Genomic DNA, 59,634 nt, shown 5'->3' on the forward strand with positions numbered 1-59,634 from the left:
TTCGGGCACCGCGGAGGAAAAAGAATTGTCTAGAACGAAGGTTTTGTTGGCTGACGTTGAAATTCAGCTGGGACAAAAGAGGAGGCGAGTCAATGTTCAGAAGCAAAAGGTCTACTACAAATAACGCACGGGCAGTATCACGGCGGACGCTTAGTAAATCTAGCTCAATTAACCTACAGCGGTCCTCATAACTAGGCAAAATGTCAGGGTTTCTCCACGGGAGGTGACGTAGAGCGAACCGTACGAATTTACGCTGAACTGATTCAATACGGGAAATATTATTCTGATAGTAAGGTGCCCAAACTACAGATGAATATTCTAAAGTGGATCTTACTAAAAAACAATATAGAGCCTTTAAACAGTGGACATCATTAAAATTCCTTGCTATTCGAAAAATGAAACCCAGAGTACGGGAGGCCTTAGAGACTATGAAAGCAACATGTTCATTAAACGTCAGCTTAGTGTCTAATAATACACCTAGATCCTTGACAACAGTCTCTCTACGTAGTGTGGTTGATCCAATAGTATAGTCAAAGGCAATTGCTGAATGTTTACGAGAAAACGAAATGAAGGAGCATTTATCTGCATTGAGAACCATACAATTCAGCTGACACCAGTCAGTGAAGAGATCCAACTGCGATTGCAAAAATAGTGTATCTTGTACACAGTTTACGATCCAAAATAATTTGAAGTCGTCGGCAAATGATAGTTTAAAGCACTTGAGTAGCAAGTTAATGTCGTTCAAGTAAACTATAAAAATTAAACGACCAAGATGGCTGCCTTGGGGAACTCCTGAAGTCACAGGGAAAAACGAAGAAACATACACAGAAAGAAATATCATTGATGCAATTAAAAAAACCATTGGTTAAAATAAAAAGTTTCGTTGGTTCTTTTTCGTAGAGAGTTGCGAAAAATCAAAATAAGAGTACGCCAACTGTTGATTAAAAAGTTTCTCACACCTTTGCTGAGACCCTAAAATTAAAAGTTCAAACTTTCAAAATAACTTTTAAACTGTCAAATCAAAACAGAAACACCTATGGAAATATACTGTAAATATAAGAGTTCGATATTTTTACTTCAAATAATGATGTTGTTGAAATTATTCGTAGTTTATTTTATTTAATTAATTAAATCAAGAGATTTTAAAATCCATTTATTATATCATAATTAACGGAAGTATAATTTTTTTATAAAAATAAATATAATCAAAAATACTCTTAACACAAACGTTGGCATTTTTAACCTTGTAACATCTTCCGGGAGCATACCTCGCTGGCCTCTCTCTCTCGACCCGATGCTGACAGGTTTTGACCCATGATTAAATAGCTTCGCTGAAACAAATCATACAAATACAAATTAGAATATACATCACAGAAAAACATAAAAAACACGAGTTAAGCCCCAAACGCAATACAACGGAACGGCGACGGAAACGGAAAATTTGACAGTTAGCCCATATATTTTCTGTCAAATTTTCCGTTTCCGTCGCCGTTCCGTTGTATTGCGTTTGGGGCTTTACACGATTAACTTGTAGTAAATATCGCTATAGTCAAGTTGAAAACCGAAATGGGGGACTATCGAAGTTGAATTTTTCTCGCAATCCGTACGTTAAACCTAACTTCGCTAGTAGTGCGCTAGTCTAATTAGGCCCTAATTAGACTAGCGCGCCACTAGCGTAGTTAGGTTTAACGTACGGATTGCGAGAGAAATCCAACTTAGCTAGTCCCGTATTCCGGTTTTCAGCTTAATCGAGTATATTTCAACATGTACTTACTTCATCCAACGCTATAGATATTTGTTCCGGGGATCCGGAATTTGGCCAGACTTGAGCCATTGAATCTTTGCAAGCCAATTCAGCGGCCATTCCATTGGCTAACTGATCTGCTTTTTTTGCCTGACCAGCTCGTCGAAGCCTGCAAAGATCGATTGAGGACAAAATGGAAAACTATTCATGAAACATACTTTTGAAGAATCGGATAAATTACCTTTTGTTTTTCCTTGCATTTTTGGTTTCTGTATATGCCGCAGAGCGGCTGCAGGGAGGGAAAACGGCCGACAGGGTTCTCGGAAGTGATAGTGTCACGTCGATCGTGGCTCGCTCTTTTGCGATACCTGTAAAGTAGTAAAGTAGAAAGATAGGTATATGATACAGCTTCGGGTTTTTCAATAATGATAGACCTATACCTTTTATTTATGGCAGCCTTTCCCAAATATTCGGCAAATGAAATTTAAAAACTCTGATGCTGCGCGCATCGCGGACATAAACTTTAATGTTTTGTTTTTTTTTGCCGGTTGTGCCACAGACACTGACACTGCACAAAATAACATAAGTTTTTGTTCGCGATTTGACAGATTTATAATTTTTACACTAAAAGAAAAAACTTTTAAATTTACACTATAAATAGATAAAAACAACTTTCGAATTAAAAACATCACTTTTACTGTGACGGAAAAACTTTTAATTTTACGAAAAACAAACAATTTTTAAATGTAAAGCTCAAACCATTTATTTACATGATGTTTGTTCTTTGTGTGTAGTCGCCAATTTTTATCGCCATTTTACGGTTTCCTAAATAAGAACTGAGCCAACAGAGAATGGAACCAGAGAATCCAAGTCGTTCAAATTTGGCGACAGCGATTTGGTGATTGATTTTGTCAATAGCTGATGAGAAGTCAGTATATATTGAATCGATTTGTTGTCCTTTCTGAAGAGCTTGCATAATAATCGAGGAGTAGATGATCAAGTTAGTATTTGTAGATCGCTTTGGAACAAAACCGTGTTGATCCTCAGAAATGTAGTTCAGGCAATTGTAGGATAGGAACTTTAGAACAACTAGTTCGAACAATTTAGACATGGCACATAGCGCTGCTATACCACGATAGTTTTTTACCTCTTGCTTATTACCTTTCTTGAAGACAGGAAAAGTGTATGATTTTTTCCAAAAATCCGGAAAAATTCCTGAACGTAACGATGAGTTGAATAGGATTGACAAAGGTAACGACAAACTTCTAGAACATTTTTTGAGAATAGTTGAAGGAATACCATCCGGGCCCGAACTGGTAGATGATTTTAGCGACGAGCAGCACCTACCACCTGATTCACGCTCTAGCACTTGGGTGCTCACTCTAGCACACCCTGACACAAGCTCAGACACACCATATGGGACTTACTTAGGTTCTCACTTCTGACATGCCATGCGAGTCTGACTTGGGTGCTCACCTTTAACTTGCCACGCGAGACTGACTTGGATGCTCACTCTAATCACCTCTGCCATGCCTCGAGGTGTCTAAAGCGATAGGTACCAACAGTTCTACGCTGCGACCCTCCTACCTCGGCATATGCAGTCCATACTAAAGGTGCCGTCAGACGTTGCAAGCAAATCACTCGCAACGAGCATTTTGCTCGCAGAAAGTGACAACTGTCAAAAAATTTCCTGTCTGACTACACTGAAAGTGATTGCATGCAAACAAATGACAACTAGTAAGCAAACGCTTGCTTGCAATGTGTGACTGCTAAGCGTTAAAAATTTTCAACTCGCAGAAACGAAATTGCGCTTGCTAGTGCAGCACTAGCAAATTTTTCGCTCGCAAAAGTGAAAACGTTTTCAGGTGGCAGTGTTGCACTGCAAAAATAGGAATGAAATTAGATTTTGTGGCCGAAAAACAAGTTTTTCGTTTTTGTTTATATTTGCATGAGAGTAAATCTGTCATTTGCTTAAAGTAAAAAATTGCTACGTGTGACTGCAATTGCGAGTGCTCTCAGAAATCATTCGCTCGCACGAGTGATTTGCTTGCAACGTCTGACGGCACCTTAACACCTATGCGCTCACTCTTCTGCCATGCCTCATGGTGGCGACTGCGATTGCCACCCGCTGCAACACTCTTACCTCGACATGTGCAAACCTCTCATTCACTTCCTCACGCTCAGCCTGTTTTCACTCTAATCAACCAATCACAAGTTAGTCATGCTTGTCGACTGCTGCTCGGCGCGCCAGATTCTCTGCAAGGTGCAGGCAGTCTAAGTGGTTGCAATCGAAACTGCGTTCCACCTCTACACCGCATGGCATATCCTCTGGATAAGGGTATCCGGGGTTGTGTCCCTACCGCAAACGTCTAGCATAGCTCTTCTTTCGACGTCGAAACGAGGACATACGAACAGTATGTGCTCTGCAGTTTCGTCAACACCTGGGCAGTCAGGGCAGACGGGGCTCTCCACGTGCCTAAACCTGTGGAGGTACTGCCGGAAGCAGCCATGGCATGACAGGAATTGTGTCAGATGGAAGTGAACTTCCCCATGGGGTCTCTCCACCCTGCTCGATATGTTAGGTATCGGTCGGTGGGTCCACCTACCTTTAGAAGAGTTATCCTACTCGCGCTGCCATCTGCCAACCGAAGTCACCCTGATGCGTTCGCGGGCTCCCCTGGTGCCATGTAGCTCGAAACACTCCTCAACTGGCATCATACTGGCAATCACGCAGGCTGTATAGTTTGATATCGTGCGGTAGGCAGATATCACTCTGAGACACATTAAGCGGTACGTGCTCTCCAGCTTCCACAGGTAACTGGTTACCCCAGAGTTCTCGCCCAGGACGGGCCGCCGTACCTATGAATAGATACGGCAACGCCTGCCAGTAGCCTACGTCTACTGGCATACACCTTGGAACTGTTGGACATCATCCTCGATAATGCCGCAACAGTAGTCGAAGCCCTCTTGCACGCATAGTCGACATGGCTACAGAAGGTCAGCTTGTCGTCTATCACGACCCCAAGGAGCTTCAAACTCCGTTTTGATCAGGGGGTAATATGCGGTGCATCGCGCCTCTTCTGCATGTAGTATGAAGCAAATGTAAATAAACAATCCCACAATGTTTTCGTTAGTCAGCAGTAGTGTAGGTTAACCAATATCCTACAAGATTCCAGTTCGAAAAATGTTACACTTGCCAAGCGGGGTGGCCCAGGGTGGCCCGCCTTTCCCAAGCGGCGAGGCCCGGATAATACATCTTAGGTAGGCTTGATTTGTTCGTGGATGACAGGCTTACTCCCCCCCTGGTTTTTGATCGCGACTTCACCCACGTCAATCACTGCAAGTTGAACCGACTTGCGGTTGTTGACGATAACCACCTCCGTCTTTTGGTGAGCGAGCTGCAGGCCTCTAGCGCTCATCCAATCCTCCACCGTGCTGATCGCGTGAACTGCGGTCAGTTCTACCTCGGGAATTGACTCCCCGTAGACCTCCAAGGTTACGTCATCTGCGAAACCGACGATCTTAACACCAGGAGGGAACTTTAGCTTCAGAACCCCGTCATACATAAGGTTCCATAGTACCGGACCCAATATTGAACCTTGCGGAACTCCTGCGGTAATAGGAACGCTTATCTCACTGGCATCGGTCTCGTAATAGTACACGGTTCTGGAAATAGCTTTCCAAAATCCGGTACAGGCCCACCGACAGGCTAAGCTGGTGTAACGAGAGCGCATCCCAGCTTCCGCTGTTGAATGCGTTCTTTACATCAAGTTTCTTTAACGCACAGTATCGAATACCTCGCCTTTTCTGTTCGATCGCTATCTCGTCGGTCTTTACCACCGAGTTAATAGCGTCCAACGTGGACTTAACCTTGCGAAAACCGAACTGGTTGCTAGACAGGCCGTTCGTACCCTCTGAGTACGGGGTCAGCCTGTTGAGGATGATCCTCTCTAGCAACTTGCCCGTCGTGTCTATAAGGCAGATTGATCTATGCGCCGATGGGTCGCCCGGCGGCTTCCCGGCCTTCGGCAACAACACCAGTTTCTGTCCTTTCCATCTTTCGGGGAATTTACACTCATCTAGGCATCTTTGCATAGCTAGCCTGAACATGTTCGGGTTCGCTAGGATGGCTGCTTGAGAGCGCTTTTCGGAACTCCTTCAGGCCCTGGAGCTTTGTTCGTTACCAGGGATTTGGCCACCGCGAGTAACTCGCGAGGCCAGGGACTTGTGGCTCGTGACGGGAATAGTACCTCGATAATCATCGCCAACCTATCCGGGGACCGTTTGGGGGTGAAGAGCTCACTTTGGTCTTGGCCATCGCTATCCTGTAGGCGTAACCCCACGGATTCACGTTGGCTCCTTCGCATAGGTTGTCGAAACACGCTCTCTTACTGCTCTTGATGCCATTGTTAAAGGCCAGTTTTGCAGCTCGAAACACTTCACGGCGGTCTGTTCTTTCATCCTCGGTGCGGGCACGTTGCATCCTTCGGCTAGCCTTGAAGCAGGTTGGTCGAAGGGCCGCAATCTCGGGACTCCGCTAGCATACCAGCCGTCTGCCATGTCTCGGCAGGGCTTTCCTCGGCATGGTGACGTCACACGCGCGTGATAGGACAGCTACCAACGCATCCCCGCTTAGACCTTCAGTGTTGGCTTCTGGCCGCGGTGAAAACTTCGCTATGGAAGTGATTGGTTCTCCACCCCGGAACTGACAGGGATCCACCGACCTCGGATGTTGCACGCCATAGTTGATCTTAAAGCGAATTGCTAGATGATCACTATGGGTGTAACCCTCGTCCACGCTCCAGTCCAAGTCTGGTGCCAGACCAGGACTGACAAACGTTACGCCAATCCATGACTCAACACCGTTCCTTCTGAACGTGCTAGCGGAACCATCATTGATTAGCACTGCGTCGAGCTTCGCTAGCGCCTCTAGTAACGCTTGAACCCTTCGATTGGTGCAGCGGCTGTCCCACTCCACTGCCCAAGCGTTAAAATCTCCTGCTATGACAACCGGCTTACGACGCACTAGGTCAGACGGTAGCCTAGCTATCATCTGGTTGAACTGTTCTAATGGCCACCTTGGTGGGGCATAGCAGCTACAATAGAACACACCATTGATCTTAGCTATCGCGACACCCTCAGCAGAGGAGTGTACCACCCCTTGGATCGGGTACCGTTACCGTACCGTCATACAAATAGCCGCCATCCTAGACCCGTCCGGTTGCTACGTTTAATATGTAGATTTGCTAAAAACTACACTACCGCAACTATAGGAGCACCCACGACTATAGGAACTTTTACCCTAGCTGTTACAATAATGTGCGAAAGAAATATGGTCCCCAACATGAAATGAGCGAGAACAACGCGTTTTAACAAACCCCATCGGTGGGGGGCGCCTATCCGAATCAGTTTTTTCCAACTTGTAAGTGCGATAGTTTTGTTTTCATGGCTTGTTATGATTTAAAGAGGTTTTTGCCTCTCTTTTATTATTGTTCGTTATCTATTGAGAGCGATTTCTGCAATCCCTGGTTTGAATGTTAGCAAATTTAATAAGAATTACAATGAAATCAGTGCATTAAATCTATCGAAGCAATAGGCACCTAACTTTTCAATACCATATTACAAATAAACAAGAATCTATTTAACCCAAACATTAAAATCAAGCGTGTAGAATGTTCTCAGTGTAGATTTATATGGCCCTTCTACCTTTTCAATAAACATCTTTCAAACATAGAGAATTAATGTGTACCAAATCTGGTTGGAATTGGTCCTGGGGGTTGGGAGTTACATTGAATTGCTCGTTTTCTAAAGACAACCTCTCCCCCTTTTCCCAATGACCATCCCACCCCCTTTGTTATGTTTGTTATTGGATAGGAATGTGTGTACCAAATTTGGTTCAAATCGGTCCAGGGGTTCATAATTTACTCTAAATTGACAGTTTTCTGAACAATACTCCTCCCTTCAGACCTCTCCCCCTTTCCCAAATTACCCTCCCATATGATCGTCTCCTCATAGTGAATATGTGTACAAACTTTGGTTGAAATCGGTCTTAGGAGCATTATGTATTTTGAGCACAATTTTAGAAAAATTTCTTAATCCTTAATAAAATGACTAAAAATATGAAAACTCGTGATATATGGGGCATTAAGCAAAACGAGATCAATAACAAGATACAAAAATGTTCCATGAAACAGCATTCACTGAGTTTCTTGGAAAATTCCCTTTCAAATAACCACTTAATCTCTTCTGTGACTGACGACGTCGCTAACAATCGCTAACAACGCTACAAATAAAAGCAGTCGCCCAGCGAAGACAGCTGCGTCACGTGTGTTTGTCGCTGGGGCAACTGTCGTCGCGGCTTTATCGCTGGATCGCTGCATGAAATGTTTTCGCTTCCATACCAACGGCGATAGAATCGCAGTGGCCAAACAGTTGCGCCAGTCGCTTCGCGTTTGTTTGGATAGACCTTAAAAACTAAAGCGATTTTTCGGCGCTTGTTTTCCACACTTTCGCGCTCAGTATAGGTACATCGTACATGTATAGCACCATTTTATAGAATATGTTTTTATGCCGTTTCGCAAAAGTGCCCACACGACATTACATTACAAACAGAAAAAGGATGTCTGTTCAACAATGAACCACGTTGCAAACGAATCTCATTGTCGCCATCGTCATATTATGGGAAGTTGGAGTGAAATGCGGTACCGGACTACCAATGACAAACACCGCTGATGTTAGTGATGCTTGCCATAGCATTTGAACTACGGCATGGCATTGGTACTATCGTGTTGGTTTTTTAAAATCCCCTTTAGAACCAATTCACAGCTTTTTATAATTTATCTTGGCATCTATGACCGAGTCTTCGCAAAGAATGTTTCACTTTCTTTTCCCTCGCTTATATTGTGCAGCTAGTTATGGCAAGTTTTGATTTCCTTTCAAAGCTACTACTGCGATAGTACGGTTTTGTGATAAATGTGTTAACAATGAAAGCACTCATATATGAAATGAACAGATGCGTTCAGTAAAAAGGTGACGCCTTTTAGTGCTAATCACCTACAGAATTGGTACCCTATAAAACACATTTTTTTTTCAACTTGATCTCAATACTAATTATTAATTTTCCGGGTGGATTCCAATTTTTCAGATTTAAAAGCGCAGGTATTTCATGTGAATAAGTTTGGATACTTCGTTGTATAGATCAATATTTTTCACGATTAGGTACTCTGTCTTATTTGCACTACGACGGTCCCCATTATTCGTCCCATTCGGTGAACAACTTTAGCTTTTCCTCTGCCGTTTTCAGCATCACATCATTACCCACGGAGTTTTGGGTAGTGAAATTCGGCACATCGGAGACTATGGCGCTGATGATGATGATGATGGTGACCCCGTGGACGAGGACGATGATGCGGACTGGGACTATGTCTCTTGGTTACTGTAGTAGGGTTCCCCAGTCTGATCTGGATCTTCGTTGGTTTCGGTTGCCCAACTAAGTAGTATGTCGGAAAAATCTGTGAAACCGGGCGAGGAAAACGATTGTGATACCTCTTGCGAATTGAGTGAGCGTAAAAATTCAAACGAGTTTTCACCCGCAGCGTTCTAATCTTCAGCATTTCTGTTTTCTCTGCTGTCGATATGCGGCGGTGTGCTGTTAGTCATATGAGCTGGAAATGAACCATCTGTTGATCGTTGACCGCGGCAGCAGTCAAAAGTATGAAGGAAAACGTGAGAAAAGCGATGAAAATTAATAGCAAAATTAATATGCCATAGAGGAGCGGATTATACGAAGTAATCGGTGGGCCGCCCGAAGAAATTTATGGCGTTCAAATGTGATCTAGTGTTGCATCTTTCCAGAAAATTTATTGAGTTGAGTGAGATTTGAGAAAAAAAAATTAGCGATGACGAATTCCCCGGAAAACGGAACGGTCACAAGTGATCTTATGGAGCATTTTAAAAAGATTGATGTTAAAGTCGTCGATCAGGAGCAAGAAGCATTTACAGTCAGGGTTGTTAAGTTTTGGAAAAGGCTGGAAATCAAAACGGCGTTATCTCACGTGGGCTTGTTGTTATCGTTGGCAATTTATTGTGGAGTAGGAGGAGTGGTAAGTTGTGTGCACATTTTCCAAAACATATATTTTTGTTGAGTTGTAGAAATGAGGAAAGTTGGATGAATATGACGAAGTTTAGTTGGAATGCTGGTATCAGAATGTGTACCAATTATTTTAAAAGTTAGTTGTTTATGCAATGATTTATCGTATGAGTTGGGTAGGTTTTTTTCTGCTATTAATAACATGCTGTTATACACATTGGCGTAAATAAGGGTAATCGGGAGCTGCCTTGCCCCCGTCAGACCTACTTGTGTTCGTCATAGAAAATTTGAGAAATTAATTCCAAAGCAGTCAACTTCAATTTATTTTGTAAATATTTCCGTATTCAGGTTGGTACTTGATCAGAATTCTTTCATAGGCATTAGACTTATAGACTTTTACGACCATTTGTTCGGAAATTCGGAAAAGTGTCGAACTTGTTTTGTGCAAAATGTAATCTTTAAGTAATACGTTGAAGTTTTTCAGTGGAATGACCTTACAAGTCATGATAAGACCAATTTTCGCTATTCTATGTAAATGTGTCCCTTATATTTGTGGCATATTTGTGCCTTTTTCGACCTTACTGTTAAGGTCGGGAATTAATATCTGAAAGAAATACATAAAGATGAAGAATAAGAAATAATAGTGCACAATTAATCCTTTTTGAAAACTAATTAAATTATTCCAAGATTTGTTTCGGATTCCTACTGTGCATAATCTCATATATTTGAATCCATAGCTTACTTCCAAAAAATCAAGCGGAATCTTAGCTTCTTCACGATATCTCAATAGTCGAACACCTGTGACTTCATTTCAATACTTCTTATATTTTAATAATTTCTTTTGGATCTCTTAAATTTCTCTAGAATCCTGACATCTTTCCAGAATTAATAAACAAAAGATTTATTTAGATCCAATGTAAAAGAATTAATAAAAATGTGCACATATTATAATTATAAAGACCCACAAAACTCATGCAAGTAATGAAAGATTCATTTGAAAAAAGTATAATCAACAAACCTCATTATATTTTAATAATTTCAAAATCTTTTAAGTCGAATTACATAAAAAGAGAAATGCAGAGTTCCTAAAAAATCTTAAATGTTAGTTATAATACATCTGTATTGTATCTGTGCTGTTCATTTGGTATATAATATACTATGGGTCTCAGGGCCTTCTATAAAAAGTTTGGTTTTGGAGTGAACATATAGCCACAGACAAACAGACGTAACACTGATGAAATTTCCATCACCCATGCTTTGAACGGTCGTTTTAAACTAAACTGATTACTCGTTTCACACCTAGAGGCGCGCGTATCGTTTACCTTTGGACTCGACATCTCACACTAGCACACATTGTCGTACTAAATAACATTTCGTGCAACATGCACGCGAGATGATGATAAAGTAACTGGGCGATGAATTTTTCAGGAAATTGTTCTAACTGTTACGTCTGTTTGTCTGTGATATAGCCTTTACTCGTACTTAGTGTACGAGAAAAGCAAAAACCTTCTAACATTCTTCGATTTTTGTTGAGAAATCTATTCCATACTCTAAGAAATAACTTTATCTCCCGTATCGTGAAAAACATTATTTATTTCAAAAATATAGAAAAGTGTCTTGATCTTATTCCATGACACTTTGAAATTGTTGAAATTCCTATCGTATACAGAATAATGTAATAGGGGTATTCACGACTCGGATAACCCCCGACGGCTGATCTATCCTTCCAACTCCACGCTCTACGACTAGTATATGCACTCTCCACAAGATGATGACAGTTATCAGGGTGTCGACTCAAATTTGAGAATAAAATTCCCCGACTTTCCCTGACTTTCCAGACCGTTTCTCGAAAAATTCCAGTTGTGAAATTTCAATTCCTATCAGCATATGAAAATTCTGCAAGATTGAATCCTTGAAGTCCATACTAGTTCCTGAGTTACTGGAAGCCTAATCACTCCTAGAAGCAGTACCTTTAGAATTTGTAGGAAATCGTAGGTAAGGTGTGGTCGTTTACAAAGGTTCAAGAATGTACGCAGAACTCCATCGTTGACATTTGCATGATCGACTTTAGAACTTTTACCAAACAATCAAAGGAGCTTCTAGAAATCCTTTGAATTCCCTTAAGGAGGAATGAAGGTTCACAACACTACATAAATCCTTATTTTTTGAATGAGTGTTTGTGATATTTCCCGGTGTTGCACTAACACAATCACAGTTTTCCGAAGGACGGAAAGAGACAGACGAAGCACTGCCGGTGGTAAATCATTCAGAAAGCTGTTATCTTTGCCCAACTTGAACCTTAGAATTGTTAAAGATTTGCAGGTATTGTCGTGGACGTTAAGAAACCTCCATTGGCTCTCAAGTATTCTTACGGAGTAAGAATTCTTATTCACTCTCTGAGGGGTTTATGGGCTTAAATAGTCGCGTACTGCTAGCAATCCTCCAGATATTCACGAACTCAATACCTACAAGCTCCGAAAAATCTATTCAGTCCAGGAAAACATTCTAACCACTGCGATTCTTTAAATATTTTGGTCAGTATATACTCAGGTCGTTTGTTTTTTGACGAATTCGATTTTCGATTCGGTTCAAATGAAACAATGACCCAATGGAAAAGTATATAAAAATGATCGTGTTTGTGGCAGGAAGTCACATTACAAGCCTCAAATGCTAGGGGAAGCTACATCTACTCCATTTCTTTTACCGGTTTTTACCCAACTAACAATTTTGGTGCTTTAAGCTTCATCTTCTAGCCTTAGGCTGTATAACATTCGAATAAAAGCAGCAAATGCTGAATAAAAAGTAAGCAACCACAATTAACTCCTCAAGGTTCAACTCGATTATTACTCAAATATCTATCAGCTAGTCAGTTTGTGCCGATTGTCTTTCACCTTTTATCGTTTATGCAGCTTCCATACAGCCATAAAACACCATAGTCTAAATTAGAAACACAGTTAATCGTTTAAGAGCTCATGTATGCAATTGTGTTGCTTTTTAGCAACCTTCCTTATTACGATGAGTAGCATTCACTTTCAAAACGCTTCCTCTCTTGTTATAGCACTAATAAGACAGCGTAATGTCGCTATAAACGAATTAACGAAGCTTTTTAGCAACTTCTGTATCCTTGATGGTTGCACAACGTTTACATAAACCTTAGACTACTTGATATAGAGCTACTTGATATAGAGAATCTTGACATGAGATGTTATATGCATTATTTGCGGTGAAAATAAGATATGTGAACTTTGATGCCCAGCTACTCTATATCAAGTGATATAGCTCATAGTCTGGACAGCACATTATACTGCTTCTTCTTCTTCTTCTTCTTCTTCTTTCTAATCGGTCCTGCTTGCTGCAGACACCTGAGGGATGGCACCAGCGTATGCTAAATCGCCAACGATGTATACTGCTTCTTTGAATAGCTTATCAGTATGGAACGTCAAATCCGCAATGTTTACATTTGATTTTTGTAGCCGAAGCTGTGTATAAGCTATTGATTTCTGTAATGAAGCTTAAAAGGTATTCAGCTTCTCGTGTAGCAACTGACAAAGCGCTGTCATAGATGCTAGCAGATAGTGTAAGAAAACAAGCCATTTAGAAGCAATATTTCTGTTGACGGTTACTGTAAAACGATTAGCATTGGATGCTGCTGCATGCAGGTCGAGACATTGTTGCCTAAAGCGATCGATGATGGATAAAAGTTAGCCAATACAAAATGCTGAAAGATGTTTGAATAATTATTGAATTAATGCAGAAAGTACTATTTTATACAGCTCATAACTGAAAATAGCTTTAGTAAAGAAGCACATCCATAATTTTCTCTGTTATATACCATATGTCAAAGTGACTGTGTTGACAGAGCAGCAGCCATTGAATCCAGAGATCAGGAGCTCGAAGCCAGGTCGCAACAAAATTGGAATTTCAGTTCACAAAAAAAAACCAGATCAATCCACCTAGCGTTGGTGGTGCCTTTCTCGCGCATTAAAAATAAGAAAAGCACATAAGAAAGGTCGAAATAGCACTTTAGGGGGATAAATTTTACTTTTTCCATCAATTCATATCCATTTTCGGTCATTTGAATGCATTATTGCAGCAAAAAAAAAATTTTATTCGTTTTTGAAATTGTTTTTTCCAAGGGGGACCCTTGGCAAAAAACAATGTTTTTCTAATAACTTTGGAACGCAATGACCGATCAAGCCAAAAGGAAACAACTAGACCGCAATCCGCGTCGATTGCAACGATTGCGAGCAAATCGGATAACACTAAGTACCAAAAAGTGTGTCTCACATTTTTGTACACACACACATACATACACACATACAGACATCATCTCAATTCATCGAGCTGAGTCGATTGGTATATAACACTATGGGTATCCGAGCCTTCTAAAAAAGGTCGGTTTTGGAGTGATCCTATAGCCTTTACGTATACTTTGTATACGAGAAAGGCAAATCAGGGGAGCAAAATTTAACCTTTTGCGGGTCCTCAGAACCAATTGATGTGTCTTCAGTAGATTTTGGCTCGCTGAATTCGAATCTGTCCTCAGATATGCTCTAACACGTCCAAATTTTGAGATATAGCTAAATTAATACCGCTAATTTGAAGAAATTGGCATTTTTCGAAGGACTTTCATGAAGTATATTAACATAATTTTAGGTCAATTAATACCCAAAACGGTAAAAGCACATCTGATCTAATGAATTTCCATCAGATTTGGACGTTACAATTGTTTTCTATTCGGTTTTACTTGAATTTAAGTTTAGTGAATTTAATTTAAAAATATTCCATGCAAGTTTGTTTCAAAAACTGCATGCTAACGCCATCACCACCAGTTCGAAGCCACCAAAAATTCCACAACATGAGGCCAGAGGAACTGGGATAGGAAATTGTTAAATGAAGTATAGAGATACTAGTCAGTTTGTAAATATATGTTTCATTGGACTTTTAATAAAATATCCACGTTTTTTCATTTTATGCTCAACATTTCTCCTCCTCCTAAAATGTTATTCTGCTCGATTGCTGGTTGTTTTTTTTTCGATCGATCAACTTCCAATAACCACACGTAATCTGTTAACATGTTGCAATTGTGTTGTGCTAGAATATAGTGAGAACATGATGATCCATAAAGTTCCTTTCTTTTAATCAACAAGGAAAAAGATCGGAGTGCAATTTGAACGTATTCAAATCCTCTACTAGATCCCCTACCAGAGTTTTCAAGCCACATTGACTAAAAAAATACATTTCAGCACTCGAAAAATAAGTTGAAACTTAACCATTTTGTAACTTCATCGTAAATTTTCTCATTCATGCCGTTGTTTTGTTAAATTAGAGAAATATCAGAGTGCAGGATTGGCGGATCATCCAACCATATGCTCGGGTAACAGTAACATGTTGAACAGCACACAAGTGGAGCGGAGCCCAAGTTTTTTTTCTGGCGTATAACTTTGCGTCTTAGCACATAACAAAGCTTGATAAAACTAGTGAACTTTTTCCTTTTTCAATGTTATAAGCTGTTTATAGTTTAAAGAAATTGCATTGGGATTATTGCAACATCCACGCAGCATTTTCAACGCGAATCAAATAAAAAGTCCCCCACGCACGAGTAGGTTGTTGACGTTTTCCGGTTTAGGTTGCGTAGCCGTGCATCAACATCGCTTCAGCTTGTATGCAATCATACACAAGAACGATCGACAACCAATTTATCGATTCGTTGATTGATTTTGCTAGGTATTTATATTCAATGAAAACAAATTATTTTTTTGCTTGGACAAACTATTATATTGAATTCTTGTCACTTTCCTCTCAAAACCGTTCACAGAAAATAACCAGGCTTGTATACAAGGTGGATTGCATAAAACATATTTTTAAATAACTTTCACTAACTAAAATTGCAGATAAATCACACTTATTATGTTTAACTTGTTCAAAATGCACCACATTTCGAAAGATTAGATGTTTGTGATCCATTTTGGACCTTGATTGACTAGTAATTCTTTCTATAGGGTTAACGATGGCTGTTCCAAAATTCCCAAAATCATTGATTTTACGACATTTGTTAAGGTATATCTCAAAATCTCGACGTGTTACAGCAAATCTGAATTCAGATTCGGATTCAGTGAGCAAAAATCTACTAGGGACACATTATTTGGTGTTAGGGACAAAATCTTGTTGAGCTGTGAGAAGGGATTTTTACAAGAACTATTTGGATCAGGCCCGAACATTGACCATTTGAATAACGTGGCTTAGGAACGTTTTATATGGATCTAAAATGGAGACTAATGGAAGCAAATTTGATAATCATGGGGAACATGGAATGGGTGCGGATTATAATTCAAGACAAAATTTTCAAAACGACTTATCTGCTTTTGTAAACAAAGATTCAAACGACGATTTAACGAATCTGATAGCACTCCCACGCAAACCAACACCACCAATAGGTAGGTGAAGGTTTCCGCTACCTGTTGATGGCGTTGGTTTGCGTGGGAGAGCTATCAGATTCGTCAAATCGTCGTTTGAATCTTTGTTTACAAAAGCAGATAAGTCGTTTTGAAAATTTTGTCTTGAATTTCAGTTTACCGACTGAAAAAAAGAAAAAAAAATCAGCTTTGGGTTGTATTTTTTCCCTGACCTTGTTTGAAATTCTCTGACTTTCCCTGACATTCCAGGTCCAAATTTAAATTCCCTGGCTTTCCAGATTTTTGCAAGTAGTCGACACCCTGGTTACGTACAACACGTTGGTAGCTGCCGTTTGCGTTCTCGCTCATTATCGATGTGTATCTTCCGCGGCGATGTACTCTGACGCTATCCTCAATGGTCAGACCAAAATCAGAATCTTGAGAGAAAATTTAGCTTAACTGCTACTGACACCATCCATGCGATTGTAAACCTTTGCAGCGTCTCCTTCTGACGTTCGCTTGTGATTTTGTAACCGACGGCAACATCCAGACGTCGCTAAATTATTGGGATTTTCACTTTGAATAAAATATGTCGCATGTTTTTCTTCTTCATTGGCATTACATCCCCCACTGGGAGATTGCCGCGTCGCAGCGTATTGTTCATTCAACACTTCCACAGTTATTAACTGCGAGGTTTTTAAGCCGAAACACCAGTTTTTGAATTTGTAAATCATGAAGCTAACACGATGATATCTTCATGGCCAGGGAAGTCGAGGAAATTTCCAACCCGAAAATTTCCTACACAATCAAATCAAACGCAGACATCCTCAGCATGGTCTTGCTTTGTAGCTGCGCATCTCACCGCAGGGCTAAGGAGGGTCCATCAAGAAGCTAAGAAGGGACACAGAAATATTTTAAGTAAATAACGGCAACGGCCACGTCGTTATAATCGAATAGGAAGGAAAGAATTGTTAGTCCGAGTCTCATTGCCACTAGATATCGAGTGTACCTCTGCATCTCCACGATTGCCTTGGGATAGAATCTTGTGCTAATTGCAAAGGATATTTTATCTGGATTCACTTCGATAAAATTGATATTCAGATTCCCGGTTTTCATTTCCTTGTTGAAGGAAATTATTCTAAAAATATTATATTAGCGAACTAAAAATGTTTATGTTTATTCCATTGGATTACGAGGCTCTTAGACACGTTCAGTATGAATCAATCCCTTTTTTGTCACATTTGAAACCGCAGAAATAAGAATTCACAAAAAAAAAATATATCGACAGTTGAAGACCAATGATTTCCCGCATTTTGATACACTTAACACCGGTTTTCATTAGAAATACTAGAATAAGAGATCGGCGAAGACGCCATCTTGTTTCCAATCGAACCGTCAAAAGCGGTTCCAATTCGACTTGTTTACATTTTGCATCCATATATGGAATATTATAAGAAGCAAGCAAAAAGTTCGACTTTCGACAGTTTGTCACCCTCCGGTCTCTGGTTATAGGGTTGCTATTTTTCATCAATTCTACATATAGGTGTATGCAAATTCGGTTGAAATGTCGCTGGCAAAAAGATTATGATTATCAAGTAATGTAAATAACCAAAAAAGCCCTATTTGCCATATATTTTTTTAAATTTTAATTTTATGGGAATCCTTTAAAGAGTAGTTGTGTATCATAATGAAAAATTAAAATAGTAAAGATATGCATGAGGAACATGTGCCAGACATTCAAATCCTTCCTTGCTGTGAACGACAATCGACGAACTTATTAAAAACCATACCGGCATCTTTCCAGCATCACAACGAAGGAAGGTTGCTTCATGAATTAAAAATTATTCTGTCTTTCCATGCGTGTCTCTGTCTGTGATTCTACGGAAGCAGAAAACAAAACATCGAAATTTTCCAGCTTTCTATTGCCGCTCTCCAAAGGCATTACATGTTGTTCCCCACAGAATTTCATTTCGGTAAAGAACCGGTTACCTCAGCGTCTCAATAATCATATCAAAATTTTATTCTCCGGTCTCTAGAATCATCTAGACAGCAGACACATGTATCCACGCAACTACACAATCAAATTCAATTAACAACGCTGTGAGGTAAGATGATCCGTATAATAAATCTCTGCCCAAAATCTCATAATTACGCGATAAGCGATATCTCAACTTCCTGTATTCAATGTACACAGAAAGCCTCTATCCGCCACTAAAAGTCTATTACCGGTTGTTCGATTTCCTTCCTATTCGGGCCGACTTTCGATGATAGCTTCCGGAATCACCAATGCTGCTTGATGATTTTCCTCTCGCTCATCCAAAGCCATCAAGTCTGTTCTATTCTTGACCGCGTTGCGAAGCCAATAAAGTAAACTATCCGGTCGCACACACGATTTTGTTGTTGGCCTTCTCGCAATTGATCGGGAGGGAGGAGTACCTACTCGTGCGTTGACATATCAGTGCAGTAAATCATCTTCATGTGTGGATTATTTTCACAATAGTGGCGCCCGGCGTCCGCGCTCGTTTCAAAAACGCAGAGCTAGCAGAGCAAACAAACTCTGGCTTTTCTCCTACGTGTGCCGAGTACAATGTAACATTTTCGATCATACCACCCCAATCTGGTGGCGCTTAGCGTGGCAAAGAGCGTTGGTATTTAACGGGAGAAAGTTTTCCCGTTAGAACGAAGGGAAACACCTTGCAATACAGTAGTTTTCCGTTTTTTGTCAATTCGCAGTTTAGATTTATCATTTCTCAGAAAGATAGGAAATTCAAAAATATTAATGGTGTATTAGATGTAAAATGGCCTCCTTAGCCTAGCGGTAAGACGCGCGACTACAAAGCAAGATCATGCTGAGGGTGGCGCTGGGATCGATTCTCGGTGTCGGTGTAGGCAATTTTCGCTTTGGAAATTATCTCGACTTCCCTGGGCGTAAATAAAGTATTATCGTGTTAGTCTCATGATAAACGAATACAAAAATAGTAGGATGGCTGGGGGCAATATGGACACCCTAAGGAATCGCGTCATTTTCTTATGGAAAACGATGTAATATTGGGGTCCTAAACCACTAACGTGAATATTTAAACTGAAGCACTACGATGACTTGAGGTTAGTTTAGTGGAAAACAATTAGATTTTGTGATTTTTATGACAATGAAAATCTGGGTGAAAAAATCCTGGTGAAATGGACATAGTGTGTGGGTAAAACGGACGTGTTGAGAAATTAAGCTTAAAACAATTAATTTAGTTGATAAATTGTATGCATAGGCTAAGCATCTATAAAATGTGGCTCTTGAAATAAAAATCTATATACATAAAAATGAATTTCTGTCTGTCTGACCCTTATAGACTCGGAAACTACTGAACCGATCGGCGCGAAAATTGCTATGCAGAGGTTTTCGGGGAAGGTTCTTAAGATGGTTTGAGACCCCTCCCCACTTTGGAAAGGGGGGCTCCCATACAAATGAAACAGAAATTTCTGCGTAACTAATAAAATAATTTTAGGCGAACCGATTTTCATCGGGTCTGCTAAGTGTTGAATAATAATGGATATATTGGTAACTTACAATGATTCTACTAAAAGAACATGTTACATTAATAAAAATCCCTTAAAATGCCATTGGTCTGAACAAAACGCGAAAATTCGAATTTTCTAATGAATGTAGGCGTGAGATAAACAAAACAAAATTTACAAAATAAAATTTCGGTGAAAAAATTGTATGTATTTTATATGGTCCATATTATCCACACCAGAACGTATCCGTTTCACCAAAAGATATTATAGTTACTAGATAAAGATTGTCGCTGTCGTCGCTGTCCGGAACATCTTTTGCTGGCGCGGATAGGGGAGCTAAATGTCAAAGAAGGAAAATCCATACGATTTGACAGCTTGGTACCCAACATGTACTGAACAGCAGAACAAAGGGAACCGAAGCGACAATCTTTATCTAGTAACTAAAATATCTTTTGTTTCACCCCCACCATGATCCAATTTCTTAACCCGTTTCGGTCTGACCTAGAAATGAAAATTGAAGTAACCCGTGTAGGCTCATTTTTAGTCCGATTGCCATGAAATTTTCAGGGAAGAAGCGTCATCATGTCTATTGATTTGACCATGGTGCCAATCCGGCCGGATTTATTAAGGGGGGGGGGTTGGTTCAGGGTCAGGTGCAGTCAAAAACGGGTCATTTTTTTTTAAAAACCATTTATAAATGAACGAAACTGCCCAGAATGTTGATGAAAACGTGGTCAATCATCATTGACCAGCATCAGAAGTTAGTTTTGATACAATTGAATCACCAGGATATGGTTCCGGATGTTCCGGGAACCTGGTTCCCTGGGGGGTAGTGGACACTTTTCAAGTGGTGTAAATCCCAGTTTTGTGACTTATCAAACTCCGTGAGTTTGAAAGACAAGCTCAATAATGAGTTTTGAGAGATTTTGAACACATTGGCTCCGTCCGGAAGTGTTCCCGGAAATCTGGTTCCCTCTAGAAAGTGGACAAATCTCGCCTAGCATCAAAACCCATCTTGCGACATATCAAACTCCATGATTTAAAAAAAAAAGCTCAATAGATGAGTTTTTGAGAGGTTTTGGACACATTGGCCACGTTCGGAAGTATTCCCGGGAGCCTGGTTCCCTCAGGGAAGCGGACAAATTTCGATTGGCGCCGAAACCCATCTTGCGACACATCAAATTCCATGATTTTGAAAGACAAGTTCAATAGATGAGTTTTTGAGAGGTTTTGGACATTGGCCACGTTCGGAAGTATTCCCGGGAGCCTGGTTCCCTCAAGTATGTGGACAAATTTTGATTAGCACCGAAAACCATTTTGCGACATATCAAACTCCATGATTTTGAAAGACAAGCTCAATAGATGAGTTTTTGAAAGGTTTTGGACACATTGGTCACATCCGGAAGTGTTCCCGGGAGCCTGATTTTCTCAGGGGACCGGACAAATTTTGTTTAGAACCGAAACCTATTTTACGGCATGTCCAACTCCATGATTTTGAGAGCCAACCACAATGCATGAATTTTTGAGAGATTTTGGACACACTGGCCACGTCCGGGAGTGTTTCCGTGAGCCTGGTTCACTCAGGGAAGCGATCAAATATCGATTGGCTCCAATACCAATCTTGCGACATATCAAACTTCATTATTTTGCTTGTCTTTCAAAATCATGGAGTTTGTTACGTCACAAGATAAGTTTCGGTACTAATCGAAATTTGTTTACTTCCCTGAGGGAACCAGGATCCCAAGAACACTTCCGGTCGTGGCCAATGTGTCCAAAATCTCTCAAAAATTCATGTATTCAGTTTATCTTTCAAAATCATGGAGTTTGATATGTCGCAAGATGGGTTCCGGTGATAATCGAAATTTGTCCGCTTCCCTGAAGGAACCAGGCTCTCCGGAACACTTCCGGACGTGGCCAATTTGTCCAATATCTCTCAAAAATTCATGTTTTGTGCTTGTCTTTCAAAATCATGGAATTTGACTTGCCGCAAGATGGGTTCCGGCGCTAATCGAAATTTGTTTGCTTCCCTGAGGCAACCAGGCTCCCGGGAACATTTCCGGATTTGGCCAATGTGTCCAAAACCTCTCAAAAACTCATCTATTGAGATTGTCTTTCAAAATCATGGAGTTTGACATGTCGCAAGATTAGTTTTGGTGCTTGGCGAGATTTGTCCACTTTCTTGAGGGAACCAGACTCCCGAGAATATTTCCGGATGTGGCCAATGTGTCCAAAACCTCTCAAAAACTCATCTATTGAGCTTGTCTTTCAAATCATGGAGTTTGATATGTCGCAAGATGGGTTTCAGTGCTAATCGAAATTTGTCTACTTCCTTGAGGGAACCAGGTTCCCGGGAACACATCCGGATGTGACCAATGTGTTCAAAACCTTTCGAAAACTCATCTATTGAGCACATCATAAATTACATCGCAATGGCATTTCAGCTATAGTTTACATTAAATCAATAATGAACATAATTGTTTTCATTATTTGAAAGTAGTAAAACATGTCGTAGTCATAATTAAAAACAAGTAATAAGATCCACTCAATAGAGTGCCAAATTTCTAACGATTTAGCTTAAACGGGACCTCTGTCCGTTTTACCCACACTTTCCCTAATTGACTTAGAAACCTTGCAGTTAACTGTGAAAGTGCTCTGCTCTTCAAGAAGGCAAATTTTGAAATTGAAAACATCATAACTCTATTTGCTTTTAACCGATCAATTTGAAATTTTGAGTCAATATCCAGTTTTTAATCTAATTTTGTTTCTACTTTGAGTGGTGTTGTATTTTGATTTTTTGAAGTGCCCGTGAGTATCTCCAGGATATCCCCAAATGCCCCCGGGGAAGCCGTAGGAGGGGACATTTTTGTTTTTAGTCCAAAACATGTCATGCGACAGCTCTACCTTCATGGATGTTCACAAATAAAGGTCTGGTAAGTCTATATGTCTATAAAGTGTAAATAAACTCATTGGCCACTCCCGGAACATCACGGAGTGCCCCCGCGGAACCTGTAAAAATGGACAATTTCATTTTTGCACTAAAACATGTCATGCGATAGTTTTATCTTCATGGTTTCTCACGAATAATCATCTATTATTAGCATTAGCATTGATCAATTTGCACAAATTCGTACAAACTTATTTTTTTTACCGGGATCTCAGCAATTTGTTCAACTTTTACCGAGATTCGCAAAGGCGAGCCCCAGCAAACATGTTTTTCGCCGAGATTCCTGTCAAAGTTGCTAAAAATCAGCAAATAATTTGCTGAAAATCAGCTAACAAACGTTATTTTTGGCGGGATATCAGCTTTTATTTTGCTGGGCACGCGGCTGTGTGGATTTTTGCCTAAATGCAGAATTAAAAACTGAGTCGTAGGTGGTACAAGCCTGGAATATTGTATGAGAGTAGTATCACTTCTGTCCGTTGCCACAGATATTGATTTGGGACTAATCACTATCTCTTAGACAGAAGCAATGCGCTCTCCACTTATAAGGCAGAATCGGTAATCGCTAGACCACCGAACTCGCCTTTCTCACAAATAATCATTTGAAGATCATAAACAGGACAATTGATTCCGATATAAAACCTAAATGTGTCATGCAACAACTCATTCTTTATGGGTTTTTCACAAAAAAAAACTTTTGGTAGGTCTGCAGAAAAACTCATTGGCCACACCCGGAACCTCCCAGAGTGTCCCAGCAGAATCTGTAGAAATGGACATTTTGTTTTTGCACCAAAACATGTCTAGCAATAGCTTTATCTTCAAGGTTTCTCACGAATCATTCTCTAATGATTTTAACAAAGGACAATCGACCACTGACCATCCGACCATTCGAATTATCACGGAGTGATTAAACCCCTGTCAGTATCACGGAGTGTCCCGGGGAAACCTGTAGAACGAATTCAGGCCAAAATAGATCATGCGACCGCTCATTCTTCATGGTATTTCACAAATTCTGGTAAGTCTGTTAAGTGTAAGGTAATCATTTGTCACTTCCAGAACAACACAGAGTGCATCGGCGAAACCTATACCTACAGAAATTTTCCGATTTTAGACCAAAACGTGTCATGCGACAGCTAATTTTTCATGGTTTCTCCTGAACAAACTTCTAAAGCTTTCCTGAAGGGCGAAAGTCTCATTGACCACTCTAGGAACCTTATGGGGTGCCTCGGGGGAATCTGTATTAATGTACATTTCCGTTTGTAGACCAATCGTATCATGCGACAGCTCTATCTTCATGGTTACTCACGAATAATCATTAGATGATCTTCTAAAGAAGAATCGACCTCATTGTTCACTGCCCTGCGGAACCTGTAGGAGGGGGCATTTCCGTTTGTAAACCTAAACGTGTTATTCGACAGCTCTATCTTCATGGTTTCAATTGAGTAATCTTTTGATCAGTGATCAGTCTGTGACCATTTCCGAAACATTACGGAGTGTTCCAGAGGATCCTGTGTAAGAGGACCATGAGCTTGAGCTTACACTGGATTGACAGCCCGTAGTTGCTACTCCATAATGAGCAGATCAGCTATTCTTGTTCAGAGAACCCACAGATGTTGGCTTGGGATTGGCACTCATCTTTAATGTAGAAGTAATGATGATCTCATTTTTAGGGGGTAGACAGTTGTATGGGAGCAGTTCCGTATATGACATAGGACTTCCAGTTTCCGATTAATCTCGTACGTCAACACTACCGTACCAAGCTGGTCATCGACTGGCATTACCGCCGATTTCTACACGCCAAACGTTCGACGGTATGTAATGAAATTAGTCAACAATTGTACGCACGCAAATAATCTTCGGACTATATAATTCAGCGGGTGGTTGAGAAAGGTCAGACTTGAAATATCTCCAAGGCAGCACCAGCAACACCAAGAATGACTCCCCTCCCGAGCAAAGTCGGTTACCAAAATGAGAGCAAATTGTTATTGACATTTGCGGCGCACAGTGACCAAGTTAGCAGCTAGCATTGCTAGTAACGCAGGGTAGAAAGTAAACCGAAAGTGCGTTACGGGTCGGAGAATGTGACAACTATTTGATAGCACTAACTGCTAGCATAACAATCAGAACCAACGGCGTCGATCCGACTCTGCCTGTGATCGACCTAATAAACGACCGACCTAGTAAACATCTTTTACCAATGCTGAGGATCGTATTATGAATAGGACAATAATAAATAGCCACGGTTAGTACACTTTGCTGAGAGCATATAAATAATTGGATTTTAGTTAAATCGAGGGGACCAAATGTTCAAGGTTTGCCATACTGAAAAGCCGTTTCTGTAAGGACGTCCGAAACAACAATTTCGTCCATCACTACTAGGGTGGCTCAAATTAGTATGAAAAAAATTAATTTGAATTTTTTTATGAGCAGCTCTCTTTTTCCGTTCTTTAGATTTCAGCCAGTTCCGTCAAGTTCGGCCAAATCGGTCAACTTTTCGCCAGAGCTAAACTAATTGGTACTTTGATTGTAAGGAGAATCATCGAAAAACAGTGATTTGAAGTTAGATGACACCATTTACAATAAAAAATATGATATTCACTCACTTATAGCAATAAAACAGAATATTATGCTAAAAACCACGAGAAGATTAGAGTTTACTTAGCAAATTTAGTTCATTTTACACTATAAAAGTAATATATTGATCCATACAACACTTCAATAAAATAGTACTAATAAATTTTCCAGATAACTCTAATCTTATCGGCATAACATTCTGTATTGATTTCTCTAATAAATGAAAAATGTGAATTATTGGAAAGAAAGGCACCATCACCGTTAGCTGGACTATTATGGGTTTTCATATAAACTTCCAATGAGTTTAGCACCGTCCAAACGTTAACCGATTGAACTGAAATTTGCTCAGAGCATCAGGGCATCAAATAGAATAGAATAAGATGGCGGCCCATTAAAAAAAAGTTTTTCAAGCCATCTTAAGGACAATCCTCACAGAATCCAAATTTAAAAGTACTCGCGTTTTCAAGGGAACACCACTCAATATAAAGGCAACGTACAAACTGTCATGTTTATTATTTCAACTTTGCTGCATCGCAGCATGCGTGGAATAATAAAAATGACAGTTGTGCTTTGCTTCCGTATTGAATGGTGTGCCCTAGAAAACGTGAGTATGTACTTCCAAATATGGATTCCGAAAGGATTGTCTTGAATCATCACTCATCTAGACTAGTTAGACAAAGTGTAATCATGTTAGCAGTATTCCACATCTGGTTTCCATTGTAACAGCCAACTAAGTGTTATAACGATCATTAAGCAACTTATTTGGTCATTACAACATCCATTACAACGAACTCTAGAACCAGGCATTAAGATCTGAAATTTCTAAAGAAAGGTTTATTAAAATTTCAGTTTAAAAAACGGAATACAGCTGTACTGGCACAAATCACGAAATCATTGCCACGTTAGCGAGCAAAATTTTTCAAAGTTTAATTTAAACTCTGAACCAACTATTATTGCTTAATCTTATTTCGTTATACTGTCTTCGTCAGCATGCAATGTAGTATGAATGATTTTTATTTTGTCTTGGCGCCTTGGGACTTTGGGAGCTTTATGCTGGTCAGAGCCAAGTTGGAACAATTTCCGTTTTTTTACTTTCGTTGTGTGTGTATCAGAAAGTCATCTATTCATTTCACTCAGGTCAGAATAAATGTAGAAATTTTCACCTGACCACTTAATCAAGCAAATTATTGTATTTTGATATGTTTTATGAAACGGCCAACATCGGTGGTAAATAAATGTACACCCGGTTCTTTTTTTTTTTCACGGATTATTTTCACACGGATTTTTTTACACAGATTCTCGAAATAACCAGGATTTTTTACACGGTAAATAAGAATAGGGTGTATATATATATTCTTCCAGACTTCCAGACTTCGAGCAATGTGTTGTTACATGAAGTTGTAGAAAAAACATCTCGATAAAAGTTCACCATGCCACACATATTGAAATCCAGTCTATGAAATTAGTTATTGATAAAGTCACACTTTGACTAAACGATCGAAATCATTTTTGACTTCGACTTCGAAGTCGTATAAAAGTTCATTTAATCATCATACAATGTTCTGTGAAATTTTTCTGTAGCATACCAACTGCCGTTTTTGCAATTCTGAGGTCAATCGAGCAATCAGAACCAATTTCCAGAACGAATGAGTGACGACGGTGTATTTTCCTATACATTTTGACTGAAAATCCCATACAAACTTCAAATCAATTGCGCCAGCTTATGCAACAAGCGATTGAGCTGAAATTTTGACAGATTGATTTTCTCACCTTAAGACACAATTCTGGGGGGTGCCCCGTGGAATACGACAACATTTTTTTCTCCCCATACTAAGCTGGGCCAGTCTAAGGTTTATCCGATATGGAATCCAGTAAAGAATTCCAACAATCTTCTCATGTATCCTAAACAACATTGATTGCATACCAAAAGATTTTGATGCGAAAGGCGGTACCAACACATAGTGGGTTGCTCTCGTTTTTTTACTTATCACTCTTTGGGCATTTTATCTGGTTCGTAAAATTTTACAAGAACAACTGCCGAATAATAATATCTTAAAGCGGTCAAAAGTCAAAAGGCATTGAAGTTTTTGCCGTCTCAAAGCGTTATTCTTAGGAGTGAAAACCATGCCATGCTGTAGCTTTGGTTATCCTCTAGGCTGTTTATAAATGGATGTGTCAATTGCCCATAGAATTTTAATGATTCATTAGAGAACAAATGATGCTTTTTATTTGAGTTTTTCACAGTTCGAACAGTTCTTAAATTAAAAAGATAACAAGCAAATAAGAATGCTAGCAGAAACGAAGAAGAGTTACAAAATTTAGGCACAATAGGCAATAATTTGTGATAATGCGAAATGAAATGTGCAAACGTTCGTATTCCGGTGGTGCTGGTTCTCGTATCTTTCGGCGAAGCAAACTAAACGAGATCTCTTGGGACACATTTTCACCACCGTCGACTGTGCTTGTCTAACCAAACCATCCGCAACTCGTTATTGGGCTGGCGCTCTATTCTGTTACTGCTTGCCCCTCGGCCTTTTTCCGTCTGACATATGACACAGTTCAAACGAGATGAAATTTATGATCTGAAATTATTTCAACGAAAAACACGGTCTGAAGCTACATAGAAAGGCGTAAGCATTGCATCTTCCTGGCAAAATATGTACGGTGCGGGTGGAACCATCAACATCATCAAATATTATCGATTGCACATAAAGGAAGTCTTCCACTTTTTTTAAATGGATTCTTTAAATGGGACTTCTTCTTGCGTGCAGCTTATTGTTCGATACTTAAATTTTATTTCTTCATTGATGTATGGCAAGATCATTATGATAATAATTGTATCTTTTGCACACTAGTATACTAGGGTGTATTTCCAATTTTTAGAGACCTAAGTCTTTCGCCAAGTTGAGAGGTAAAAATAATGAATATTCACCCCCAAAACACAGGTATAGCTTAAGGGGGAAAAATTGATAGCTCTTCCTTGATCATTGATGTTCACTAACTATAACAGCTATTATCACAAACTCAGTCATTTTAATATGAAAGTAACAGGTCCACCTTTCTTTTATTGACATAGTAATTTCTATTCTTCTTCTTCTTTTTCAATGGCTCTACATTCCAACTGGAACTTGGCCTGCTTTTCAACTTCAAGTATTCTATTAGCATTTTTTCAGCTATTAATTGAAAGCTTTTCTATCCCTGCCATTGCATGAGTATGTATCTTGTGTGGTAAGTACAATGGATACACTATGCCCAGGAAGTCGAGAATGTTTCCCACCTGAAAACATCCTAGACCGAATCGAGAATCGAGCTCGCCACATCCGGATTGACAGTCCTACGCATTTGCTCGCAATGAATTTGTTGCATTTGCTAACCAGATATGGAAGTAGTTCTATTTGTTTATATCTTTTAAAAGGGTCGGACGCTCGTCTGGATCTACACAATTCTGCGTCAGTCTTCCAAATAATTGAAACTGACTTAACACAAACATTGAGTTTCTAGCATTGATATGAACTTTGAGTTATGTAGGTAGATAGGGAAGATCATGTTAAAACATTGCAAAACAAATTTTAAAAAGGTATAAGGCCATCACAGTGTGGCTATTCTATTTATTACAATTTATGGACTGCGTAAAAAACTGGTCTTGCTTTATAGCCGCGCGTCTTACCGTCTTACAATTTCCCCCATGAAAACCAAAACATAAATGAGGGGGTTAGAATCAGAGAGGTGTAAGTGCCGTTTTGGTCAAATTAGACTATTTAGAAAAATTCTTTGGTTTTAAATGTTGATACGCTTTGTACGTTATTTGTAAAAAATGTGAAAATTCACACAAAATTTGTATTTTTTTTTTATTTGTATGGAGCGGAAAAATGTAGAAAAACTTTGCACTTCTTTTTCTCAAAACTAAGTTTTTTTTCACTTACACCCCTTTGCGTTTGACCCCATCAATTGTAAAAATTTATTTCACTTAACTTTCGACCTCCTTTGCACCAGTTGTAACTCTAGCGGTCCCATTATGGCCAATGACATGAGAAAACAATGGGATTTGCCATAATAAAAATAAAATAATGCCACATCTGTTGCATGCGTTTCTCTTATGGATAAACGATTTTGAAGATAATTACATATTTATTGTTCTAAGCAACAGAACGAGAAACCATTCGTTGGACATACTGACACCATTCATATACCTTCTATTATTATTTTTTAAATTAGTTGTTCTTAAGTATGGTGGCGATTTGTACACCCACCCTGGTGGAGATAACGGTACTATTGTGTTTTGCAATTTTTTTTAATTTTTTTTTGGATAAATGCCAACGATGGTTATCTTGTTCCTGGTTTCACTAAAACCAAATCGTTTATGATTGTCGTTTATATTTGTCATACACAACAAAGAAAAAAAGTCGATCCAAAGACGTAGAATGAGAATATTACGGGAAAATCAGGTGAAAGTTACAAGATTTTTAGGTGGAAAAAACTGTTTTTTTCTTCAGGTGGAATCAACGTGCAGATTTTTTCGAGTGAAACAGTAAGTAAAAGCTTTCTATTCATGTGCTGTTTTCTTTGGCAAAGCAATAATGGCAAGGATTTTGCAGGTGCACATTTGTTTCGGTTAATAATTCTGCAAATATTTCTAATTTTACATGAATAACTTCTTCAAATGGAAGCCTAGATTTTCAATTATGTGTTTGGATCTTAATTATGGTCATACTTGCCACACAAGTAAAAATCCGTTCCCCGAAATGAGAATATGATTCATGATTTCGTTAATCCATCGTGGTTTTATGTTACGAAATTACAATTTCACAATGGTTCATGATTTATTTTCGCATAACGCATCCAATGCGTTACGATGTGCTTGTTGAGATTAAAAAAAGTGCAACTCAGGGTTTGAACTCAAGTCCTCAGGATCTCAGCCGTTCTTGCTTCTTAGGAAGGGAGTGTTCGAATTATAACAGGTGATGCATTTTATCGACTTATGGGGATTGCATCTATCTATCTATCTATTCTATCTATCTATCTATTCTATCTATCTATCTATTCTATCTATCTATCTATTCTATCTATCTATCTATTCTATCTATCTATCTATTCTATCTATTCTATCTATCTATCTATCTATTCTATCTATCTATCTATTCTATCTATATATCTATTCTATCTATCTACACCCAAAAAACGAGTCGAAGAGCTCGTCACGGCACTGCGGCGACAGTGTGAAGTGGAGACGCCCACCGCAGCCGTTCGGCTACGGAAAGGTCCGGCAGGGACACAGGTAGCATTGGTTCGGCTATCTGCCGCGGACGCCTCCGAGGTAGTCAAGTTAGGGAGCGTCAAGGTGGGGTGGTCGGTACGCCCTGTGGGCATATATGAGCAACCCAAAGTTTGCTTCAAGTGCCTGGAGCTGGGACACAAGCAATGGGACTGCAAAGGCCCTGACAGAAGCAAGCTCTGTCGACGCTGCGGATTGGAGGGACATAAGGCACAATGCTGCACGAATCCTCCCTACCAGAGCTGTGAATATTCGATTATTTTTTATGAAGCCCATCGGCCTTCTTTGTCACTTCACTTCTAAACATATTCATATTCGGCTCTGCACCGTCAATCTTCAGAATGAATATGGGTCAGTGAGTATTTATTTGAATATCACAAATTATTAAATAATCGTAAAACTGAACACATTTTTGATGATTTAAATAAATACACGCGTAGATCTAATCCCGACGTTCAACTGAGGGGCATTTTTAGCGTCAAATGTCAATATAATCAAGGCTAATTTTGTTTTTTTCGCGCGCAGTTACCATACTCAGTGGTAATCAATTGAATGAATTTATGAAGAAGTAAACTGAGTAAGTCATTCTATGTTTTGAATAATCAAAACACGAATGTCAAAAGTCGGAGTGAATGTGCTTCATGAAAGTGAATATTTTATGCTCTGTTCCCAACTGTTTGATCTGTTCCAGCAAAGCTGCGAACAGCAAGCACCCCATGGGGGGTTCGAAGTGCCCGGCGTTTAAGCGTGCTGCAAAATCACAGTGCAGGTAACGCAGCTAAACCTGAACCACTGTGATGCAGCCCAGCAACTGCTATGTCAAACAGTTGCTGAATGGGGGACGGATATCGCCATCATAGCAAATCCTTACAGGGTACCCGCCAGGAACGGTAATTGGGTCACCGATGGCTCTAAAATGGCGGCGATATGGACAACGGGGAAATACCCAGTCCAAGAGTTGGTGTCTTCGACACACGAGGGCTTCGTCATTGCCAAAATCAACGGAGTCTTCTTCTGCAGCTGCTATGCGCCTCCTCGATGGTCGATCGAGCAGTTCGGTCGAATGCTAGATTGTTTGACGGCTAACTTGATGGGGCGTAGGCCGGTGGTGATAGCGGGGGACTTCAACGCTTGGGCCGTGGAATGGGGAAGCCGATCCATGAATCAACGGGGGCAGATCCTGCTGGAATCACTGGCCATGTTGGATGTGGACTTGGCTAATGTCGGTACCAAAAGTACCTACAGTTGGAACGGGGCCGAGTCGATTATCGACGTTACGTTCTGGAGCCCTGGCCAAACGAGTAGTTCGAACTGGAGGGTAGATGATGGCTACACTCACAACGACCACCTGGCGGTTCGCTACAGTATCGACTATACGACCAGCATTCAGCAGACGGAAGAAGGGGCGAGGCCTAGCCCTCGTATGTGAAAGACATCATACTTCGACGACGAGGTGTTTAAGGAAGCGCTCCGCCGCGAGCACAATACTCTCGGTCTGAGCGGCGAGCAGCTGGTAACAGTACTCTCGCGTGCATGCGATGCCACCATGCCTAGGAAAGTCCACCCTAGGAATGGGAGGCCACCGGCTTACTGGTGGACTCAAGCAATTGCGAACAAGCGCCGCGCCTGCCTACGGGCAAGAAGGCGGATGCAGCGAGCACGCACAGAAGAGGAGCGTGTTGAACGACGGGTGGCGTTCGTGGCTGCTAGAGCCGCTCTGAAGACTGAGATTAGATCAAGCAAAAAAGCCTGCTTCGAGGGCCTGTGTCAAAGTGCCAACGCGAATCCATGGGGTGACGCCTATAGGGTCGTAATGGCCAAGACACGTGGGGCGATGGCCCCTACAGAGCGGTCTCCAGAGATGCTGGAGAGGATCATCGCGGGGCTCTTCCCACGTCACGACCCAAGCCCCTGGCCTCCCTTCGTGGAGCTGCCAGGAGCCAGGGTGGCCGACGAGGGAAGAGTAACTGTGGCGGAACTTGCGGGGATTGCACAGTCCCTTAGTGTAAGTAAGGCGCCAGGACCGGATGGTATACCGAACCTGGCCATCAAAGCGGCCATTGCTGAGGCTCCCGAGATGTTCAGATCTGTCATGCAGAGATGCCTGGACGAGGAAGTCTTCCCTGAAGCATGGAAAAGGCAGAGCTTGGTCCTATTGCCAAAGGCGGGAAAACCACGGGGGGATCCGTCGACATATAGACCAATATGCCTGCTTGATACGACGGGGAAGGTGCTCGAGAAGATCTTCCTCAACAGGTTGTTGATATGCACGGAGGGTGCGGATGGTCTATCGAGTAACCAGTTTGGCTTCCGAAAGGGTAAGTCGACCGTAGACGCTATCTTGTCGATTACCAAATCCGCGAAGATAGCTATCCAGCATAAGAGGAGGGGAGTTCGCTATTGTGCAGAAGTGACTCTCGACGTGAGGAATGCTTTCAATAGTGCCAGTTGGGCAGCTATTGCAGATGCGCTCCTGCGTCTTGGAATTCCCGAGTACCTGCACAAGATTCTCGGAAGCTACTTCCAGAATCGAGTACTGGTATACGACACGGAGGCGGGTCGGAAGTGCGTTGACATTACCTCAGGGGCTCCGCAAGGTTCCATACTGGGTCCGGTGTTATGGAACGTCATGTACGACGGTGTCTTGAGGTTGAAGTTCCCGGTGGGCGTGGTAATCGTCGGCTTCGCTGACGATATTACGCTGGAGGTCTACGGCGAATCGATCGAAGAGGTGGAGTTGACTGCAGCCCACTCGATCGCAATTGTGGAGGAGTGGATGAGTTCCAGGAAGTTAGAACTGGCTCACCACAAGACTGAGGTGGTTGTTGTTAACAATCGAAAGTCGGAGCAACAAGCGGTGATAAGGGCAGGCAACTGCACGGTCACCTCTGAACGCTCCATCAAACTCTTGGGGGTAATGATCGACGATAAGCTCACCTTTGGTAGCCACGTCAATTACGCCTGCAAGCGTGCCTCCACAGATATAGTGGCATTGTCCCGGATGATGTCCAATAGCTCTGCGGTTTATGCCAGCAAGCGCAAGCTACTGGCTAGCGTTGCTCTGTCTATACTGAGGTATGGGGGGCCAGCTTGGGGCACGGCCCTGCGTATTAACTGCTACAGAACGAAGTTAGAAAGTACGTATAGGCTCATGTACCTAAGAATTGCGAGTGCGTACCATACCGTATCGCACGATGCACTTTGCGTCATCACCGATATGATGCCTATTGACATCGTTATCGGTGAAGACATAGAGTGCTTCGAAACGCGCGGCCGTATGACTGTCAGGTTGGCCTCAATGGTCAAATGGCAGCGTGCGTGGGACAGTTCCACTAAGGGTAGATGGACACATAGGTTGATACCGCAGATAGGTACGTGGGTCAAGAGGCGCCATGGGGAAATCACTTTCCACCTGACCCAGGTCCTTACAGGCCATGGTTGCTTCAGACAGTACCTACACCGGTTCGGACACTCGCCCTAGCAGCACACATGCTTCACATAAGTTGCTGCAACTCATATGTGACCAGATTTAGTCACAATCAAGTTGCTGCAACCATTTTTGTCTGACTTGTGCTTCTCGGGCGGCTTCGCCCGAGTGTCCGGTGTGCGCAGGTTTAGAGGAAACGGCGGAACACGTGTTGTTCGTATACACAATGCGTGACCACATGTGGTCTGGACACTACCCCGGACAACCTAGTCCGGAGGATGTTTAAAGATAAAGTTGGCTGGAACGCCGTTTTATCGGCTATCGTCCAAATCGTCTCGGAGCTACACAGAAGGTGGCGCATGGACTCGAGGAATGGCTAGTTCAGGCGCAAATAAGAGGTGGTCCAAGGGTTCGGAGTCGGCTTCGTGGGTCATACCGGTGCCCTGTTGTCGATCTCGATCCTTTTATTGAACAAGTGGCCGCGTGAAGAACAACATGGTATCGTCACTTTTGCGGCGTCGGTCAACCAGACGGGTTCCGAGCCCGAGGACGGAAGGGGGTACTCGTCAAGGCTGGGGCAGGCGTAGGCACCGCGTCGGCAAGTCGCTCTGTGTGCTGGCGAATAAGGACTGTTCAGTTTATTGAGAGGACACTTTCACATTGCGATATAAAACAGACAGATTGGTCAATTTTGAGAGTTTGCTTTATCGTATATTATAATACACTGACAATCAACTGTAATTTTTGATAAGAGATAAAACAGTTTAAATCGAACAAAATGGCGCCTATTGTCAAAGCTTCTCGAATTTCGCGTAAACATAAGTTTCCCAACACATTTTTTAAACAGCAAAATTGACAGTTGTAATAAAAAATCTAAATCGGGATGTCAACAAAATCATCAAGAAGATCAGAAAGAAAAGCACTGTCATTGATTTGTCAATATCCAGAAACATTAGAGCCTGTGGCAGCCCAAAAATGGAATATAAACGGTTTTAGCTATTGAAAATCCAATAAATTGAGATTTTTATAAATACAGTCAAACCTCCATGAGTCGATATTGAAGGGACCATCGACTAATGGAAATATCGAGATGTGGAATAGAAAATCCCTGGGAAGCTGTTTGAAGGGACCATCACAGTAACCCAGAAAATATTTTTCAACATAGCAAAATTTGCTTCCATGAGTCGATATCGAGTCATAGAACATCGACTCATAGAGGTTTGACTGTATCGCAAATTTTTGAGTTAGAATTGTTTCGTTGATAATTAGATTTCATGTCTAGAAGGTCAGATAATATATTCAACGAAACAAAACAAATTCCTAAAAAGATTGATGGCTTAAAAAACAACGATAGTACAATCACCGACGAACCGACGTGTCACTGGCGCTCTCTGATTGTCCCACACTTTTTAACGGTCATTCGCTTATACGGGCGATCGCTCCTGTCAAATGAGCTAAGACACAAATCCGCTGCAATGTTAATACACGTTGGTTGGTGGCTGAGCTACGAAAACTTCGCGAGCCATTATAGGGGTGGCGGTAGTGTTTGATGATTTTTCATCATGGCGTCGTGGGCAGCAAATTTGAATTATTTTCCATGGGGTGACACGTCGGTTCGTCTGTGGTACAATGTGTCCTCTTTATAAACTGAACAGTCCTTAGGCCCTATCGCAGAGAGGTCAATTTGGGGTGCACGCGGCATCATCATTCTTGATACCAGTCGTGCAGAGGGAAGCAGGCGCGAAGTCGACCCTTCCCATCTTCCGAGGACATAGGGCGTGGTAAGGCCACCTGGAAGGCCGGCAATGCGCTGGCACGATACCATGGTGTTCTTCTAAAAAAGCGAGTCACGATGTTCGATGCTGCAAGGACACGCAGTTAACCTCGAGGGTGCGTTATGCACTGGCCCCCCTTTGAAGCATTACTTTCTGGTTGTACCGAAGGGACGATGGGCTTGGCGGCAATGGAAACGATTTAGCGGGTCGGGGATGCAGTCCTGCCTCCATCGTTTGCTGTTGGAGGTGGCCCCTAACCCCTCACTACCTGGACAACCCAGCAGATTCCCCCTCCATTGCTTAGGAAGAAAAAAAATTTTTTTTTCTATCTATTATATCTATCTATCTATCTATTCTATCTATCTATCTATCTATTCTATCTATCTATCTATCTATTCTATCTATCTATCTATCTATCTATTCTATCTATCTATCTTTTCTATCTATCTATCTATTCTGTCTATCTATCTATTCTATCTATCTATCTATCTATCTATCTATCTATCTACTATTTGATTTGCAAAATCAAAATTTTAATCGCTACACCGTAGTTTGTGCATTCATATATTGAAGATCGGTGAATAAGTCAGCGATCGATAGCCCAACAGTTCTCATAATTTTGGATCATTCAATAATAGGGGTTACGCACGTTTCGTGTTTCGCCAGCAAAAATATATTTGTTTTGCTTACGATGATGGCGACTTAGTTTATATGAATCAAATTCGTGTTTATAGTTTTTGCAGTACTCGACGAAAGCCCAACGTAAACAATAAAATATCGATTTGATCTTGCTTTTGAAAATCTATCCGTATGTTTGAACGGAAGTAGCAATATTTAGCCACTGGAAAAATAAACCATTGGAATTCACGTGATACGCTAAACTGGAAACCCAGAGCAGAACCAAGTTCGAGATACGTTCAATTTCTATCAGCAGCATCAATTTTAACTCATCTAAAAATATCATATCACTGTCTGACCGTTGCATTACCCAACAGATCTCGCATATCACGCCCGTGGTCCTGTGTATGATGGACGGTGTGCTCGAGTGTGCCTTGTCTTATTACCTTTGATTATCACATCTGATACAGCTTGCATTCGTGGCCAGCAACGATCGGCCGGCGGTCGAGAATGGTGAAAGAAAGCGTCGTTGTCGTTTACAATTATTTTTAGTTTTCCACACACCACTTTAAACGGACCAATTTGGTCGCCTTCTAAATGACTCACTTCCTCCAACGCTACCGACTACCGGAGGCCTGTATGCAGATCATCATAACCACGTTTTGCGTTCATTGAGGAGAAGATTGCTCATTTTGAGCTTCTACGAGTGTATATTGATCATCAAGGTGTTTATTTTTTATGAAAATTGTACTAGGAGCAGAGGGAACCACAATCAAGAGTTACGAGTATCGTTGACTTATTGCGAACTCGTGCTATTTGTGGAAACATCCCGAATCCTGGAAGAACGTAATACGTATTTATTAGTCGAATAAATTTTTAATTTGCTCGTTATGGACCTCTAATTAGGGTTGCGAAGATAATTTCTTTGTAGATTAATCTGTCGCAACCTGCGATGTCGAGTGATACGCAGTTCCATATTCCAAGCTTCAAATTGTACCTACCGAGTCTTATCTTCATGTTGTTCGTAATAATATTTTTTTCCGACTGCTTGGACCAGCCCGAACCTTTTACCTCATCGAGGGGTCGTCGTATCAAGTTTTTTTGGGGCCCAACTGGCACTCAATCGCTTAGGAATATATCAACCTTATGAAAAGAATTGCAGTTTTTTAATGATTCTGCTATTTTAACCTTATTTGCTCCAAACATGTTCTTGATCTTGCACGCTCCTCTGATTTTTGAAGATTGATACTTCGTTTTGTTTTATAAACGAATTTCAAAGTCTACCTATTAATGTGATACTTTTGGTGATACAGCGAAAACAACAAGCATGGTAGTAGATATACTTCAGTAAACACATGTTCTGTGAAAGAAAACATACATCTTGTATGGATGATCCCATCATTAAGCAAACATGATTTTCCGACCGTCTGAATTACCGCTATATAAACATGTCAATGATGAGATGAAAAATTAAACCTACAAGGCACTGTGGGGAGTAAATCTGTGCTGACATATAAACGGAAAAAACGGCAGATAATCCGAAACACTATACTTGAGTCACACACATATTAATCATCATCAGGGGCTCCGAGTGATTTAAAAGGAAAAGCGTGAACGGAAAACGGGTAATAATTTGTTTGACCCATGAAACACATTTCCTTTATAAAACATTTCCTTCATTGTTAGGTATATTTATTTTTTTCTTATTATTAATAACTTATTCTGTACAACATAACTTTGGTAGAGGTGTACATCACCACTTAGAAGCAGATGTTATAACATTTAAACCCATGTCAAACTCGTTTGAACACGTTCCCAGTGGAAAAATGGTCCACGGTAGTATCAATTTCCCGTGATGCATTTTCCTTTCTTTCTATTTGGCTGTTGTCTGGCAATGATTTAACTTTCATTATTTAGTTTTCTAAAAATATACAACCACCCACTCGACTGGTTTCTACGCACAGGCTGCAACGCAATGGCATCGGGCGGTCGAGTTTTCCGCTACAAATAAAACGGATGAGGAAAATGATGGGTTATTCAGAAACAAAACAAAACTCAGAAAACAAAGCGACGTGACGGCAGTTGTATAAAGTGGGTTCGTATGCTACCACTCAGAACCACACACTCGAGGGAAATTCGCTTTTATCTGATCTCTCTAGAAGAATGGTACACAGTTGAAGCAAACAAGTAATAGCATCCAAAGAAGCATCTAGATGGCATTTTCAGGGAATGTTCGAGTGTATGCCAATCATAGTAATATTACAATCAGATAATATTCTTGTGAGACTGGGGAAAATTCAATTCCAAGAACATATTTATTTGGAGCAAGCAACATAAACGCCCCATTTATTTCAATAATGTCCTTCTTCATGTGCAGTGTTACCAAGTGTAAATGAGAAAAAGGGCATAATCTGTTCTCTATATTCTAAGATTGATCTAATATCGGTAATGCACAATGTATTTACATTGTACATGAATTTATTATGTAAGGATCATTTCAGGGTTACAGATGCATTTTATAAAAGTCATTATGTTATTTGCTCTGTTAAAAATTGTGTTATAATGGTCAATAAAAGTAAGTTTTGAGTCTAATCCTATTCTTCAATTCTATCACTCACGCTTCGACTTGCAGTGTTAGCCTAGGATGCATCCTGATGTGGTGGGGTCCACTTTGGAGGGCTCTCTTAAAATTCTGTATTCGACAACAATCCCTACCCAAGGAACCGTATCATGCTCAAAGCACATTAGTCCAGTCTTGGTGTAAGATGGCACTCTAAAGTCTAGACAAACTTAACCTTGACACGACTGATCGACCGTTTATACACCAAGGAGGTCCAAAGGACTACATATTTGGATGCATTTTTAGGCTACAGTTGGCCACGTTGTTTCAAAGCTACTTGTTGAGGCATGTTTCTACATCTTGACAGCAGTGTTCACGATGAACAGCTTCAAAGCTTTAATTTATTGGTTATTAACAGTGGCGTAAGTAAGGGGGGCTTCGTCCTCCCTAGAAAAAAATTAGCTCCCCCTAGGATTTGAAAAGGTAGTTTGCAGTGATATCAATTTTCAACATATAACATAACGAGTTACTGAAAAAGTTTGAAGACAAAAGAGTTATCTCTCATATTCAAACGATCATAATGAAATTAGTGGAAGACAAATGGGCTTGATGTACCAGTCGTGGCTATAGCACCAGTTGTCGCACTAGTGCTTTATATGCCAAATGGCCAATCAAATCACCACAAACCAAGTTCAAATCGATAAAGCATATTCATATGATAAGATAACATCTTTAATCTCCTCCAAAACAAACAAAGCATAATTGTAAAAAAATATTTTGCTTAATTTTTGACGTCCTTTGCACCAGTTGTCGCACTAGTGGTCCCAATTTAGCCAATCCAATAAGAATACAATGGGATTTACCAAATAAGGAACCAAAATTAGGAATAGTGCCACAACTGGTGCATGCGTTCCTATCATGGATTAATTAATTTTGAGGATTATAACAAATTGTATTGTGGTTTTCACAGCTGTTCTAAGCAGCAGGAAGTAAAACCTGTTGCTTGATATATAAAGTTTACCCACATGCCTTTTATTTATTAAAAAAAAGTTGTTCTTATGTATGGTGACAATTGGTACATCCACCCTATCTAATTGAAATATTTAAAGCATATAAGTAAGCTTGATATGAATAACAACGGAGAGCCACCAAAATATCAATCAAGGCAATCCACAGTGTTTTATTTCGTCATTTTCACGATCGAAATTCAAAAACTCGAAAAGTGTTGATTTTGGATATAGGGTTTGTTCACAGAAGTTTCAAGTTATTTAGGAGCACATCTTTCGATAGAAACAGTTTGATGATTAATCCCCTAAAAGTGAGTTGAAAATTATTTTTCCACCAGAATGAGATAGACACGTAGTGTCTTCCGTAAAGTTGTAGCAAATGTTAATACGAGCAACTTTGCTGAACATCCAGTTTCTATCTCTTATATATAACAAACTTAAGTCGTTTTAAGTAAAAACCCCATTAAAATCTTATTTTCATTCTAACTCTTTCAATGATTTTCCCATTTTCCGTCTCTTCTACAAAGTTGTTAAACAAGCAAAATTACATGTTTTTTGCTGAACATTGTAACATTTCATCTCACATACAACAAAAGTTATCGTTAAATTATACATATTTTTAGAGGTTTCTCCACTTGTGATTACTCCCTTAATTGCAAAAGTCGCAAATTTCTTCACGATATGCAGAAAATCGCTTATTTCATTTTATACTGACATTGAAAACGTTTGTCGACAAGAGTCTTCTCGAATGGTGTGTTAAAACTTGTAAACCTAAGAAAAATCATAATATTTGAACAACTTTTGTTTTATAAGAGATAGAAAGTTACAATGTTCAGCAAAAACATGTAATTTTACTGGTTTTACAACTTTGTAGAAGATAAGGAAAATGCTAAAATTCATTAGACTTATTTTAAGTTAAACGAATGATTTTATGGAAATCCCTTAAAATAATTTCTTAAATTAAACTAACTCTAATGATTTTCACATTTTCCGTTTCTTCTACAAAGTTGTCAAACTAGTAAAATTACATGTTTTTGCTGAACATTGTAACTTTCTATGTTTTATAAAACAAAAGTTGTTCAAATATTATGATTTTCATAGGTTTACAAGTTTTAACAGCGTTCGAGAAGACTCTTGTCGACAATAGTTTTCAATGTCAGTATAAAAATGAAATAAGCGATTTTCAGCATATCGTGAAGAAATTTGCGACTTTTGCAATTAAGGGAGTAATCACAAGTGGAGAAACCTCTAAAAATATGTATAATTTAAAGATAACTTTTGTTGTATGTGGAAATGTTACAATGTTCAGCAAAACATGTAATTTTGCTTGTTTAACAACTTTGTAGAAGAGACGGAAAATGGGAAAAATCATTGGAAAGAGTTAGAATGAAAAATAAGATTTTATTGGGGTTTTTACATAAAACGACTTAAGTTTGTTATATATAAGAGATAGAAACTTGGATTGTTCAGCAAAGTTGCTCGTATTAACATTTGCTACAACTTTTCGGAAGACACTACGTGTCTATCTCATTCTGGTGGAAAAATAATTTTCTCAACTCACTTTTAGGGGGATTAATCATCAAACTGTTTTTATCAAAAGATGCGCTCCTAAATATTTTGAAACTTCTGTGAACAAACCCTATATCCAAAATAAACACTTTTCGAGTTTTTGAATTTCGATCGTGAAAATGACGAAATAAAACACTGTGCAATCGTGTTACTTTGCCACCAGTCAAAGACATGTGATCAACCATCACGGACTAGAGTGACAGTTTTCCAGCAGACTTCCGCTTGCCTAGCAGCATGATAAACTCCACAATTCCCATCAGCATCGAAGAAGGACTCTCATCAGGATACTTGGTACGAATGCGGTAAAAGAGTGTATATAAATCGTTAGAGAGTGCTTGCTCTAAATAATCCTAACCACCAAATTAGGTTTACATTATACTTATTTTATTTACACCATTGAGAGCATTAAGACAGAGAGAGACGTTTACATGGGTGTACTTGCGGAATTTTTGTGGTGGAGGTCAAATCCGTCGGCCGCAATGTTTACACCGATGTCTGCTTCACACTCCATAACTGGCTGGGAAACCTTAGAGCCGAGCTTATTGGATGGTCTTGACCCGGGTGGCTTGGTGACAACGTCATCGGGTTTCTACGGCGGGCAAAGGCTTTCGTGCAAGGCATGCACTCGGATAACGAGGATGGTGACGGTTCGCTAGGTTGAGCTAAGGCCCTCCAGCGGGGCTCGTGTTGGCCGCTGACGGATTCAGCGGATGGCGATTTGGTGGGGCGGTGTTCACTTGGATTGGCTATGGCCCTCCAGCGAGGCTCGTGCTGGTCCCTGACGGATGCAGCGGATGTCGATCAAGCGAGATGGTGGTCGCGTGGAAAGGCTATGGCCCTCCAGCTGGGCTCGTGCTGGTCACTGACGGATGCAGCGGATGTCGATCTTGATATGCTGTTTGCGTGGATGTCAATTATTGGATGTAAATCAACACTATTTAAGTAAACAACTAGCTCAAATCTTTTCGGTGAACCGCTGTGATACGCCTACAGTAAGACGGTTCAATGAATATTGGAAGGGTAAGGCGATAAGTGCTTACTGGCAGGGGGGACTTACAACATTAGGAATCTTGTGGAGGAGCCTACAAGCTTTCGAAATCTCTAGAAGATTCTGATTGAAATCCCTGAAAAATTTCCATCGGAATCCTGGAATATACCCGTCGAAATGGAGGACTCCATTCGGAATCTTTCTAGAAGATTCTCATTGGAATCCTGGGGCATTTCCGTCTGAATCCTTGAAACACTCCTGTCGGAATCACTAAAAAATTCGCATCGAAATCTTTGGAGAATTCCCGCCGGAATCTCTGTTGCATTTTTTTTCATTTGAGATAGAATATTTATGAAATATGCAAAAATTGCGAACCGATGAGAACATGACGGCGATCCGTCACATATTGTCGTTCCAGTATGCGGGACAAAGCCGAGCGCTACTACACTTAGGTGTAATAGCCATACGCTATCAATTTGAGTTGTTGTAGCAATCATCGACTGGTAAACAAACACACATCGATACTGTGGGCTACACGGGCTACAACAGAAAGCACGTGCCTCCCTAGGCATCCGGGCTAGTTACGCCAATGTTTATTAGTTTAAAATTCTGAACGGTTATACAAAAAACTTACATTCTAATGTACAGTTCAAGCGGCTCAGCAATCTCTCTAACATTTCCACACTATTTCACTTACAACTAAATACTTTTGAAGCAGTTTCAGTAGCGCACGATTTCACATTTCATTTCGACTTCAAAGGCACATAGGATACAATCGATCGGGACCAGCTATGGCAGCTAATGCATGAAAACGGATTTCCGGATAAACTGATACGGTTGATCAAGGCGACGATGAATCGTGTGATGTGCGTAGTTCGAGTTTCAGGGGCATTCTCGAGTCCTTTCGAAACGCGGGCAATGTCTTTCGTGTCTGCTATTCAACATCGCTTTGGAGGGAGTAATACGAAGGGCAGGGATTGACACGAGTGGTACGATTTTTACGAAGTCTGTCCAGTTATTTGGTTTCGCCGACGACATAGATATTGTGGCACAAAGCTAAACGGATTGGACTAGTCATCAACACGTCGAAGTCGAAGTACATGATAGGAAGAGGCTCAAGAGATGCCAACGTAAGCCACCCCCCACGAGTTTGTATTGGTGGTGACGAAATCGAGGTAGTAGAAGAATTTGTGTACCAGAAAGCGGTAGGTCTAGAAAAATAGAAATAACAAAATATGTTTTAATTGTTTAGGATTTTTACGAATGCAAATAGTTTCATGGAAGTCCAAAAAGGCTCAAAACTAAAGCATGTCCGCCAATAATCCTGTCCCAAAATCATTATTTTTGGAGTATGTAGTATCTTCTACTATTTTTTTAGTTGTATTATTTTTTATGAAAATGAGTCGGTCAAGCTTAGCGATAAAATCATTCTAATCACTGCCATCCTTGTATTTTTACCAAGAAAATTTAAAAAAAATGCGGCTTTCTGCCATGTAAAAAGAGTTGCATAACAATATGACAAAACGTCTTTGTCACGGTGTACCCATCACAACAAGTAGTTTAATTTTTCGATGATTCATGGTGACATTGGCGAAAATATCTAAAAGGGCACACTATTGTCATCCTAGCAGTGTCTGAAACCCTATGATTTTATTAGAACCGTGTAGCTTACTGAAAATTAATTCATGACGATCACAATAGATTTTCAAAATCTTTATTGACGATGAACCTGAACAAAAAATATAATGTAACGATATTCATCTACAGCAGACTCATTTCAGGTCGGCTTGGACATGCACACAATTACGCTAAACACTGCACAAGTGCAGATTCCATCAATTAATCGCACAAATCGTCCGATCTGATAACACAATGACATGCAAATTAAAAGAGTCATAAAGTCGTACGGTAATCACCATGTGTGTAGTACAACAACTTGTCCAGGCGTGTAAAAACAACCAAAGAGGAATTTCTCAATGAGTGTTAGCTGGACGATGAGGACGACTTGATGCATCTGCTGCGGAAGTAACCTTGACCTTTCAAGTGTAATTTGTTTGAATTTCAATCTTAATGTCCATGTAAAAATGACAGATTGTTCGGACCTTCCATAGACTACACGGTTGATTAAGTGCGTAGACGTACGGAAAGTTTTGGAATGGAGGGGACTTTTAAGCAAAGCGTTGCACACAGGTCGTTTCGGTATTCGTCTGATAAACACATATTGGTTTTAACAAGTCATCAGTTACACTTCCTGTAGTTATCAAAACAAACCAAAACTTCCCTGTTTTGCATTCATACATTCAATGACGCCGTTCGTTCCAATTTGACTTCTGTCCTATTGAATTTTAATTGATGAGTACCAACAACGTGATCCTCAGCAGTTACCCTTCTTTCCTCAGGCTGTACATAATCGAAATGTGTTCGTAAACTTAATTATACAGTTAATTTCGTTAACAGATATTCCGGGAGCTCGAATTGCCGGCAGAAGTTGCACGTATCAAAGGCCTGCGAGAATCATTGGTTGAACAACGTGAGCATTTCATTTATTCCATAGTGAACAATACCGATGTACGAAATCTGGATACATTGTTTTCATTAGAGTTAGAGAAGTATGAAAAGGTACGTCTACGTTTTTATCAAATTAGTTTTAGAAAAACAATTATTCATTCAATCAGTGTAGGTAGTACAAGACGCTGCTCAGGGAGGAATTTCCATAGACGTGGAAAATAATTTTCCGGTAGGATCAGAGAAATGGAGCATCCTGCAGGCCGTATTCTTCGCATCAACTGTCTTAACGACAATCGGTAAGTAAATGGGCGTCCTACCATGATGGATGATATTTATATTAGCAACTCAAAATTTTAATAAATCACGCTTGTTTTGAAACACGTCCAATTAATCGCTTCATATGTCTACCAAGTCAGGCTCAATTAATTTTATGCACTGGATCATAGCCGTAACTCATCGGTGTTGGAGCATCATAGCTGGGTGGACACAAGTTGAAACAAAATTGGACGATCATACTTCACGCACCGCGCGCCCTGCCATGTTTTCGTTTCGTTGCTCGTTTTTTCACCGATTCAATTACCCGTTTAATTTAACATCAACGTACTGTCTCCACAGGTTATGGAAATATAGTGCCGGTAACGCTGTGGGGGCGAATTTTCTGCATACTCTTTGCACTGATCGGTATTCCACTGACGTTGTCGGTTATTGCCGACTGGGGTCGACTGTTTGCGACGGCAGTTTCGATCCTTGGGAAACACTGGAAGTCCGTTATACCCTTCGCAAGTAAGTATTAGTCGATTAATTAAGATAATTAACTACTTTCTGACAATGACAGAAGCAAAAACATATGTATGTCCTATTTTTGTGATTCTGGAATACTATGATTTAATTCGTTCAGACCGTAGAATCACAAAATCGAAAGGTAAACGGCTAGTCTCAATTCTAGTAAAAGAACATAGATTATTCGATGTCTCGAGAGAAATGAAAATAATAACAAGCACTGATTGTTATTGATCATTTTGCTATATATTTTTTTAAATTTTTTATTTGTAACCTATACATGGTCGCCAAGATTTGCCAGTTTTGTTTTACTTAGATACTTTTCAACGCACTGGTATCAATACCTGCCGCAAGGACCATCCTCGAGAGCGCTCATACCTCGTCATATCATTAAGGCCCCTTTGCTTAACATCGTTTTCTTTACCGGGCAATGTTATTCATGGTGGCTCATTGAATGCCATTGTCTGTCGAGCTGGAACGCCACAGAAAGAGATTCGTGGGGTTGTGGGCACGTCAGCCGTTGTTACCCGGGGTTTGGTAAAGTCGTTTCTGAACCAGGTCGCCAAGCCTCGCCAATCTTAGCAATGAAGCAAGTAAAATGCAACTAACGAATTAACGGAAACAAAAGTCCGCGTGGTCCAACAACAGATTACGAATACTTAGTCGACTCAAATTCCCGACACTATAGGCACATAACCAAACTCTCGCAATTCATTCTCCGTACGACTAATAGGAGTGTCGAAACTCTTGAAATTATTTCAGAAAATATTTTTGTTGACCCCGGGATGGTCATCCTGAAATAGGCTTCCGTGAAGCCAAAAGTGGCCACAAACTTATTCAGAATAGGTTCCATGCAGTGGGGCCTAAAGCAAGGATGTTATCGATCATTTAGTAATTTGCGATCATTTAGTAATTTGGGTCCCTCCTTAGCCGTGCGGTAAGACACGCGGCTACAAAGCAAGACCATGCTGAGGGTGGCTGGGTTCGATTCCCGGTGCCGGTCTAGGGAATTTTCGGGTTGGACATTGCCTCGACTTCCCTGGGCATAAAAGTATCATCGTGTTAGCCTCATGATATACGAATGCAAAAATGGTAACCTGGCTTAGAAACCTCGCAGTTAATAACTGTGGAAGTGCTTAATGAACACTAAGCTGCGAGGCGGCTCTGCCCCAGTGTGGGGATGTAATGCCAATAAGAAGAAGAAGAAGAAGTAATTTGCGTTTGATCATTTAGTAGTATGTAGTAGTAGTATCATTTAGTATTTAGTTATTGACAAAACTCATTCCAAAAGTTGAATTTCAAAATGTGTTGTATGGCGGACTTCTAGTGCAAAGATTCTTGTACGACTCTGCCCAATGAATTCCACTAGTAACGGAGTTAAAGCTATAGATTGAGTAACTTAGACTAAATGATAATAAAATTCCAATCATTAAGTTTGAGTTACTGCAACTAGAGCTATAACTCCGTTATTAGTTGAATTCTAACAACGAACTATTAGGCAGAGTTGTAGAGAAACCTTCGCACTAGTAGTCCACCGTACAATACTTTTTTTTAAATTCAGCTTTTGGAATAAGTTATTGACAAACTACTAAATGATCGAACGTAAATTACTAAATGATCGATAACATCCTTGGCCTAAAGTAAATAAGTTTGTGATTCAGAAGAAACCCAGGCAATATAAAGTTCAAAATGCTTGAAACTGGACCGACCATTCTTGAACTAGGTTTCCGTGGGATCAAAAGTAATCACAAACTTGATCGGAAGAAATCCTTGCAATGTGGGTATCTAAATTTTCAGTACAGTTTTGGAAAATTGTTTTATTAGCTTTGATGTATGGGTCTGTGGTGGTTACAGACCGATTTCAATATATTTGAAGAGGAGTGGGGTTCGAACTTTTTTAGCTCTGTATGTTGTGGGGCTTGCCTAGGTTGTCGTGGGATTTGATAGTAGAATCTGTTCAACCCTATAAAAAACTACATGATCCGCAATCAGGACCAATCATGTGCCGCTCAAAGCTCACTAGCCAAAATACTGGTGTTGGGTGAGACATTGAACAGACCTCACACGGTCTAACCCGCATGAAACGCCGCGTAGTCGATTCATCGCACTATTTCCCTTCACATTTTTTTTTATGTGCAGCTTCAGCTGGAGTAATTTTTCGAGCCTTTTGCTTTTGAAAATCCTTAGTGTGCAATGGATGGATGTCAAGATTTGGTATCTAATCTCAATGTGCACAGTCCGAGAGCTCTAAAATCAATTTTTTACAGTTTTTACAAGCTTCCCGACCATTTTGAAAAATCACGTAAAAACATGTAATTTCTACAAAGTCGCGAAAAGCGACCCGCTTAAAAAGTGACTCCAGTGTACTTCGGCTAACTAACAACCTCAGAAGAAGCATTCAGATGGCAGACGAATGAACCCGGAATTGCATCAGTTGTTTGGAGATCCATCCCCTGTTCACATAGCCAAAATCGAATGACTGCTGTGAGCCGGGCACGTAGCCAGAATGTTGGACAATAACCCGGTGAAAATGATTCTCGATAGCGATCCGACGGAGACCAGCAGGCGAGGTCCGCAATGAACGAGGTGGAAGACGATTTGCGGACACGATTTGCCATGGACCGAGCTGAATGGAGACGACTTTTGTCTAGGTAGTGCGAATTGTTTCTATCATATTTTCCGAATATATTGAATAAATTGAAAATCATGATAATTCAAGTCCATACGGGAACCCGTGTCGGTCTTGAGAAGTTTTTTTTATTGTTACCTTAAAAGCTAATAAAAGTGACTCAAAGTCACGAAAGTGAGTCAGCTGTTGATGCTGAATCTTTAAGGTCACTCCTGACAGAATCCAAGTTTCAAAGTGCTCGCGTTTTCGGGGGCACACCACTCGATACGGAGGCGGCGGACAACTGTCATTTTTGTTGATTCAGCTTTGCTGCGTCGCAGCATGCGTGAAAAAATCAAAATGACAGTTGTGCGTTGCTTAATTAAGCTTACAACTTACTTGCTTAAATTAAGCATTCATATGAATAAGAAGCTATTCAAATATGACGTCCACTACTTTTTGAGGTTTCTAGACCCCCCATTCTCCTCTGTCACGCTTTCTGTCTTTCTCGTACAACAAAGTTGTACCGAAAGGCTATTATTTCACTCCAAAATCGAACTTTTTATAGAAGTCTCGGAGACCCATGATGTTATATACCAATCGACTCAGCTCGTCGAACTGAACAAATATCTGTCTGTCTGTGTTTTTTTTCCCAAGCAATAAAGGAGAAAACTGCTCGACAGACATCCTGGGTTGTCCAGGAATTGCGGGTTTGGGACAACCCCCAACAGCAAACGAGGGAGGCAGGACTACATCCCCGACCGGCAAAACCGTTTCCATTGCCGCCAAGCCCATGGTTCCTTCAATACAACCAGAAAGTAATGCTTCAAAGGGGGGCCAGTGCACAAGGCACCTTCGAGGTTGGCTCCGTGTCCTTGCAGCATCGAACATCGTGACTTGCTTTTTTAGAAGAACATCATGGTATCGTGCCAGCGCATTGCCGGCTTTCCAGGTGGCCTTACCACGCCCTATGTCCTCGGAAAGTGGGAAGGGTCGACTTCGCGCCTGCTTCCCTCTACAAGACTGGTATCAAGAATGATGATGCCGCGTGCACCCCAAATTGACCTCTCTGCGATAGGGCCTATTCGCCAACACACAGAGGGATTTTCCGACGCGGTGCCTACGCCTGCCCCAGGCTTGACGTGGACCGCTTTCCGTCCTCGGGCTCGGAACCCGCCCGGTTGACCGACGCCGCGAAAGCGACGATACCATGTTGTTCTTCGCGCGGCTACTTGTTCGATAAAATGATCGAGTTCGACCACAAGGCACCGGTATGGCCCATGAAGCCGATTCCGAACCCTTGGACCACCTCTTATTTACGCCTGAACTAGCCATTCCTCGAGTCCACACGCCACCTAGCTGTGTAGCAACTTCATCTTTACACATCCTCCGAACTAGGATGTCCGGAGTAGTATCCAGACCACATGTGGCAAGCATGTGGTCACGCATTGTGCGAAAACGTGGGCATACGAACAACATGTGTTCCACCGTTTCCTCTAAACCGGCGCACACCGGACTCTCGGGCGAGGCCGAGTGTCCGAACCGGTGTAGATACTGTCTGAAGCAACCATGGCCTGTAAGGACCTGGGTCAGGTGGAAAGTGATTTCCCCATGACGCCTCTTGACCCACGTACCTATCTCCGGTATCAACTTATGTGTCCGTCTACCCTTAGTGGAACTGTCCCACGCACGCTGCCATTTGACCATTGAGGCCAACCTGACAGTCCTACGGATGCCTCTCGTCCCACGCATTTCGAAACACTCTATGTCTTCACCGATTACGATGTCAATAGGCATCATACCGGTGATGACGCAAAGTGCATCCTGCGACACGGTGCGGTACGCGCTTGCAACTCTTAGGCACATGAGCCTATACGTACTTTCTAACTTCGTTCTGTAGCAGTCGATACGCAAGCTGGCCCCCCATACCTCAGTATGGACAGAGCGACACTAGCCAGAAGCTTGCGCTTACTGGCATATAAACCGCAGAGCTATTGGACATCATCCGGGACAATGCCACTATAGCTGTGGAGGCACGCTTGCAGGCGTAATTGACGTGGCTACTAAAGGTGAACTTATTGTCGATCATTACCCCCAAGAGTTTGATGGAGCGTTCAGATGTGACCGCGCAGTTGCCTGCCCTTATCACCACTTGTTGTTCCGACTTTAGGTTGTTAACAACAACCACCTCAGTCTTGTGGTGAGCCAGTTCTAACTTCCTGGAACTTATCCACTCCTCCACAACTGCGATCGAGTGGGCTGCAGTCAACTCCACCTCTTCGATCGATTCGCCGTAGACCTTCAGCGTAATATCGTCCGCGAAGCCGAAGATTACCACGCCCACCGGAAACTTCTCCGTCGTACATGACGTTCCATAACACCGGACCCAGTATGGAACCTTGCGGAACCCCTGGGTTTATGTCAACGCGCTTCCGACCCGCCTCCGTGTCGTATACCAGTACTCGATTCTGGCAGTAACTTCCGAGAATCTTGTGCAGGTACTCGGGAATTCCAAGACACAGGAGCGCATCTGCAATAGCTGCCCAACTGGCACTATTGAATGCATTCCTCACGTCGAGAGTCACTACTTCACAATAGCGAACTCCCCTGCCCTTACGCTGGATAGCTTTCTCCGCGGATTTGGTAACCGACAAGATAGCGTCTACGGTCGACTTACCCTTTCGGAAGCCAAACTGGTTACTCGATAGACCATCCGCACCCTCCGTGCGTATCAACAACCTGTTGAGGATGATCTTCTCGAGCACCTTCCCCGCCGTATCAAGCAGGCATATCGGTCTATATGCCGACGGATCCCCCGGCGGTTTTCCCGCCTTTGGCAATAGGACCAAGCTCTGCCTTTTCCATGCTTCAGGAAAGACTCCCTCGTTCAGGCATCTCTGCATGACAGATCTGAACATCTCGGAAGCCTCAGCAATGGCTGCTTTGATAGCCAGGTTCGGAATACGGTGAACCAAACCGCGGGCTGTTATGGCAGCCTATAACCATGGAGCATCTAAACGACTTCGAATTGGCTGATGACGTTGCACTCCTCGCGCAACGGCGCTCTGATATGCAGAGTAAGCTCAACGACCTTGCCGAGCGCTCCTCTTCGGCAGGTTTAGTCATCAACGTCAACAAAACCAAATCGTTGGATGTAAACACGGCGACTCCTTCCAGTTTCACAGTAGCCGGGCAACCAGTGGAGAATGTTGAAAGCTTCCAATATCTTGGTAGCCAAATGGCGTCGGACGGCGGTACCAAGATCGACATAGGCGCACGGATCAAGAAAGCAAGGGCTGCCTTTGCGAGTTTAAGAAATATCTGGAAAAACAGGCAGATAAGTGAACGCACCAAAATACGAATTTTCAACTCTAACGTGAAATCTGTGCTTTTATACGCTAGCGAAACATGGTGTGTATCAGTGGAGAACACTCAACGGCTGCAGGTGTTCATTAACAGATGCCTGCGGTATATAATTCGGGCCTGGTGGCCTCACAACTGGATCTCAAACAATGAGCTCCATCGTCGTTGTCACCAGAGGCCGATAGCAACAGAAATTCGGGATCGGAAGTGGGGCTGGGTCGGCCACAGTCTACGTAGGGCGGAAACGAAATCTGTAAACAAGCATTAGACTGGAACCCAGCGGGACATCGCAGCAGAGGCAGACCCAGAGGCTCATGGCGGCGAAGCCTCAATAAAGAAATAAAAGAAGTCGACCGAAATCTAACCTGGCAACAGGTTAAAGCGATAGCCGGGCAACGCTCAGGATGGAGATCTTTCAAGTCGGCCCTTTGCACCACCGGAGGTGTACAGGATCCGTAAGTAAGTTCGGAATACCATCCGGTCCTGGCGCCTTACCTACACTAAGGGACTGTGCAATCCCCGCCACAGTTACTCTTCCCTCGTCGACCACCCTGGCCCCTGGCAGCTTCAGAAAGTGAGGCCAAGGACTCACGTGTGGGAAGAGCCCCGCGATGATCCTCTCCAGCATCTATTGAGACCGCTCTGTAGGGGCCATCGCCCCACTTGTCTTGGCCATTACGACCCTATAGGCGTCACCCCATGGATTCGCTCTGCACTTTGACACAGGTCCTCAAAGCAGGCTTTTTAATCTCAGCTGGACTGGACTTTGAACTAGATCTTAATGCTATGGCGCAGCTCTTCAACGACGAGATACAACGAGTGATTGAAGCTCGTGTTGCGCTACATCGACCACCTTTAAAACCTTCGTTGCCAAACAAACGTCTTCAAAATGGAAGCGTGTCAAGCGCTCTGCACTCCGGAGATATCGACTTGATCCCTCGCCTTGTTCCAAACGTTGATTCTCGCGTGTCAGCGTGCACTACAAGCGCCTTTTAATGTATCTGCGCGAATCCTCTGCTGAAATGGTGAATTGTTGCTGAACATTTTATGAGTGCCTTTTCCAACATACAAGGATAGAATCACATACAGAAATTGACGCTGCCTTAAAAATGTTGTAAATAGCATCGATTTCAATATCACCGAAATTTCAGAAAATCGAGTTCTTAATGCAATCCATAAACTAAAGTACTCCGTTTCTCCCGGTCCCGATGGAATTCCTTCTGCAGTTCTGAAGAAATGTTCAACTACGCTTACAACACCAATACTACATGCATATGGCGGGCATAGAAAAGCTTTCAATTGATAAATGAAGAAATGCTAATAGAAGAAGAAGAAGAAGAAGAAGAAGAAGGTTAACATTTAAATGCTCTCTAACGTAACAAAAAGCAAAAATCCCTAAATATTTTGAGGTTTCTGATTTGAAAGTAAAACAAATGCATAAGGAATATCATGCTAAAAATGCATACTCTATATAAGCACTGCACAGTCTGTGCAATAATAATTGCCGTTTTAATTTGATTACTTAACATTCAACAATTACACACCCAGTTTTTTTATGCAAATCTTCTTTCTTAGGATTTTGTCCTGATGTAGGGCTCAAGATGAGTGACAAAAAATGGCTCTACGCCGTTGGCGCTGTTTGCTTTCTGGGTGTATACCTTGCGGCTGGAACTGGCTTACTGTTGCTGTGGGAGGAAGACTGGAACTTTTTCGATGGATACTATTTCTGTTTCATCACTATGACTACAATTGGATTCGGCGATCTTGTTCCAAGTAGGATCTTTATAAAGCAATTCCCAAAGCCAGCATGATTAATTCGAATTATTTCAGGTAAACCAAATTACATGCTACTGTGTACCTTATATATTTTAGTAGGATTGGCCTTGACTTCTACAATTATTGAACTTGTGAGGAGACAGTATGCGCAAAGCTGGCATAAACTGCAAGTATGCATATCGTATGCATTTCAGTCCTAACGCAGCAGTAATTGATTTTTTGTTTTGATTAATTCTAGGCTTTATCAGGCCCGCTTGCCGAAACGCTGCGCCGGTTGGGTGAGTCGGCGGGAACTGGAATCGATGTCACGGCATTGCACAACGATTTGAGACGGGTTCTGACCGTTGTCTCGATGCCTCGACGCCACGGAAGCAAAAAGAATGATCCCAGCGAAATGGCTGCTTTGGAAGCGATTACCAATGCAATACTGCAAGATATTAAGGAGAAACAGGAAAGTAAGGAACCACCGAAAGTCGTTCAGATTGTCATCTACGAATCGTCCGTCTAGATTGAGTGGTGCATCACAGCATCGACACGTGATTGAAAATTTTACTACGATGAAACCTTCGGCGCATTTGCACGTATGCAAAAGCTGTAGTTTGTATTAGCGAAACCTGTTTTGGCGCGTCTTCATAAAGCACTCTTACAAGAACGTCCATAAAGAATAGGAATAATTGTCTGTACAGGAACATAGATTAAAAATTGGAGGACGGAACTCGATGTGCATTCTATTAATTAGTAGGAACGCCATCCGACAAGCTTCACATAAATCTACATGTTTTATGTTGATATCATATCAGTAATTTTTCAACTTCACAATGGTTATGAGCAGCATATCAACGAAGCTTAAACAGTGAAACATCGCTTAAAATGAATACAGTTGATGGGATTTGATTGGAAATTCAAGGAAAAATGTAGTTTTCATTAGATTAACGCATAACAGAATAAAATTAGGATACAATGGATAACAATAAGTCTTTATGATCCGAAAACTGTTGACTATTAGAATATTCTATTATTCTAGCTGTAATCGTCTCTCGACCTGCATGTCGCTAGCTAAGGGGTTGTAACAGTATAGAAATCCAACGGTTGGTATTGTACCATTATGTATGGTTCAATTCAAATCAATTTATGGTAAATACATTTTGATTAGTAATCACGAATGCTTATTAAAATGTTCAAAATAAAATACGCTGATGCGTCTGTTTGTCTGAGGTTGAAGTTCACCGGCTTATTGTTGGTACACAGGTCACAGATCACAGGGAAAGCGGCAAAAAAAATTTTGCTCAAATAATCGAAGTACATCATTTTAATGGCTATATGGGAATAAGGGATTAAGGGAATAATAAGGGAATACTATTTTTTTTCCGCAAGTTAAAGCTTCATTTAGCTACACATTTCTTTATAAATTACGTAACTCTAAGAAGGAAAATAGGGGTACCATGAAATACAAACAATATACGAAAATGATTCAGAATCGTCGTCTACATTTTGCCGTGATTAAAAAAAAAATAACTTGATATGAAATTATATACTCAACCTGATTGTCGTCAAAGAGTTGTTGAATACTCTGAGAAAATTTTCCGGTTTGAAAAGTGTCAATTACCTTTGCAAAACGTTCGCCATATCATTAGCATCGGTTATCAAAGTATGAAAGATTTTACCACAATCTCTTTTTTCCAACACGAACAATCCTCTGGTCAAGTTTGAGCGGAGCACCGATTTGATTTATATTACGATCACTCAAAAAAATTTCAACTTTGAATATTTAAAGAGATAAATAAATATAATTCCCACTGGCGTTTGAACCTACTAAATAAACAAACGATAAAACTTATTCTTTCTGGAGAGAGGTGGACATTAGGATTGGGAATTGGGGAATTAGCATTATGATTGCACCGTACAATACTCCATTGCACAGTGACGTCACGCACGACTTTTGACAGGTACTGGTCCTGTTGTTTACAGACGATTACATTTTAATTTTGATATAATTCTATCATTCTTTGGTTTATCTGATCGATTATTACCTAAACTTATCGATAATTACCAATATTTGAATGCGGAATTTACGAAATGTCTTCAACATCGTGAAATATGCAGATTTAATTTGGATCAAAAAAATTCTTTGTCCGAAACGTAAACAACAGGACCAGTACCTGTCAAAATAGTGAAGTTAGGTTTGCCGCGCGCAATGACCTATTGTGTGGTGTCTTCAGATATAATTCTATTGTCTTAATAAGATTGAGAGTAGGGTGGTTCAAAAAAATCAATTTTGCTCCACAACACTTATCTGATTCTGTATCATGTTCTGAGTGTCGCCGAAAATTTTAGCTCATTAGGATTTAAACTAGCTAAAAAGAATACTATAGAGGTTTCACTCAGAGAAAACCGCATCCTAATTAATCGTTCAAATAATTAGTAATCGATTTTCCAGAACTTATTCTAGGTTTTCTCTCAAAACATGCATCAAAAACTTTTATATACCGCCGTAATCTGGATAAGTAACGTATACGCCATTTTACAAAAAAAAATCAGAAAAATATATTAAGCTCGTTTAGTGGAATGTATTAAACCGTCGAAGACGAATTAAGTACTGTCCATTTAATTCCACCAGTTAATTTTCGTTATCTTTGCAGATACGTATTTCGACCACAACTGTGTGGTCGTCTTCAGTCGAGTCAAGTACAAGACACTGAAGACGACCACACAGTTGTGGTCGAAATACGTATCTGCAAAGATAACGAAAATTAACTGGTGGAATTAAATGGACAGTACTTAATTCGTCTTAGACGGTTCAAAAAAAATGTTAACGAGTAGTACTTATCGAGCTTTTCAACAGAAAAATGGAAAACTTGTTGGTTACAATTTGGCGCACACGTAACTTTTTCAGTTTTCAGTATAGCTTTAGTTTATTTTTTGCAACCTGTTTAATTAATGTGGAAGTGATAAAAAGTTTTCTCACAAGTTTCTCCAAAAAAATCAATTCTACGTATCCGGGAACTACGAATTTGTTAAATATATTTATAATCTAGTCGACCCGGCAGACGTTGTCCTGCATAGTAGGCAAAAATGCGCGTTTCAAAATATCCGTACGAATCTTTATTTTAGTTTTTCTCGATTTACTCAATCATTCTCGTGATTTTCGCATGAGCAAATATCATATAAACACGTCGGAAACGATAACGGACATATTTGCTGAAGGAATGGAGAAAATCCAACCAGCCGTTTTCGAGTTATGCGGATACAAACACAGACCATTTCATTTTTATTATATAGATTCTCGTATTTTAAAATCAATTTCATCGAGAATACTTCGGAATGGTGGTTTCAAAATTCTTCAAGACAGCTCATCCAAAGATTTATATTTCAGAAGCTTCTGGAATGTTATCGAAAATCTCTTAACCGTTTTCGAAAAACTAAAGCGAAATATGCTCCGTTTCTCCAAAGATTTCAGATTAAATAAAATCTCTGGAGATCAAACCGTAAATCAAAGGGAATAATGGAGGAATACACATAGAGACGTAGAAGCTCTGGTTTAGTGACAGAAATTTGCTCTGGTTTAGTGACAGACAATCACGTTTTATACCCCGTTTTATATGTGGGGGATGCGAACCCCGTAAACCAATATTGCGTAAATCCCGAAACTCACATAAAAAAATCTCTTTTTCACTTGTCATAAGACGAGTTTGTACAATCCCATTGAATTCCACCACTTAATTGTATCTTGACAGATACGTATTTCGATCTCAACAGTAAGGCCGTCTTCAGTGTCTCGTACTTGACTCGACTTACGACGTACGAGACACTGAAGACGGCCTTACTGTTGAGGTCGAAATACGTATCTGTCAAGATACAATTAAGTGGTGGAATTCAATGGGATTGTACAAACTCGTCTTATGACAAGTGAAGACATTCCACTAAAAAGCTCAAAATAATTTTCTTAAAAAAATCTATTTCACGAGGCACATTAGAAAAAACCCAGATTAATCCACCTAGCAGTGATGATGAATTTCTCGTGCATTATAAAATATATTGAAAAAATCACATTAGAAAGGTCAAAAAAGCTCTTTAGGAGAATAGATCACATTTTTTCGATAATTTTGCATGTTTTTGCATTAATTGCCACCATTTCCGAAATTTTTTTTTCTGTTTTGAATTTTTTTTCCAAGGGGGGACTTTTGGGAAAAAACAATGATTTTTCAATAATTCCGAAATGCAATGTCCGATCGAAACAATTTTCAATAGCAAACAATGGGATCGCATTCCCCGTTGAATGCAATTTGTTGCGAGTAAATCGGATAATGCTAAGTTCCAAAAAGTGTGTCTACAAAATTTGTACACATACACACACACACACACACACACACACACACACACACACACACACACACACACACACACACACACACACACACACACACACACACACACACACACACACACACACACACACACACACACACACACACACACACACACACACACAGGGGGCAGCAGGGACTTTGTCCAAGGGCTTGACGACCCCTCCCCATGGCCACTGCGAGTTAGGGGGCCTGTCTAGAACGTGGTGGGGTTTGACAGTGGGCTCTGTTGAACCTCTATAAAAAGCTGCATGTGTTTGCAAGCAGGCCCTATCACAGCGACCGTGCGCCGCTCAAAGCACACAAGCCCAACAGGTGTGCCAACCGGCACATCAGGATTGATGCCAGTAAGATCCTGATTATGGTATACTGGTCACGGCAAACGACATTGGACGATTCTCGGGTTTTGGATAGGATTAGGCGTATATGGGCTGACAGTCGAGCTATTCTGTTTCCTGAGTAAAAAAGAGTGACATCTTTTTGAAATGGCAAGCAGGCTAATGGTTCGTCTGCCTCCGTCCCGGTAAACAACCTGGCAGGCCTCCGGTAACGCTCAACTCTTGTCACCTATACCGGTGGGTAGTAGGTTCAGATGCACCATTCCTGATTTACGCCGATCCGGCTCTGAACACGGTGTTATAAGGCACCGGAGGCAACCCTTGCATGGACCTCACTGTTACAAAGGCACCCATGGGATCACAAGGGGCGACTATCTACAACAGGAAGAGATAACGGCCCGGAGGGGGGACCCTTTTTACATGGAAACAAATTCTACAATCAACGAAGGAGCAGGCGGTGCGAATGTTTTCGCAAAGAGTGGGAGGCTGCAGCGATCTCCAGTGATGGCGCAGGCAGCAGTAGCAAGTACCAGCAGTATGGCCAAGGCTGCTGAGAACCAGGCAGGCCAACAGGAGCTAGGATCCGGAAATAGGGTGTCCACCCCAAAATCGGAAAGTAGTGCTATTCAGGAGGATCTACAATTTGGGAGGTCCAACCTGATGGAGGTGCGGAAGCGAGTCAACGAGCTCTATGACTTCGTGAAGGACAAGCACAATGTTCACACGAAGATCAAGCTTCTAGTGACGAGCATCAAGTCCGCCGTTAAATCTGCTGAGCACGAACAGAACGCGCTCAAAAGAAGAGCGGAAGCACTGAAAGATGCAGCGGAGCATACAACAGTCGAGGCACTGCAAACACCAATGAGCTCCCGAAATACTCGCACGGAGAAGCGAAGCAGGGACTCTCCAGGAGAGCAGGAAATCCCGAAGAAGCAGCGGAACGTGCAAGATAGTGCTAGCGTACTGAAGGAAGGCGTCAAGAACGGTGATTGGCAAACCGTGGAAAGTCAGCGAGAGAAGAGAAAGAAGCAGAAGGAGTACGTGGAAAGAAGAAGGAGCAGAAGAAGAAAGAAAAACATCGCTCTTCTCGTGAGCGGGTCAAGGGGACGCCTTGATAGTCGAAGTGAGCGACAAGACGACATACGCAGCGATATTACGGAAGGTGAGAGAAGACCCGGTGCTCAAGGACTTGGGTGAAAAAGCGGTGAGGACTAGGCGTACTCAGAAGGGGAAGTTGCTGTTCGAGCTGAAGAAGGATCCCACGGTCAAGAGCTCGGCCTTCCGGGAGCTCATTGCCAATTCCTTAGGTAGTGAAGGAAACGTAAGGGCTTTAACGCAGGAGGCCGTGGTCGAATGCAGAGACCTGGACGAGATCACCACGATAGACGAACTGAGGGATGCACTGATCTCACAATGCATGCTGGGCGA

General features: G+C 41.1%; 1 protein-coding gene and 1 long non-coding RNA gene across 3 annotated transcripts; one reads left to right on the top strand and one right to left on the bottom strand.

Annotated features, from left to right (window-relative positions):
• Positions 1-1,101: 1,101 nt before the first annotated feature.
• On the bottom strand, positions 1,102-2,330 carry LOC134208184 (uncharacterized). The gene is made up of 4 exons (XR_009978534.1): positions 2,185-2,330; positions 1,986-2,112; positions 1,775-1,913; positions 1,102-1,331 (listed from the first exon to the last, which is right to left on the bottom strand). It is a non-coding gene; the product is annotated as an uncharacterized LOC134208184 (long non-coding RNA).
• A 6,880-nt stretch (positions 2,331-9,210) lies between these two features.
• LOC134208192 (TWiK family of potassium channels protein 7) lies at positions 9,211-54,469 on the top strand. 2 transcript variants are annotated; one of them, XM_062684255.1, is made up of 8 exons: positions 9,211-9,539; positions 9,599-9,846; positions 44,927-45,088; positions 45,150-45,273; positions 45,593-45,760; positions 53,304-53,501; positions 53,559-53,674; positions 53,743-54,469. In XM_062684255.1, the coding sequence occupies exons 2-8, from the start codon at positions 9,643-9,645 to the stop codon at positions 54,010-54,012; spliced, it is 1,242 nt and encodes a 413-aa protein (XP_062540239.1). In that variant the 5' UTR covers positions 9,211-9,539; positions 9,599-9,642; the 3' UTR covers positions 54,013-54,469. The 2 variants fall into 2 exon arrangements, with proteins under 2 accessions (XP_062540239.1, XP_062540230.1); XM_062684246.1 differs by having other exon boundaries at positions 9,211-9,846.
• Positions 54,470-59,634: the final 5,165 nt, after the last annotated feature.

Source organism: Armigeres subalbatus, chromosome 1 (genome assembly GCF_024139115.2).
Source record: "Armigeres subalbatus isolate Guangzhou_Male chromosome 1, GZ_Asu_2, whole genome shotgun sequence".
Lineage (NCBI taxonomy): Eukaryota > Metazoa > Arthropoda > Insecta > Diptera > Culicidae > Armigeres > Armigeres subalbatus.

Excerpts from the sequence above, each read along its gene's own strand:
- LOC134208192 (XM_062684246.1), top strand. The coding sequence starts at position 9,643 with ATGACGAATTCCCCGGAAAACGGAACGGTCACAAGTGATCTTATGGAG. Across the intron at positions 45,274-45,592 it reads AACTGTCTTAACGACAATCG|GTTATGGAAATATAGTGCCG; the intron begins GTAAGTAAATGG and ends CTGTCTCCACAG. Across the intron at positions 53,675-53,742 it reads AAAGCTGGCATAAACTGCAA|GCTTTATCAGGCCCGCTTGC; the intron begins GTATGCATATCG and ends GATTAATTCTAG.